Source organism: Anomalospiza imberbis, unplaced genomic scaffold (assembly GCF_031753505.1).
Source record: "Anomalospiza imberbis isolate Cuckoo-Finch-1a 21T00152 unplaced genomic scaffold, ASM3175350v1 scaffold_113, whole genome shotgun sequence".
Taxonomy (NCBI): domain Eukaryota; kingdom Metazoa; phylum Chordata; class Aves; order Passeriformes; family Viduidae; genus Anomalospiza; species Anomalospiza imberbis.
The window spans coordinates 130,816-202,021 of record NW_027099521.1 but is presented as its reverse complement, the minus strand read 5'-3'; the positions used below and the strand labels follow the sequence as shown (position 1 = coordinate 202,021).

General features: G+C 50.5%; 1 protein-coding gene across 1 annotated transcript; it reads left to right on the top strand.

Annotated features, from left to right (window-relative positions):
• Window positions 1–10,930: 10,930 nt before the first annotated feature.
• Window positions 10,931–58,334, top strand: LOC137465822 (zinc finger protein 551-like; the record flags this gene model as incomplete). The annotated part of the gene is given in 2 exon segments (XM_068177848.1): window positions 10,931–11,147; window positions 57,661–58,334. Coding segments are annotated over 2 exon segments (891 nt in total), but the record flags the coding sequence as incomplete, so codon positions are not given.
• Between the last annotated feature and the right edge of the window lie 12,872 nt (window positions 58,335–71,206).

The following is a 71,206-nucleotide window of genomic DNA, read 5'->3' as shown; positions in this document are numbered from 1 at the left end:
GGGGGTTCAAACACTGGGGGGGTCAAACACCCTCAAACCCAAACTCTGGGATGTCAAGCCCTACCCCCCCCCCCCCCCCCAGCCCCGAACCCCAAATTTTAGGATCAAACCCTCCAAATCCCAGATCCTGGGGTGTCAAACACTCCCCAATTCCCAAACGATGGGGTTAAATACCCCTGATTTTGCTGATGCAAAAAAATGTCTCAGAAATTCAGCCAGCTTGTTCACCTTTTTTGTCAACTTCTTTTCAGGGTTGGACGACCTGGTTGCGACAGCGGAACCCTTCTAAAAGACGGATGCTAAGAGACATAACCGGTGCTGTGGGAACAGGATTGGGAATTCTAAATAGCATTGATTCAGAAGTATTAATGAACACATTGGCTGCCACCACTAGATTTGACCAAATTCCAACAACCACTGCAGTCGTCCTTACTGGCCATGGGAAGACATCAGCGCTTGCTATCAAACATATTACCAAGTTGGGAGGAAGCAAGCGTAAATGATCACAAATTGGTAATTGATGCACTCGGTGCCACACAAAAGAACGTTTCTTTAGCTCTCAGCTGTATCCAGGCTCAATTAGGGATGCAGTCGGTTGCTGCCTCGATTATAAGAGAAGGTGAAGAAGGCACTTTTCCTACTGAGATTCGGAAAATAGTTTGGGACAGTGCCGCTGATTTTGAAAAGGAATTCCAATCTCGGTGGAACCTAGTGAACTTTACCTATGACACCATCACAAACATAGCCACAGCTTTGGTGTTAACCGTACGTGATGCCTCAAGTGCATTTGGTATTCCCCATCATTGCACTAGGACTGGGACACATATGGAGCCACTGGGAATGTGCTGGGGGCAACTGGGACCACACTGGGGGCAACTGGGGACAAGGGTGAGTGACTGGGGCCCTGCTGGCAGAGACTGGGATCATACTGGACTCATACTGGGATCTTACTGGGAGTGACTGGGACTATTCTGGGGGCAAGTGGGAGAACTGGGAACAGACGGGATGAAAGTGGGAACAACAGGAACAGTGCTGGGGGCAAATTGTATCATAACGGGGAGTGACTGGCAGCAACTGGGCTCCTGCTGGGAGCAGCCCCTGGCGGCCCCGGGAGCCCCGCACCCCTTTCCCGGCCATGCCGCCCCTCCAGCCCCAGCACCCCCCATTGCCGGGGTGCCGGCACTGCCAGGGGTCCCCCCCTCTCGGGTTCCCCGCTGGGGCTTCTGGGGCTCTCCTCTCTTGGGGCTCCCGCTCAGGGCAGCCGCGGCTCTCCCGGGGCTCCCCAAAACCGGTGTCTCCCCGACGGGGCTCTGCCGCCACCCACACTGGGATCCCCCGAAAACACCTCTCGGGGACCCCCCGATGTCCCCCCGAGGGCCAGCTGCGGCTCGGCTTTGGAGCCCTGCCAGCTCCAAACATCCCTCCCAAAGAACCCGAACCCAGGCACCCCCCAGGATATTTGGGCCGAGCTCCCCCTCCCTGGGCACCTGCGGGATGGGGGCGATGCTCCCGGGGTGCTGCGAGCTCAGGCAGCGCCAGGGCCACGCGATTCCTTCTCTCCTCTCCTCCGGCTGCTCCCTGCTGCCGCTGCGCCTCTTCCTCCCTCCCTCCTCCTCCTCCCCCGCTCCGGGATCCTGAACCATGAGGGGAAAGGAGCGAGGAAAGGGCAGAACCGTGAGGGGAAAGGAGCGGGTCCAAGGGGACGCGCTGTCCTAAAAAAGCCCGGTTTGACCCAAAATCACCCAAAAGGGCATCAAATGCAGCCTACATCCACATGGTTCGGCCTGACACCAACCAAATGGGATTAAAAGTATCCAGAGGGCTCTAAAATCCAACCAAAGGGGCTTAAAACTGCCCCAAGTGTTTTATAGCCCTCAAGAAATGGCTTAAGATCACCCGTAAATCTTTCAAATGTGACTAAAATCCACCCTGAAAGTATCTGGTCCAGCCTAAAATCATCCAAAGGTATCTAAAATCACCAAAATGTCCCTGACACCAACACAAGAAGACCTAAAATCACCCTAAAAAGGCTTGGTTCAACCTAAAATTGCCCAAAGCAGCAAAAAACCCTACTTAAATGCACCCAAAATACACAAAAAAGGGACCTAAAATCACCCACACAGGATTAGGATTCACCCATATGGGCCCAGTTTTTCCTAAACTCACCCAAATGGGCCCCAGCCCCACCCACATGGGCCTAAAATCATCCAAAGGGGTCTGAAATCCCCCCTAAACCCCACCAGATTCGGCCTCAAATCAGCCACAGGGGCTGAAAATCCACCCAAAAAGGCTCGGGATCCCCGCAAGGGATCTGAAGCCCACCCTAAACCTGCCCAGTGTGGCCCAAAATCACCCAAAGGGGCCGAGCCCGAGGCCGAGCCCGGGATCGGCTCCGGGGTCGCTCCGGGACCTCCGCCTCCGCTCCGGGCAGTTTTGGCCGCGGCCCCCGGACGGGCCTGGGCGGGACCGGGAGGGACCAGGGAGGGCTCGGGAGGGGTTTGGGCATCTGGGGCTTTTTTGGGATTTTGGGAATTGTGTTGGGAGTTTACAGGGAATTGTTGGGGTTTTTGGGGAGAATTATTGGGTGTGGGGGTGTTTGGGAATTTTGGGAGTTTGGATTTTGAGGGGTTTTCTTGGTGCTTTGAGTGGGAAGTCTTTTTCCTGGGGGTATTTGGGGGTTAATTGATTTTTTTTGTGTTTTCTTTTGAATTTTGGAAGGTTTTACTGGGATTTTGTGGGGATTTTGTGGGATCCTCTGGAATTATTTCTGGGTTTTATTGGGATTTTTAGGGGATTTGGAGGCATTTTATTGGAATTGTGGGGGCATTTAGTGGGATTCTTTGGGGATTTGGGTTTTTTAGGAATTTTAGTGGGGATTTGAGGGGGTTTTTTGGTTTTTTTTTGGGTGTTGCCAAGATTTCTTTGGGTCTCATGAGGATTTTGTGGGGCTTCTTGTCGTTTTGGAGACATTTTTGGGGGGGATTTGTGGGATTTATTCCGGATTTTGTGAGTTTTTATTGGGATTTGAGTGTGTTCTATAGGGAATTTGTGAAATTTAATTGCGATTTCATGGGGTTTATTGGGACTTTCAGGGGTTTAAACCAGATGTTGGTGCCTCTCAGCCCTTGTCCGCACCTTGGGACAACTCCAAAGCCCCCCAAAATTCCACTAAAACCCCCCAAAGTCCCCCAAAAATCCCAATAAAAAACTCCTAAACACCAAAGAATCCCACAAAATCACAGTGGAACCCACCAAAATTAAAAAAAAAAAAAACCTCCCAAAAATTTCAATAAACCCCCCAAAAAATAACCACCCCAAAACCCTAAAAAATCCCACAAATCTGGAATCCTCAAATCCCACAAAACCCCCATAACCCCACAAACCCAGTAATTCTCTCCAAAATCCAATAATTCCCCCTAATCTCCCAACAAAATCCCCCAAAGCCCATACATGCCGCCAAAATCCCCCCAAAATCCCCCCAGAGCGCCCCAGACTCACCGGGGGCCGTCCTGGATCAGGGGGCACCGGCCGGTGGAACAGGAGCCACTTCAGGGGGCCCGCGGAGCTTTTTGGGAAGGGGAACCCCTGTGGTACCCCTTCCCCAGAAAGCCCCCTCCCCCGGTTCAGGAATAGCCAAACTCAAGAAAATGTAAACCAGGCTTGACTTTCCAGAAATTATTTTTGGCCGGGTTTAGCTGCATCCTCCAGGCTCAGGATCACCGGTGTATTTGCAGGTTTTGCTCTGCATCATCAGCCTGCCCAGTCTCTGCTCGGTGTTTCACAAATGGAGAAGACAATGGATATTGTGCCAAGCTTCCTTGCAAACAGCAACACCTGCATCAGCATGACAGAAAAGAAGAAAAAAAAAAAAAAAAGGAAATATTCACCGGTTAGAACAGAGCCAGTGTCCCACCATCTTCCCCTCCACTGTTATTACAGAGGCAAACCTGGGCCTAAAGCTTCCACCTCTCAGTTCCTGATGCTGTTTGACTTCAGCCTTGACTCCCCCTGATCTACCTGACTGCCGTCCAAGTGGGGCTGGGGATGCTCAGCCTGGAAACAGGAGACACTGGGGAGGCCTCCGTGCAGCTCTGCAGGACTGGAAGGGTCCCACAGGAAAGACGGGGACAGTGTTCAGCCGGGCCCGTGGCAACAGGACAAGGGGGGATGGCTTTCAACTGCAGGAGGCTGATTGAAGTTGGATCTGAGGGAGCTGCTCTTTTACACGGAGGCTGCTGAGGCACTGGCCCAGGCTGTGGATGCCCCATCCTTGGCAACAGGGCTGTGAGCAGCATGGGCTGGGGAAGATTGCTCAGCTCGGAACAAGATGCTCTTTAGATCCACTGTGATGTCACAGATGTGATGTTCCAGATGGAACCTCCAGCGTCCAGCAAAGAGCACAACACAACCACTGGCCCTTGTGTCAGCCCACCCTGTGCCAGCCCTCGTGCCAGCTCACCCTTCACCATGTTCCCTGTCACTCTTCTCGTCACCTGCGCCCTGATACTCCCATCAGTCCTGAAAGCTCTCTGTTGCCTGGATTTTGTCATCCGTCCCTGCAGGATGCTCACATTTGTCCTGAGGAAGGTACAGTGCCATTCCATGGAGGTGGACACCCCCCAGCTGCCCGGCTGGGCTGGAGTTCTGTGGGGATGGGGTGGGACAGGGACCCCACTCTGAGGTGTTGCTACCTCTGCAGGCTGTCACCGAGAGAGAGGACGAGATGGAGGTGGACATGCAGGCTGATAGAGAGGAGGACATGGAAGTGGATGGAGAAGAGAGTGGAGACAATGCGATGGAGGTGGACATGGAGATTGATACAGAGGAGGAGATGGAAGTGGATGGAGAAGAGAGTGGAGAGGAAGAGATGGAGGTGGACATGGAGATTGATACAGAGGAGGAGATGGAAGTGGATGGAGAAGAGACTGGAGAGGAAGAGATGGAGGTGGACATGCGGATGGATACAGAGGAGGAGATGGAAGTGGATGGAGAGGAGACTGGAGAAGAAGAGATGGAGGTAGATGTGGAAGAGGAGATGGACGTGGAAATGGAAGAGTACCTTGAGGACATGGACATTGATGAAAAAGATGAGGAAGAGGCCATGATCTTGGGATGAAGAGCAATACCAGCAGCAGGACAGGCATGTGGTCCCCACAGGCAGAGCGGGTCCCCTGCTGCCAGGCTGGGACTGGGCTGGGTGGTCCCTGCTCAGGGATGTGGGACCCGGTGCATTGGGTTCTGGTGGCCATCCCCAGCCTGTGCTGCACTTGCTGGGCCAGCCTGGGGGCACATGGAAGAGCCCTCTCTGCCTGATTGGAGTGACTGTGCCTCTTGCTTTTCCTCAAGGACCGATGGAGATCCCGGACAGAGACGCCACCCTTTTGTACATACGTTGTAGAGTTTGTTGTTGTCTTTAGGCCATAGGTTTCAGGGCTTCTTTTTGTCTTCTGTAAATACGTTTCATAGACTTTTGTTGGATATGCTGTTGTGGTTTGACATGGAAGTGAATTCTTTCAGGAAGTTGGGTCAAACCAATCAGTAGTCAAGTTTGGATATTGGCAGCTAAAGTGGCCACTAAAGGTGTGGATACGCCTCTGAGAAGACAGGGGGTTAAAAGCAGGAACTCCCAAGAGCTCGCTCTCTTTGGTTCCGGTCAGGGTGCAGTGCAGATCTCCCCTGCCCAGCCATGGGGCTGGGTGGGGGAGGGGAAGCCATGCGGTCTTGTCGAGGTGAGCCGAGGGGGCTGAAGGACTGGAACCGAGCCAGCTCCTGTGGACAGAAGGGTGGAGAGAAGCAGAGATGCCTTTGTCGTTCCCCCCGCCAAGAGGGAAGAGACAGAGAGTCCAGACGGCACCTGTAACTTTGCCGGCGCGGAGGAGAAGGGGTGGAGGAAGGTGCCCAGCCTTGGCCTTGGGAATCCGCTGCTGGGCAGAGATATCAGCCATCCAGGGAGTCTGAGCTTTTAACCCTTTCCTGAGAAATGAAGGCTTTGTAAAATTTTACTCCTCCTTGATTTGAAGTAGAAGAGAGACAGTCTGGGATCCGAGATGATGGAAGAAGAAATTGTTGAGTTGGAAGGAGATGATGGAGTGGCTTGTGGCTGGACTTTTCTTGTTAGCCATAGACTGAACCAAATTCTCCTGACAGAAGCTGCACTTAGGGGGGTGGTCTGGTGAGCCAAGAGACTTGTATTAGTGATTACCAGCAGAGGAGTAGAGAGAACAGAGGAGAGTTGGAGAAAGTGTGGAGAAGCCCTCTATCGTCAAGGAAGAAGAAGAGGAGAAGAAGACCTCTGTTCTTGGACCCTCAGCCCCAGGGGGAAAATGGGGGGGACTGTAGTCCCAAGATGAGAAACTGAACTGTTGTCTCTTTTGGTCCATGGCAAAGCATCCTTAAAGGAGCCCTATGAGCAGTCTGTCCATGCACGGTGGTGAGAGCACGTTGACATGGAAAGGAGAGTGTCACCATGGCAGATTTTCTCCAGGTGGTTGCCATGTGTGACATGGAAACACAAGGGTGGCAATTGTGTTTCCTGGGGGGTCTGTGGCACAGGGGAGACTCCTGTCTCCCTTGAAAGATTGAGTATTTGAATATCTGAAGGGTGGCAACTTGATCAGGACCCGGGTGGTGTCTCACTGTGGTTCCATTTGGAAATTAGGTGGGAATTAGTTGGGAGGAGGAAGAGTGTTTTGGAAGGTCTTCGTCCAGGATTGAGTGTCTGTGTTTTTATAGTAGTAGTAGTTTAATAAAGTTCTTTTCTTTGTTATTAAGCTTGAGCCTGCTCTGCTCTGTTCCTGATCACATCTCACAGCAATTATTTTAAAAAGTGCATTTTCATGGGAGTGCTGGCATCGCGCCAGCGTCAAACCATAACATATGTTCTTAGGTATATACGTTCTATAGATTGCTGTTGTTACAAATATTCTTACAATGTAAATGTGTTCTGTGTTTTCATTGCTGTTTTTCTGAAAATAAACAAGCTTTATTTTTCACACCCCTTTCCAAAGTTCTCTTTCCATTTGCATCAGGCACAGGATCCCGAGAGGATCTGGGGGTACCCGGGTGATGCCGATGATGGTGATGGGGATCCCGTGCTGGGTATAAATTTCATGATGAATTCCTGGGGGGGGGTTTTGCCTATCTCCAGGGTTTTTGCGGTCCCGGTGGATTTTTGGGGGTTCCCAGGGGGGTTTTCAGGATTCCCAAAGGGGGGGATTGGGCGATCCCAGGGGGAACCCAAGGCTGGTTTGGGGTACCTGCCGGTGACAGAGATGGGGACTCTCTGCCATGTAAGAACCTTCTCAGGGGTGTCTGGGGGTGCTGGGAGGTCTTGTGGGAATTTTGATGTCCTGGGATAGTTTGGGGGGGTGTCTGTGTGGGGTTTTTGTGGTCTTGGGGAGTTTTTGGAGGGCCCAGGGATGATTTTGGGGTCCCGAGGAGGTCTGGGTGTCCCGGGGGATTTGGGGGTTCCCGAGAGGGTTTGGGGGTTCCTGGGCAATGCCGGTGACAGAGCTGGGACCCCGTGCCGGGTATGAACCTTCTCACTGCGCACTGGCAGCGTCAGCGTGTCCAGGGAGATCCTGGGGGGCCCGGGGGTCACCCCAAAACCCAGGGGACCCCAAATGTTCAGGGACCCCCCCCAAACTCCCCTCCCCGCTGGATCTGCTGCAGGCAGGGGGGCGCTAGCACTCGGCCCCCACCCCCACCATCACAGGCGGCTGTGGAAGAAATCTGGGGGTGCACGGACAGGTCGGGGGGACCCCCAAAGTCCTGGGAAAGGGGGAACACAGGGGAACTCCCAGGAATCCCCACTGGGGGCTTAGGGGAGATCCAGGAGGCGTTTGGGCGAGCTTAATTGTGTCACTATCGTAGGGAAAGGGGACTCCAAGGGTCCCCGGTGTCCCCATTCCCTGCAAAAGGTGAGAAAACCCGGGCTGGCTGGGAATAGGGGTCCCAGGTGTCCTCGGTGTTGAGGAAAGGAGGGGCTGGGCACTGGGAAAGGCAGGAATAGGGGTCCAGGGGGTCTCTGGGTGAAAGAAAAGGGGGCTCTGGGGTTGGGAGAGGTGGCATGGCCGGGAAAGGGGTGCGGGGGTTGCCGGTGCCGGATAATGGGGTGCGGGGTGGAATCCCGGCCGGGAATGGGGGTGCGGGGGGATGGTGGCGCCCTGGAATGGGGGTTCAGGGGCCCCTCGGTGCTCCGGAATGGGCGACCAAGGAGTCCCGGTGCCGGGGGTCCCCCTCACCTCTCGCTGCCCCCCCGGGGCCCCAGGACCGCCCCCAGCCCCAGCGCTGGAGCCATCGCGCTGCTCCTCCTCACTCCCAGTACGATCCCAGTATGATCCCAGTAGAACTCGGTCACCCAGGAGCCGCTCCCAGTATGATTCCAGGACAGCCCAGGCACTGCCACTCCTGGCATCCCCCCCAGCCCTCTCTGCGTTCCGACCTGTCCCAGCTCCATCCCCGCCCCTCCCGCGGCTGCGGGGGCTTCGGGAGCGGGGGAGGAGGAGGAGGGAGGGAGGAAGAGGCGCAGCGGCAGCAGGGAGCAGCCGGAGGAGAGGAGAGAAGGAATCGCGTGGCCCTGGCGCTGCCTGAGCTCGCAGCACCCCGGGAGCATCGCCCCCATCCCGCAGGTGCCCAGGGAGGGGGAGCTCGGCCCAAATATCCCGGGGCTCCCTGGGTTTGGGTTTTTTTGGGGGGATGTTTGGAGCTGGTAGAGCTCCAAAGCCGAGCCGCAGCTGGTCCTCGGGGGGACATCGGGGGGTCCCCGGGAGGTGTTTTTCGGGGGTCCCGGTGGGCGGTGAGGGCAGCAGAGCCCCGGCGGGTGGACACCGGTTTTGGGGAGTCCCAGGAGAGCCGCAGCTGCCCTGAGCGGGAGCCCAGAGAGAGGAGAGCCCCAGAAGCCCCAGCGGGGACCCCGAGATGGGGGGACCCCTGGCAGTGCCGGCACCCCGGCAATGGGGGGTGCTGGGGCTGGAGGGGTGGCATGGCCGGGAAAGGGGTGCGGGGCTCCCGGGGCCGCCAGGGGCTGCTCCCAGCAGGAGCCCAGTCGCTCCCAGTCATTCCCTGTTATGATACAATTTGCCCCAGCACAGTCCCTGTTGCTCCCACTTTCATCCAGTGTGTTCCTAGTTGCTCCCAGTCACAGCCAGTATGGGGGATGATGTGCCTGGTGTGTTCCCAGTCAGTCTCAGACACTCCCAGTATTAGTCCAGTCCTTCCCAGTATGGTCCAGAGATGAGACCAGTGTGCTCCCAGTCACTCCCAGTATGAACCAGTTGTGCCCCACATGGTTCCAGTTGCTCCCTTTCACCCTCACTTTTGTTCCAGTCACTCCCAGTCTCTCCCAGTGTACCCCAGTTCCTTCCAGCATACTCCCAGTCACTCCCAGTTCCTTCCAGCATGATCCCATTTGTTCACAACCACTCCCACTCAGCCTCAGTGTAGTTGCACTCACTGCCAATATGATCCCTGTCACCCCCAGCATGATCCCAGCTGATCCCAGTTATAAGCCCAGTTGTTTCCAGTCACCCCCAGCATGCACCCAGTGACTCCCAGTTCCTCCTAGTTGCTCACAGCATGATCCCAGTTGCTCACAGTTGCTCCCAGTCAAACTCAGAATGATCCCAGTCACTCCCAGTGTATCCTATTTGCGCCAGCATGGTCTCAATTGCCCGCTGCAGGCTCCTACTCTGTCCCAGTGTGATCCCAGTATGATCCCAATATGATCCCAGTCTCCTTCAGTGTGAGCGCAGTCTGCCCCAGCATGGGCCCAGCTGCTCCCAGTATGATCCCAGTACGATCCCAGTATAAAAAAGTCACTCCCAGTGCTGCCATTCCTGGGATCCCCCAGCCCTCTCTGCATTCCCCCCTCCCGGATCTCCCGAGAGGAGCCCCAAGGGCTGGCAGTCCCCTGGCAGGGTCCCCAGCAAGGCCCAGTTTGGATGTGCAGCCCCCAGTTTTCCCAGTTTGCCTCTCCTTTTGCCTCTCCTTTTGCCCAGGCCGGGTTCCCCTCGCCCCCAGCGGGTGGGAGCAGCCGTGAGCCCCGTGCTGCCCATCCCGACCTGTCCCGGCTCCATCCCTGCTCCTGCCGCAGGCTGTCAGGGCTGGGGGAACAGGGCACCAAGGGTGTCACTGCTCCTGGGGGAGGAGGAGGAGGGAGGGAAGAAGAGGGATGGAGGAGGAGAGCCAGAAGGGATGGAAGTAGGAGAAGGAGGTGGGCTTAGGGAGGAGGAGGAGGGATGGAAGAGGAGGAGTGGGACGAAGAGGAAGAGAAGGGACAAAGGAGGATCAGGAAAAGAAAAAGGAACCACGAGGTCGAGCCCTTCCTGAATTCACAGCCCCGCTGGGACCATCAGCCCCCATCCCATGGGTGACCAGGGATGGGGAGCTCGGCCCAGATATCCTGGGGGGTCCCTGGGTTGGGTTTTTTGGGGGGATGTTTGGAGAATGAAGAACTGCAAAGCTGAGTGGAAAAGGCCCCTTGGGGGGACACTGCGGGGTCCCGGTGGCAGCTGACAGCAGAGGCAGCCTGGAGGAGCAGAGCCCTGTGTCCCCCAGGAGCCCAAAGTGGGGAGCCCAGAGAGGGGGGAGCGCCGTCATTGGCGGGACCCTCAACAGCCTGGAGAGGGGCAGGGGGGACTCCTTGGAGCCCCTGCAGCCCAAAGCAGAGAAGGAGGAGAGAAGGGACCCTGGGAGCCCAAAAAGCCCTGGCATCCTGTGCCAGGAAGGCGGACAGAGCTTCAGCCAGAGCTCGGAGCTGGTGGGCCATGAGCAGGTTCACCATGGGGAGAAGCCCTACAAGTGCTTGGAGCATGGGAAGAGCTTCAGGCAGAGCTCCCAGCTGATCCAGCACCAGATGATCCACACCAGGGAATGGCCCTAGGAGTGTGGGGAGTGTGGGAAGGGCTTCAGCTTCAGCTCCCACCTCGTCACCCACCAAGGCATGCACACTGGGGAGAGGCCCTACGAGTGTCCCGAGTGTCAGAAGAGGTTTCAGACCAGCTCCAGTCTCCTCAGGCACCAGCGGATTCACATGGAGGAGAGGCCTTTCCGCTGCCCTAAGTGTGGGAAGGGCTTCAAACAAAAGTCCCACCTCGTCACCCACCAGCGCATCCACACTGGGGAGAGGCCCTACGAGTGTCCCCAGTGTGGGAAGAGCTTCTCCAGAAGCTCTACCTTGACCCAACACCAACGGAGGCACCGGTAAGGGAAATCCTGCAAATGCCTCAGCTGTGGGAAGAGCTTTGTGCCCTGCTCCAACTCCATCCCCCATGGGAGGACCCACTTTGGTCAGAGCCCTGGTGACCCACATTCCCAGTGATCCCTGCTGAGAAGACACCTGGAAGGTGGTCTCCACGTCCTCCTGGATCCCCATAGGCACCTGGATGAACACAGGGGCAGGAACATCCATCAGGACTCTGATCTAAACTGGAAATTCATTGGGAGGAAGTGATCTCTTGACTTCACACCTCAAAAAATCTCACCCGCTCTGTCCAGTTATTTCTTCTGGTGGCATCCAGCAGTGCTGCATGATCTTGGAGGTCTTTTTTATTTCAATAATTTCTTTCTTCACCCTGTCTAAACAACCAAAACTGGGGTGAAAATAAAGAAATTGAGCAAAGAGATCTAAAGCTGCACCATTTACCAGGATTTGGGGGTGAATTTGGGGTTGGTTCAATAGAATATTTGGGAGGATTTGGGTGTTCTGAAGCTATCAAAGGCAGGGGAAATGTCCACAATCTCATAGGTGTGCCGGCAAAAGGTGTCCACCTGAGCCCGCCTGTTCTCCAAGAATTCTAGTTGTCTGTCCCAGTGCCTGGCCTGGGTCTCCCTATCCGGGATGTTCCCCCAAAGTGCCCAAATCACTGCTGAAGTGCCCGAGCTGATCCTGGCTGTAAATGTTCCTGTCCACCAACCTCTCCTGGTCAGTGCCATGGGAGGTGGGCGTTTAGGGGCTCCTGGGGGGACTGGGAAGGGCTTCTGTCAATCCTGTGGGCATTTGTGGTGCTGGGAGGGGGCTTGGCAGGGTCTATGAGGGAGATTTGGGTCCCTGACAGGGCTGTGTGTCTTGCAGAGAATTTGGGTGGGTCCTGGGGGAGATGGAAACGGGTTTTGGTGGTTCTTGGGGTCATTTATCTTGCAGGGAGTAGTTGGTGGTGGGGGGTCCTGGCTGGGAGCTGTGGGGTGGTTTGAGGAGTCTGGGAGTGGCTGTTGGGCTGGGAGGGTGTTTTTGGGTGGTTGTGACTCCCCCAGACTCCCAAAGCTGCCACCAGACCCCACCCCCCAAGATACTGCCAGAGGTCAGTGGCTCCATGGTGGGGTTCATCGTCCTGGCTCTGGAGAAGATATGCGGGGGTCCCCGGGGCCGTGTGTGTCCCCCCAGAGCGTGTGTGACACCCCCCATCCCATTGTCACCCCCTTGTCCCTCCCCACAGGGCTCCAGCCCCAGCTCCTGCTCCCCCAGAGGGAATTTGGGGAGGGGCAGGGGGGTGTGCAGCCCCGCCGGGGGATGGCCCCGGCCCAGCCCCTTTGTTCAGCACCAAGCTGGGCTCGGGGCCGCAGGAGGAAGAGGCCGGTGGGAAGCAGATCCTGCAGCTGGGACAGTGCTGGGGCTCAGGGCAAGGGTCTGCCCTGCACACCTGGCTCAGGTGTGACCCTGCCCTGGCAAGGGAGCGGGACATTCCCATCCCCACGGATCAGGGCTGTGAGCAGCACTTGGGGCACGGACATGGAAATACTGGGAGCGACTGGGAGCACACTGAGGGCGTGAATTATTCCCCTGCCTCCACCTTCTCCGGCCGCCCTGCCAGCTGAGAAATGCTCGCTGGGCCTCGGCCTTGGCCAACAGCCCCTGGGCTCAGCTCACTTGAGACCACATCTCTCGGGACAGCGCCTCCCTAGGGTCGGAAAAGAACCCCTGCTGCATCGCCCACAAGAACAGCCTTTCAAAATCACTCCAGGAGACGGAATCACGTTTCCTCTCCAGGACATCCCTCCAGAGATCCAACATCAGAGATTCCATCCCGAAACCCATAGAGGTTTCCATCACTAACACAGCAGGCAAAACGCCAAAGAGGAGGGGGGGTGAGCACACTCTGACCCGATCTAAGCTGTAGTACGCTCCAGCGGCTCCCAGATGTCACCGGAGGACACCGGGAAAAAAAATGACGCACCACATCTTTGGTCACCATGAAGAGACTAATTTATTTCCTCTGGCTCCAATCATTTATAGTTCTCAAAAGGTGCCAGTGGATTGGAGGGAGAACATGCCAACTCTCCAACGACACTGGACAAACTACCAGTACAGCAAATTTCTCCGCCTCTATGAAAGAATGTAAAACAATAGGTTGTTTACAGAAAGTTGCGTGAGAAAGTTCTCTACAAGGATGAAAACTCAGAAGGCTTTAGAAAATCTTAAAAAATCAGGGTGACAGGTTATAGCTTTCCATCTTCCTAATACGGTACTTTGTAATAGAAAATGGGTTTCTCCCTTTCCTCCTGACTTCAGATAAGATGTCTGTATTTCCCTAATGAGGCGACCACAGTGAAGTCAGTCCAGAGGGAGAAGCAAGGAGGTCAGAAGTCCTTAATTCATTCTGGAGGGGTTAGAGACCTGTTGAGTTGTGACACAGCTTTACGTATGAAGGGCTGCAAGCCAGCATTGGCCTTGGACAATCTCACACCCTCTGGGCCTTTCATACCACAGCCGAGTGAATACAACGCTCGCATTGTGCAGAGCTCCAGCGAGGGGAATGAAACTGCCCCATTAAAGACTTCTTTCTCTGGAAAATGCTATTGTAGCTTGGCCAGAGCATTTTGTAGGTTCATATTCATTTTCCTTTGATTCCAAGGCTCCTGAGAAATAGCCCTCAACAAGCCCAAATCATGAAAGTTTAAATGCAACATTTTTTGTTTTGAATCAGGCAACATTTTTTGGAACGGATTTCTGATTCTTATATTCTACATTTTAAAATGATCCCGTGATACAAAAACCTTGATTCAGTGTGCTGGACACCTGAGATGGCATTACTTCTGGCTGCTGCTTCACAGAGTAAGGGCCTCCTGTGGGAAACGTGTCCTGCCTGATGTCCAGGTATGGGAATTGCACAGCATCTCAAACTGTTTTTATGGGAATTGCACAGCATCTCAAACTGTTTAGGTAACTGCTGTTATCTTAAAAGCTGTGTGTACTGGATCCTGTTCATTCAGATGCAAAGCTGCATTCAGGTTTGCATTTCCAAGGAGGAAAAAAATTAAGACTGACACAAGGTGCTTTTTTTCCTCAATTATTTTTTTCTACCTGGCCAGCAAACCAAAAAAATCAATGACTCTCTCAGCTCTAATTGACATTTCTGTGTTAAATGAAAATGGACCTTGATTCCAATTCAAATGGCAGCACTGGGTGATAAAGTAAGTATTTTGGAATTTTCAATGCATATAAAAGTTGATGCAGTAAAATGATTTTTGAGCCACTTGGAATTTTTTTTGGCTTAAATCAAACAACAGTTAATGTAAGACCCCTTAATCCCTAATTCTCAGTGCTGGTAACACAATAACACTTTTACTCAGTACTGTACTTTCTCTCCTTGGGGAACATGAAAGAAAAGTACTTTCAGAAGGAGCAGGATATTTTAGGATGTGTCCTAAAATGTAATTTCTTCCTTTCAGAGGGTGTGTAAGAACTTAATTTAACCTCCCATCGTGTCCCTCAGTGGAGGAGTGTTCTCTTGTGAGTGCACACTGGCTGTTGGAGCTGCCTCTGGACTCCCCTGTGCTGCCATGCGGGGCACATGCTCAGGGCAGCCGTGCTGAGGTGCCCCTGATGTGGGGTGAGGGGGGAGCAGGGGCTTGAGGAAACAGGTGGAGATTTAGATGGAAGAAGGGGGGAAGTTCAGAAAATTTCATTGCCTGCCTTTCTCTATCCTTCCCATATCTCCTATCTCCATTGCACCTGGCACTCTCTCGGGATGAAGTAGTTGAGGAGAAATGTGGAGTCTGTGCCTTTTCCACTCACATAAATCAGTATTGATCTAAGCCAAGAACTGCTTGGAGGCAAGCAGAAGAAGAATCCATCTCTATTCCTTTTTGACACTGAGGTATTGAAAGGCCGGACAGAAAGAGTAATTTCTGAGAAATCCTGCATTTGGCAAGGTGAATTTTGGTGTGAAACAAACCTTTATGAGCAAGTAGGGGAAAGAAATCCTTTGAGAAATTTTATGAGGAGCAGAGAATATTGTACAAAAGAATCAGCATCTCATTATAAAATGTCACTCAGGAAATCTGCTCTTAATCCTTCATATAGAGATCATTTTGTTAAATTAAGGACATATGTGGAGATTGTTGCTGGAGAGAGTTCAAAGAAGAGAAGAGATGTCTGTAATTTTGGGTTTCTGCTTAAATATATGGTATTGTGTAGTTGATGTCTGAACTGGGATGACACAAGACAAATTAAATTTTAACTCATTAGTAAATTTTCCTGCTAACAAGCTACTCGGATGATCCAGAAATACATGATGCAGTAGCAGCTGCTAGGAGATGAAAATATTTCATTGTAGCAATACATGGTATAATGAAGGATGGGGAATGAATGCAGTAGTGCAATAAGGACAGAAGAAGATGGATGACACATAAATATTCACCCTCTGTGTTGAGTTTACACAGGACAGATGACGTCAATAAACTGAAAACACTACTGAGACACATAAGTCATGAAATACTAATATTAGAGCCACTTGGGGAAAGAAAGTTGTCAGGGGGAAGAAAGTTGTCAGAAGAATTTTCTGTTAGAAAATACAGTTAGTCAAAATCAGAAAGTTTCTTGGAGATATGTCATTTTCAGTGACATTTTCTACACTAAAATATCAACCAAAATTGTCTGCATTCTGACAGTGTCAAAGGCTGTGATGAGAAACCTTGCCAACTGACTTGCTTTGGCACCAAGATAATGACAACATGGTGGACACATATTCTATACCAAATGTAGAACAAGAAGTGTAAAAGTTCCTTGTTCCTCTGTCCTCTTTGACCCTCACTTCTGGTAATGGGCCCTGTGTATTCCTGGGCCCTGTCTGTTCAAAGTGGTATTTTTCTGTCCTGGAGAGATTTGGGTTCCATGTCTCTCCTCTTTGCTGAGTCTCCTCAGTTGCATGGAGGGCATTACCGTAGGATTTTTGCTGAGGTTCTTGGGGTACTGAAGGTGCTGCAGGGAGGCAAGTGTGCCTCAAAGGCACAAATGTTTTCCTTTCAGAACCAATTATGGGGATTTTATCACTGATAATCATTGAAGTGTCCAAAGTGACATCTCTCTATATGTTTGAAATTAATGTTTAATGTTCTGACATTATAGAGAGGAAATGCTTTAGTATTATTGACTATCAGGTGAAAAATATTTACTGAAACTCATGGGAAATTTAATGATCTTGTCTTTCCCTCATGGGACTGAAACCAAGCCTGTCTGAATTCCTCAGAACAGAAATGCTGGCTTCTGACACATTTAGATGGAGAATGTAGCTAGGAAAGTGGTTTTAAAATTAATCTTGGCAATATTTTGCCATAAGATGATCTTCATTGGCTGCTGTAAAGGTACGGTGAAGGGAACTTGAATATCAGATACTGCTTTTTGTTCCTGAAACGGTCTTAGCTTTTACTGAGGATAGCTCTGTGGAAATTCAGAAGTGTGGCAGCTTCACCATTTGTTAACTAGAACAGAAACTCAAGGGGAGAATGACTTGCAAGAGAAACTGTTTTGAAGGCCCAAATAGCTGTTTTTTCACCACTCTGATCCCTTCCCCTGCTGAGCAGATTGATAGCCGAGATCCCAAGGTGCACTATTTCCACTCAAGCAGAGCCTCCTGAAGGTGTTAATGGCTGACAACGTTTTCGTGTGGAGCAAGGAGATGTCTCCTCCCTGTTAATTGCAATCGATGTACGATGTTTCTCTATCAAGCACTGAAATGCTTTAAAGAGAAATGTTTGATTCCTGGTTTAAAGAACTGTTTCAGCCATGACCTGGGAGGCAGAAGGTGTCTCAAGGAATGCTCTGGAGTGCTTTATGTAGGAGTCAGATAACGGAATTGCAGTGGCCCCGCTCAGGGAGGAGGTAGGGTGGAGGTTTGCTGCTGTTTTAAATGTGTGAACAGGCGATAAGGAGCAGCAGAAACACGGGGTTTACAGATCCATTGAGGATGCGATCACTCCATTCAGCCAAGTAAAGGTTTTTGTGATTTAGACAATTAACCTTTGAAAGGAAGAAAAAAAGGTTGAAGAAGATACAGATGGGCACAAACACAGGAGATGAGCATTGATTTTAGGGTATGGGGAGAAGCAGAAGAAGGCAATTTGAAGGAAGATGCGGGAAGCTCTCAGGGTGTCAAGAGGCCCTTGAAAGGGACCCATCTGTCTGCAATTTCCTGCCCTCTCAGGTGGAAGGAGTGATTAATGACCAGGAAGGGATATGAGGGATGTGTAGAGAGCTGAGGGTCTTTTGCAGAAGTTTGTGAAGCTTTAAGTAGTTTGCTGAGTTTCTTGCAGCAGAGAAGCTGAGCCTTGGTTGTTGGTAAGCTTTGAGAAGCTGATGTTGAGCTATCTCAATTGAAAGAAAATCTACTGTGGTCTGAAATGTTTTCTACCACTGAAGAACCAGTACTGGGGTAGAAATGTGCTCTAACCAGGTAGGAAGCTTTTCTCTTTGTGGGGCAATGTGAAGTGGAGAATGAGAGAAGACCTAGTAAAACTGGGAGGGGATAAGGCTGGAAAACTGTGTGCTGAGATGTTGATTGGAAAATATAGGAATGGGGCAGCAAATGGAAGTTGCTGTTGGAGAAGAATATTATGATTGTGTTAGAAAGCTAAGTTTTTGGGACATGGCCTAGAGAAATGAAAGAGCAGGCAGGGGGAAATGTGGGAGAAGGTAAGGTTTGTGCATTGGGGCAGTACAATCCAAATAATAGGTTTTAATAGTGGTTTAAGATCCAGGACTGGCTAAAAAGTCACTCTAGAAGGAAAAGAATATTTCACTCTTTTAGATGCAGATAGCTGGATTGATTTCATGCAAAGAGAGAAACATGATCTTTTTGAGAAAGAATGTTGGTTTTGTTCTATTGGAGATTTTGGACTTACCTGATGTAGAAGGACTGGCTGGTAACAAGAGATGCAGACAGAGGATAAGAGCCAGGATAGAAGTAAAACAGGCTGATTATGTCTTGGTAAAAGAGCTTGGTGGAGATGATAAGGAAACACATTGGCAGATATTAACACTATTAATTAACATTCAGCCTTCATCTGCATGAAGAGCTATCTCACAGTAATTTGGTAGTGGCAATGGAGATGAAGAATAGATGCAAGATTGGATGCAGCTGGCAAAGAGCACCCTAGATCCTCAGGATGAAGGATAGTCTGCTGGCTGTGATGCAAGGCATCAAGGGGGAGAGGAGCTGTAATAGGAGGGATCTGGCACTTGAATGAAGAGAATCAATCAGTGTTTGGTAACTGGCCATGGTAGACATCTGGCAGCATGACTGTACAGCTGTGACCCTTGCATCTGGAGACAGTTACATGGGTTTGTGTCCAAAGCAGGAGTTTCAACAGGAATCTGAACTCAAGTGCAAAGTCATTCCTCACTGACTGATGTGTGTGCAGTAAGACAAGGGTGCACCAGAGCAAAGCTCCCCCCTGGCTGACTGTTCTGGCAGTTTTAGGATCATGTTGGCCAAGGGAGCAAGCCTGAGAGTGCCATCACACTGGGGATATATCTGGCATGGTGGAGGTGGATTCAACTCCAGACCTGTCACCTGTCCCCACTCCTTGGTGATGAGCAGTGACACAGCCATGGCTTTGCCTGTGGATTTGTGGTTTTCCAACCTTCCTTTGCTTGTCCTTAGAAGAAAGACATGAGATGGCTCTTGTTCTAAAATTAAATAGCTTTGTTCCATTGCCAGTGAAGAAAAAAGCAAGAGTTGATTTTTTTTCATCTCCCTTAGAGGATGCCAAACATGGACTGAATTCCTCAGGGCATCTGTAGCACTGCCACTCTGTCTTATTGTTACTCTGACCATCTTCATCACCACATTTGATGTGCAAATGTGGAAAGCAAGGCTTGGGTTTATAATGGCTAATTGCTGATTCTTTTTAACTGCTCTGCTCTATTGGAAATGGGAAAACATGTTGGTGAGTTGTTTTTTTTTTCCTTCCTGAGCTGCTCACAAAGTGGAGTGAGACAGATACCTCCTGGTCATACACCTCACAGAATGGTGGAGCAAATGTAAAAAGAGCTGTACATAGTGACTAGGGCAAAGGAAATCAGCTCAAGCTGCTTCTTGGGACTGTCCTTATTAGTTTGAGGGTTGTCTGGACTCTGATGCTAATGGTGCACAATGTTTTTGGCAGCAGAGAGGATGCTTGGAAGAAAGGGCACAATCATACACACACTTGATTGGACTTGTATCTCTAGGGGAGTTCAGGGGAGATATTGAAGGGAGATGCCCAACTTCTAAAAAATGGAAGAGTTTAGGCCAGCTGGATTAAGATACATTAGTGTTCCCAACCAATGACAGGACCAGTCTTGCTGGCATCTGCTCCCCAGTTATTTCTGATTCAGTGAGATGAAAAAAAAATCAGGTGATAGGGAAACCTGTAGGTTATCTTTTGTCATAACTAGTATAAACTATTACTGATCAAAGAAAGATGATGTAACAAACCCATTTTGCACCATAGTATACCCATTAACAACCCATTTTGTATCATTCATGTGAATGTAAGTGCTAAAAATGAAACTAGCCACAGCCCCAGGGACATAGATCTGAAAAAATTAATCTTTAACAACAAAATGGAGAAGGAGTAGAAGTAAGCATGGGAATCAATTTTTGAGAAGGATTTGCTAGCATCAATATGTTATAGACACAGCTCTGGCAGAAGCACAGCTGTCCAGCTTTCAAGGTCTGCCTGCTGCAGCACCAGGCAGAGGGACCTGCAGGGAATGTGCCCTTTGTAGCAAGGGACTCAAATTACACTAATTATTCCTGTTTCTTGAAAGGGCTAATTAGCTCAAGAGTTGTGCAGAAGGGCTACCTGCCTTCCAGGGGCCTCCTCAGGCCCCTTGGTTTCACCTGAGGCCATTTGGACATAATGGCTAATTGAAGCAGAGTGGGTTCAGATACCTGTGTATCATGGAGCTTTGCCCTTAGCAATTGTCAGCTTTCAGAAAAAGAACAAACAACGAGTAATTGGCTTCAGTTTTTTTACAGACTGATTGTTCTAAGGGGCTTAAGCAGAGCGGTTTCTTTAAATTCAGGATGGACAGGTGCATCTGCCAGTTACTTCTCACCTAGGAGAAGTATCCAGCAAGCACTTGTCTTTGCTCATATTGCATATTTTTGAGTAATTAATTTTGTATTGAATTTTTGGTGGTTGTGTTCTGCATACTGGTATATGTTTTCTTGGGAAAAGCAAAACCCATATTGCCTGTTTAGGTAGTCAAATCAGAAAGTTTAACTGTGTGGCTGAGGAAGAATTGCTGTGGTGGACTCTTCCTCGTGGATAACTCTTCTTGAGTCTGCTGCCATTGCTGTCTGCATCCTTACCATGTCATGACATTGCAGTTTGATAATGCATGTGATTGTGAAAGTGGAAAAGTGTGACCTTGAGAAGGATGCAGTAGGATAGGGAAAGAAATATGGAGTTGAGGGGACAATAAAGAATTGTGAGTAAATATGAATCTTCAAAACGACACATTTTCTGCCTTGAGATTTTGTATGCATGTGTACTGTATATCTACATCTAGCTGGTCTTTTTTTTGTTTTGGGGTTTTTTTTGTCTTGTTTTATGGTTTTTTGGGTGAGTTTTTTGGGTTTTTTTGGGGTTTTTTGGGGTTTTTTTGTTTATTTTTTTTTTCTGGCTTATGGGCTTCAGATAGTGATTCTCAAGAGAAATAACACTGGTTGGAAACAAAATTGGTAGTCTATGAGCTCCAGGACTGATGAGTAGTGAATAGTTATTTCCATATTTTTGCTACATTATTTTTATTCTCTTAAAACCTTACTTTGTGCTTTAAATGACAGGGGAAAAAAATCAGTTATTTGGGCTGATGTTTTCCTGTAGCTTCTGATTTGGTGTAATAACCAGAGGCAAAAATGTTATGTTGGGCAAAACACTAAAAAAAAAAAGATGAACCTATTTCTTATGTATAGTTGAATTAGGACAAATACAAATATTTTGATGAATGGAAACAGTGAAGAGCTCAGTCCTTTGAAGAAGATGTGCTAATTTGAAACTTTTAAATTTCTGGTATTAAAAAAATGTGGAATTGTAGAAAAGTAGAGCTGGAAGACATCATGAGAGCTTCTATTGCTGATTTCTTCCCTGTGGCAAGAGCAACTCAACCTGAACTATTTTGGAGAGAAATGTATCCAGCCTATGCTTCAGAAGGTCTGGGCTACTGAGAATAGAAAATTTCAGGAACCTGTTCTCACACATCATTGCTATTGCTGTCAGGAACTTTTCTCTTAATACTCAGTTTGCATTTTCTTTGTAGGTACTGCAGGTTTTGATTCCTCTCCTGCCCATGACAAACCTGAAAAGAAATTTGTTCCCTTTTTGAAACAGCCCTGCTCAAACCCATCCTAGACGGGATTAGGATAATAGATTGGGATGATTTAAAGCATTTGAAACAATTCTAAATTCCTTTTTTTTTTGCGGGCTGAATACTCAGCTTTAAGAAGATGCAGTGTGGGAAAGGACAGAGAAGCACCAAGAACTGAGCAGGCTTATACAGCTCAACAAAGCCAAAAGCAGAGAAGAGCCTTCTTAACTCCGGATTTGATTCCTGGTTTGGTACACAGACCATCTTCCTTACCTAAGAAGTACTGAGCTTCTCACAAGGGACACTTGTCATTTAAAGCAGCATATTTTAGAGACATTGGTCAGTTTTGAATCCAGCTGCTCGTGGTTCCGTGTGAGCCGGTTTCCGTGAGATTGGATCAAGACTCTTTGCAGTGTCTCTGGTAGATGGGATATGCACAGGGGCACATGGTTTATGTATGGTGAAGAGAAGCACTGAAAAGAGATGCTGCTAAAACCCTAAAAGCTGTCTCTGAAATTCCATTGTTTTTTACTGCATAATTAAGCACTTCTGCTGACACATCCTCCCTTATGATTCCCTTTAAGTTGGAGCATCTGGCCGGGTGTTGCACAAGAGCCCAGTTTTCTTCTCCCTATACAACGGAGTTTTGATTAATTAATCATGGCTTCTGTTTGAATAATACATTAAAGATGCACTTGAATATTCTAGGAAAAAAAGTAAAATACAAAAAAGAATGCACACAAAGGGAAATACTGCTCTGGCTTGTGAAATGACACGTTCTCTTCAAATGGCAGGACTGTTCTAAATGTGATACTGGTCAGGCTGTATTTCTTTTCCTGCTTGTTTATTTTCATATCCATTTCACATGGTGATAGTCACTTGCCTCAGCAGGCTTTTAAGTCACCAAAATGTTGAATTTTAACATGATATGGAAGAATGCTACATTTAGGACAAATATGCTTTTTGAGACAATGCTTTGCTATATTAAAAACCAAGGAATTAGGAAGCTTTCATATTGTTGGCTGCTGTCCATTTTTATTCATGACTTCACAAGAGCGGCTTCGTGCTGATATGACCAGAGCAAGTTGAGTAGTTGTGCTTCTACAAATTTCACTATGGTTTCAAAAGTGCAGGGTTTGTGTTTGCTCAGCACTGAACCTGCCCCTTCACAGGAGTTATTGCTGTTTCTGGGTTTCTGTAAGGACCTCAATTCTACTCTATGCATGTCCTCCACAGTCTGGAAGCAGTGAGACAAGATCTGAAACCACAGAGGAACACTGTCTTGTATCCAAAAACCAGGCTGTCCTGGTGCTGTGCTTTTCCCCAGTATCTCACTGCTGTCAGGATCTCCAAAGGAGGACAAAGCCCTGCAGTTGCTCTCATCCTGCATGCAGTCTTTAACATTGTGAATACTTGTTTCTTGAAAACTGGATGTCAGCTCTTGGTCTGAGATTTTTTTAAAAATACTGAGGGTTGGACTAAGCTTGCATTCATGTAATTTGAGCTTTTTGCAGTTGCTCAGTGTTTCCTGTGCATGCTGCTGAAGCAGCATGCTGATGTTGGATCATGCATGTTCAGTGTGTCTGGTAAATAGAGCTCTTTGCAATCCTGTTCTATTGACACTTTTTAAAGAGGTCTTAGTAGCAGTGACAGAAGAGATAAGGTGGTGCTGTGTGTTGAAGTGAGAGCGAGGGCCTGGCTAGCTCTTACTGCTGAAGAGCTGGGGTGTGAGAGGAGACCACTGCTGAAATACTGGCTGTGCAAAGCTAAGGCAGCTTCTGTCCCTGGCCTAAAGAGACAAAGTGCTGCCTTTTCCCTAAATGAAGGACCATGGGGAAATCAAGATTTCATGCAATTGTTTCTGTGTCTCTCAAGTGGTGATAGCAGTAAAGCACAGGGTGCACCTGCAGCCTCATTTGGGTCTGCCTCCCTAGGTGACTGAGCAGGAGAGCTTTCCAGTCTTTATATGCTGTCAGATGTGACACTTGGCCAAAAGCCCCTACTCTGAAAATGCAACAAAGTGAAGCCCATATGACTGCTGAGATCTCACTAGATGGAGCAGGGAAGCACTGCTGGATGTTATCCATGGAGGCTCTTTCAAGAGCTTTTCTCCCCTTCTGCCCCCTTTAATCCATTTTCAAGCCTAGCAATGCCTCATGTTTACCCAGCAGGCCCACATGAAAAGGTCACTTCTATTTCTTTGACCTTTTTTAGCTCAGTAAACATCGGCAGCTGGAAATCCTTTCTGTAGACATGTCAGCTGCAGCGAAATGGTGTTGCAGGTAGTGACATGCATACAGAGCATCTCTGACCTCTGATGTTGTTTTCCCATCAACACAGAAGTTTTCCCAACATTTTAGTCCTTGTGACACCAATTGCTCTCAGGGAGCTTGTGGAAGGGTTTCCTTTCCCTTTTCCCTTGGCATTGTTTGGGTGCTCTCCTTATTTTGAAATGAGATAGTAAATATTTGCAATCTTGAATTTGTAGATGTGCTGGTTATCATTAATGTGTGGTCATGGGTTTTATATCCCTCAGGTGTTAGTACCAGTTTGTTGGGATAGGAGGAAAATCTTTTCCTGACAGTTTCTTTCCTAAATTTTTCTCTGAACTGGGAGACCATGTCTAAGACCTGGATGAACTAGTTTTGGTGAGGATGAAGGGGAAGGAGAACAGCAACCTACGGGCTGAATCTTGAATTGTGACCTTATACCCAACATCCACCAGAACCAACTGCTGAATTTAATGCCCCTGCTGTGGAAACACAGACACAGTGTGAGCACCATGAGTAGAGCTTTGTCCTGCTTTGGTTTAAGAAGTTAGGTTCTAGTAGCTCTAGTCCAGCTTTGGATGTTCTTTCTAAAACAGAAGTTAAACTACAACGTGTCTCTCCAATGCCAACCTTAAGCCATGGCCAGGTATTACCATCAGTCTCTGCTGCAAATCCTGGGGAGTCTCATCAGCCAGAAGGCTCGTGGGAAGTGATGAAAAGCAAGTTGTCATGTTGTGTTCAAATTATAAGTGTTTTTGGGTGGAGCGTTAGCTACACAATTCCCATGAGGCAGGTGATGTTTTTCTGCACATCCTGTGCAAAGCTGAACCTCATTTAATACCTTTGATTTCTGATGAACATGACTGTCTTTACTGACTGAATTATATCCAGCATTCCATCTGCAGAGTGTTTTTCATCTTCTGGAATATAGTAAAGAATTTGTTTTCATAAATTTGGATAAAATTTTGACAAATTGTACAGCTGGATTAGTGCCGCTCAAAAACTAGGACTGTTTTTGGGAAGTTTCTGCTCTGTGTCAAATTAATGATCTGTTACAAAACTTTCAAAAAGCACAGTAACTGTAAAAATAATTTCTGGGTAATGATAGGAACGCCACTGGGTACTCTCTAAATCCTTTTGTCCCTTGTTAATACCTCATTTTGATTGTTGCATTTTTAATGCTTGGATTAGGACAGTGACATGTTCTGATCATTTCTGTTGAATGCATGAACATCTGGATTTGTTGTGTTTTAGTGTTGTTTGCTGTTGGCTAGGGATGAAAGCAGAGATCAGATGGTTTGAAGTTGACTTTTTTTTGTTTTTCAAAGTTGCCTTTGTTCATAGGCAGCAATCCAGGAGCTGAGCAATGGTTCTAATTGTGACTGACAAGCCATGATGGAAGGAGGAAAATGGGAGTGATGATCTATTGGCTGTGCTAGCTCAGCAGTGAGAGAAAAAATCTGAAAATTGCTCCTTAAAATTGTCCATGCTTTGCCTAAGGGAGAGATGAGGTTGCAAAAAGAAGGTACTTTAATATGCATTGAGCAGTCTTGAGTATGCCATGTGCAGATTCGAGACCTGCTGCTTGCCCAGAAAATAAAAAGTATTTGGCACCTGCAGCCTGGTGACCCATGAAGGAGGGCATGGTCCCTCTGGCCTATGCCAGCTTAAGGGGGTAAAAAGTGAACCCCCTGTGCCCATGGATTATTGGAACCTGAGCAGAAGCCAACACCCCATTAACAGGCCACAGTTAATAGGTTTACCCCCTTGTCCCTTCCCTCTGTTTTGAATATTTTGGGATTTCATACAGTAACTTGATGGCTATTACCTTGTGCCATTAAACAGTAATGTCAAGGAAAGGATGTTCCATGGGGTGTATTTAATGATTGGAATATTGTTTCATGCAGTGTGCTGCATGCAGCTGGCTGAGCGTTCCTTTAAATAGTTCCCACATCTCTCATGTTTGTGGGAGGGACTGTGCTGCCAGCTCTGAAGAATGCAGAGATTAATCTCTGCTACACTTGCTCTGGACAAATACCTTTTTAAAGTAAAACACCTCTTCTGTGTTTAAAAGTAGGGAAGAAAAAACGTCTGTACTGTAAAAACTACTGCCTGAGCTCCTGCTAAGAGGTGATGCAACTTGCAAAGGGTGAGCCAGGAAATGTCTTAAATGTTTCTGTAAAGACTTTTCCCTCTAGGAGTGCCTCACCAATTTCCTGGTCATGTCAACATGACCAGGTTTCATTCCTGAAGTTTAGCTTAATTTCCAAGAGATGAATTCCGCCTTAGTGAATAACAACCTACCTGTACATAAAATAATTGCCATTAAAAATGAGGCTGAAGGACGGAAGATGCAAGTGTACCATCTCCCTGAACCTTGAAGCTGGGGTTGGGTGCCAGAGTCCTGGGTGGTGCAGTGTGGTGTCTGCACACTCGAGTGCCACTCACTCCTCACCAAGCATTTGTCTTCCGTACTCTCTCTGGTAAAAGTCACATTGGTCTCAGGCTTGGGTTTTTTTCCTTCTTGTGCTTGGGGAGATTTGAACTTAACATTGACTAATGTGTGTTTGCTTCAGCTTACTCAGGAAATTCTTAGCACCTGGAGGATATTCAGTCTAGTGTTGACAAAAGCCCTCTTTCCACTCTGCATGTGGCATTGCACCATCCCCTGCTGAAATGACACAGGGTAATGCTGCTGCTAAAAGAGACAGGAGTGCACCATGTTCCCAATACAGCAAGCAGAGAACCTGGGGGAAGAACAGAATAAACATGCTGGTGCTGTTACATAGGGATGATTTTTGTCTGCTTAGGCCCTGTAGAAACAAAGGGAGGAATTTGCAGAGGTAAATAGCAATGATCTCGGTGGGAATATGGCCAGGGCATCAGGATTACCATTAATGAAAAAATGCAGTAGGAGTGGTCTTTAATGCTTCTTGGGATTAGGGCATTGGCTTGGCTTCACATCTGATCTGAAAGGTAACAATTCCTGAAGCACAGCACAAGATGGCTTGGTTCAGCACTGGATGAAAAAATGATGCCGTTATTTTGTAAATAAAAATTTAAAAATTCTGCTGGCTGTCCTTACACTGCAGGGTACTGGAAGGAAACACCAAGTGAAGTACTGCCATGCCTTTTTGGACGTGTTCCATCCAAGCTGGCAGCTGGACATGCACGGTGCCTTTGCTCTGTCCTGCTCTTGCAGTTGCACTGTGTTCTTAGGGACATGTTTCTAAATACCACAACGTGTCTGAAGCTGGTCAGCCTTGTCCTTGCAGGTGTGCCCAGTGGCTGTAGTGACTCTCCTGTCATTATTGTAAACACAAATTTGCTCCTCCCATCCGTGGGTTAGAGATGTACCAGTTCCATGATACTGGAATCATGCTCTTCAAAGTTTGCCACCCTCTCTGGGGAAAACCAAACTTGCTGAGCAGTTCATTTTCACACAGGGAGGTTCCCAGTTATTATCCCTAAGGTAACGTTTAGAAGAGCCTCAGCATCTCGGAGTGTTGGGCTGCAAAACCTCAAACCTCGTCCATTGAAAGCTTCCTTGGACCTGATCAATTCATTTGTAGCCACTCTGGCCATGAATATAAATGTTGCTCACCTGATTAGCCTGTTTTATAGCACTTCAAAAGCCTTGATAAGACAGGTCAATGGAATAAAGACCTAATGAGTGCTGAGACTCCTTCCTTGCAAATAAATAAATAAAGTATAGCACAAACTCTAGGTAATGCTTTCAATCAATCAGCAGAAATCCTTCTTTGGCTGCAAAGATGAAGCCTGAGATGATAAAATGGAGTTGCTCTGGATGTGCTACATTGAATATGTTATTTTTTTCTCCCTCACAGTAATAAGGACAAACACAAGTCTCTTCTCTTCCAGCTTAAATGCAGTTTGTTGGCAGTTTCACATCCTCTTCTAGTCTGTAGTACTTGCAGCATTGCTATTTTAGTATTTTACAGGAGTGTGGCCTGCTGGTACTGAGTTTACTGGTTTATATTGCTTTTACAAGGTACAGTCAGTGGTGGGTAGGTTGGGACTGGAGAATGGAAAGCTTTTCTTTTTGGGTGGTTCTGTTGCCATTCCTTAACTCTCACGCCCCCACAGCCACTCACACAGAGATCTTGTTGGTACTAGCAGTTTGGTTTTGGAATGCAGATTTAGAGCCATAATAAAACATGACAGCAGAGGATGCTGTCTTGATAATTGCTGTAGGAAAATACTTGAGAGAATGCTGGAACTCCTAAAGAAGGGGGCACTTTAATGTTCATCCCTCTGATCTCTTCTTATTGTGGCTAAGAAAGACCAACATGGTGCAGGTACTCTAGAAGCAAAGAAAGTGTTCTCAGCATGGTTCATGATGGCTGATGGTCCACACTGCCCTTGGTCCCTCGTTTTGACCTTTCCTGGGCACTGCACTGTGCATTGACACATTTGGTTCTTTCTCGGCAGCTCAGGTTTACGGATGATCTACTGAAATCCTGTGCGTGTTACGATGAAACCACACAAAAAGTGGCTGTGCCCATTCCTGCTGGGGGTCTGAAAGATCTGCTGAGTTGATCTAGGACTCTAACAGTGAGAATAAAGGCACTTGCTTTTAAGCAGAGTGATTTATATCCCATGCTTGATTTGATTCTGTTTCTCTAAACCCTTATTTCAGTAGCACAGTTAACAGACTGGCTGGGTCCAGTTGTAACAATAACAAAACTGGGGAAGATTTTAAACAGATCTCAGGTCAGAGTGCAGCCTCAGCCTGTTCCCCTGTAGCCACCTGTGTACTCAGAGTGGCAAAGGCAGCAGTGAAAACACTGCACTTCCACTGAATGTGATTGAATCAGATCTTTGTGAAATCCCTGGATTTTTTGCTGCCTAATAATGACTGTGAACCGCTTGTTCTTCATAAGCACAGAGTTTGGCCCTTTTCTCTCATCTTCAGATCTTACTGAAAATTCACTTTCAACATCCTTCTTCTTTGGCTAGGTTTAGCATAATTTAACAATCTTTTTCCCTCCTTTTTCAGGTATAGGAGCCTTTTAAAGGTAGCAGGTATTGTCTCGAGTTTTCCTCAGCATCATAATATATGGATATGAATGTCAGGTTCTTCAAATCTTAGAACCTATGTGTAACTTCAGTAGTAAAATTGCAAATCTTTTTTATGACACCTTTTAGGTAATTCCATGAGTAATCCAACCTTCAGCAATATGACTAATTAAAGAATGAAGCAGCAGACTTCCAAGCTGGAAGAAAGTATTCATATTTTCCTGGCTTTTTCTAACAAGAGTAGTTTTTTTGTCTGGCAACTCCCATGGTTTCTCAAGTTAATTAAGGTTTCAACAAATTGTTCTAAATCTCTCCACACCAGAAAAAAAAGTTTTATCTTTAAAACTACAAAAAAAAAAAAAATATTATCACTGCAGTGCTGGCAGGGAAATGAATTGTTTCAGATGGGCAAATTAATTTTTTTTCCATGAACATGGAAAGGAGGAATGTCGGTGGGGTTTGTATTGATTTAACAAGTCTTTTTTCACACACAAGTATAGATTTATATAAATGTTTTTGAATGCATGTACACATGTGCACAAGTGTCTAGACAAGTTAGCAATTGCAGGTCAAGAGTGAAGCATATCTGTCTATAGGAAAATTATTAATGTATAGGTTGGCTTGGGTTATTCACTGCACTGAAAATAGTAGTAGGAAAAAGGTTCTTTTTTTTGAAAAAAAAAGTGTTGTTTGTTTGTATGTGTGTTTTGCCCTTTTCCTGGGAAACCATCCTGGTTAATAGCCTGCCTTTAGATGGGATGAAACCTAAGCACAGAAATGTTCTTTGGCTAACAGAGAATGTAAAGGGAAAACAAAACCCTGTCACATTGGTTGTAATCTAATGCTGAAGTTGATTCTGTTTCCAGTGCAACAGCTGCTCTCTCTTCTGGCAGAAGCTGTACCTTTAGGCAGCCTTTCCTCTGGCTGGGACAATCTGCTTGTCTGGGTGCAAAGACTGTCACTGTTTGTCCTGACTGTTCTGATGCTATCCTTAACAGGCTTTGAAATGACCATGCCAATCTTTAAGACAGCAGCAGAGACCGAAAACCTAGTTTCTAAAGAGTTTCTTTTCATGCATTGGTGTCTTTTTTGTTTAGTTTTGTCCCAAAATGGTTTATCTGAACACTCTGGCATGGGTTCAGGGATGTTTACAGATATTTCTTTCTAGTAAATAAGCAGGTCACCAGAAGATGTTGTGGTCTGCCCTTGCCAGCTGATACCCAGCAGCTCAGCGTGGGCAACTGATCTGACAACAGCAAAGCAGGGTTGCTCCTACAGTAGTTAGGAACTAAAATGCTAGTAAACACCTGGGAATAATTTGCATCAAAAGTCTGAAGAACTGAACATCTTGGGGGCAGAATAAGTAAGGAAAAGGCCAACTTGATTAAAGCCTCCCTGATGTGACTCAGTCTGATGTCTGACAGTAGGCAGACCTGCACTGGGACACCTACTGAAAGGGTTAATGAACTGTAGGATTTCTTGCTGGAGGGTGAGTTGATAGCTTAAGGACTTGTGTACCTGTGATGCCCACACTAATAAATCAGGTTTGAGCTGCCGTTGCAGTTTTCTCTGCTGTCCTTGGAAGAGGCTGTCATACAGATGCTTAGGAGGGAGCATAATGTTTTATGACTACAACACCTGCACTCCTCTCGTGGAAGGAGTCCCCAGGAGATCCTAACCCTACAAAGCTAATGTTACTGAGTCACTGATAATATCAATCTGCCAAGCTAAATTACATGGATTGCTGTGGCAAGCGCCTGGCTGATTAATTTTAATTTAATGTAAACAGAAATGGTGTCAAGGATATATTATGTAACCAAGGGATGTCTTTACACAGGAAGGCATTAGTGGTGGACTGATGAGCTGAGATAGTGTGACCACCACATATCCCTTGCTCACATCTGACACAATTGCTGAGGTAAGGAAATGGAAAGTAGTGATAAAAGGATGTGAGGTGGGGCTCCTGAGGCTGATGGAAAAAGCTTGGTGGCAGAGTCAGCACAGCAGGCTCTGACTTCTTCTAGTGATTCTGGAGAGCACTGTGGGCTTTTTTTATTCCACCCAGCCCTATAAAAAATTTTAGTGCCCTCCACTTTAACCCATGAAGGAGTTGAGACAGGCTGAAGGGAAGTGGAGACTGTGAAGGGAACAGGGTGGCAAGCATGGTATGAAACCAGGTGATCCTTAAAGTCCCTTCCAACCCAACTGTTCTTTGTGTTTATGGGAGTTAATTCTCCTGAATTAACCCATCAGCTAACTTATTTCCTTTAAGCCCAGGGTGCAGAGAGAAACAATTAGGTGCAGGTTTATACTGCTGATGAAATCAGCTAACAAAGTGCTTCTATTGCTGTGGTAAGGAAACTGGGCTTATTTATGATGTACCCTGTCCCTCCCTCTGCCCCCCTGAAAAGCAAAAAATCCGAATATATATGTAAATTAGGTGAATCTCTTAAGCTTCTGTCAGGTTGCCAGTTCAAGCCTCCTTACTGCAGGCCAGTCCACAAACTTTGGTTTTTGCCTTTTAGGCTGTGCATACACAGTTAATCACCTTACAGCCAATTAAAGATTCCAGGTTGCAGTAGGTCATTAGATATAGATTTTTTTAAGCTGGTCGTTCCTCTTTTTTTCTTTCTCCAGAACATTCTGAGGGGGAAACTCTGCTGTGAATATTCATGAGAATACTTAAAGTAGGCAAGTGAGGAGATGGACATATTAGTTATATTTGAGGAAGAAACAGTAGCCTTGCTTTTATCATATGGACTTCTGGTAATTTGCCTACTGGACTGAAAGAATTTAGTTAGGTGGGTTATAGGATGAAAAGGATGGCTGCTGGCTAGGGTTATGGGCGCTCTGTTCTGTGCCATGCACCTTGCTTGACCTGGGCAAATCATTCTCCTTTAGTTTTCCCACTTGTGCTGAATGGGGGTAGTAATTACCCACTTCACTGAGGAGGGCATGTGGCTGAAATTAATTAATGTTTATAATGTACTTGGTTTTCCCGATGAGGTTTGTAGCCGTGTTGCTGAGTACAGTCATTTCTGGGTTTTGGCTTGTGTGTGTGCATGTGGGGTGCAAAGATTGGCTCCAGCAGAAAGGGTAGTAAAATACAGTCTTAAGAATAAAATTTCTTGGCACTTATATAAATGCAATTAATTCCTAAAGATTTTAAAGCATGAATACAGCTGGTGCTGGCTTTCCTACTGCAATGTAACTGCTCTGTGGAAAGCAAGAAGGTAAATAACAAGGCAGAAGGCTTATGGTCTTTTTTAATGGGAGCCAGAAAAATACTGGACCTCAAGGATAGCCCTTGGAGAAAAGAATTCTTTAGGACACTGAACATAGCTCGCCTGAAATCTTGTGGGCTTGTGAAAAATAAAATCACTGTAACTTCTGGGAAGAAACTGAAATCCTGATCGAGCCTTAATTGCTTATTTTACAGTATGGTAGTAAGTGGAAGATGTTATCAATCATATCAATAGATAGAGAATAAATACTTAACACAGAGCAGACAGAGAAATACTCCCAGTGTCCTGGGTTTCCACATCATCCCTTCCTCCTTTCTTCATGATACACAATTCACAAAGTTCAATTGTGACATTTGGGTCTTGGCCAGTCCTTTTCTGTAGGGTATTTAGTGTTACACTGAGCAGCCAAAGCTGACATATTAGCATTGTCAGCCTTTATTTCACAGTATCAATTTTTAATTCTATCTGAAAAAATGTATAATCATGTTATATTTTTTATATAACTGTTATTAATGACAATAATAATAATGTTATATTTCACTTGCACAAATGAACCTGAGCCCAAGATTTAAACCTTCCTCTGTCCCTCCATGTGGGAGCATTCCAAAACCAATTCTTCCTTCTGTTGGTGCTGTTTCCAATGTGCCATTAAGAAAATTCTCCCTCATCTTCCCAAACCCACAAGTTCTTTTCCTTCTTCCATATGCAATTTTGGGATGCATTTGAAGACATCCAGGGGTTCAGCCTCTATTAACCGAGTGCCCCACTGCTCACAGGGTGCTCTGACCTCAGCCCACTCCAGAGGCAGGGAACTCCAGGGAAGGGCTTCCCATCTGGGAATTTCTGATGGGACTGATTCCTCACATTTACATTTAAAAAGTGACATTTTGTTGTGATCTGGCCAGACTGTGCCAGTTTTGTTTCCCCAGTGGGCAGGGTCAGCACCAAAGACACAGACACCAACTGAAGGACTCAGTGTCATTGACTGTAGCTCAAAGCAGCAAAGAATCACAAAAGGAGCAGCTCAGCAATGCACCCAGCCAGCAGCACCAAAGATTGCAGCAGTGATTAAGAAAGATCCAGCAGCAGTTACCCTCAGGCTTTACCATGCCTCAGATCCACACAGCAGCTGGGGAAGCTGTCACAGCCAAGGGCTGCAGAGCCACTCCTGGACACTGGGAATTCCTGCAGGTGCCTCCAGCCACAGGTGAGGCTCCAGCCTCGCTGGGAGAGGGCCCAGCTCTGACAGCGCTGAATGAACAAACTGACAGCGCTGCTGGTGCGGGAACATCTGGTTTCATCCTCCTCCTGGGTTCCTCCCAAAGCCTGGCCAGGGCCCAAGAGGAACCAAGGGAGGCGACTTTGACCAATCAGCCCCAGACAAGGCCAGATGTCAGATTTCATGGCCTTGTCTGGCTTCTAAACACAGAAAGGTCAATCCATGTTTCACTAACGAGTGGATACATCTATCACAGCGCTAATGACCATGCATATTTCATTAGTGAGCAGATACAAAGATAACCTTTGGTTGGAAGGTTCATCCAGAGGCCACCTTTGGCTCAGGGCCTCACTCAGGGCTGTTGTCCAGGCCTTGGCACTTCAGGGACGTGGTTTAGTGCTGGGCTCGACACTGCTGGGTGACCGGCTGGACTGGATGAGCTCAGAGGTCTTTTCCAACAGAAAGGATTCTGTGATTCCATGATTCCATCTGCTGCATTCAGCCAGGTCCATGTTAGCAGCATTCATTTGCTCACAAAGTCTCCTCAGGCCCAGCTCTTGAGGCCTGAGGCTTCAGCTCCTTCAGCTCCTGGTGCTCAGCTGCTCGTGCTGAACGAGACACTCGGAGAGAAGAGCACAGTCCATCCAATTCCTTCTGGGACACGGAGAGGGGAGGCTGTGGAAACAGGAGCAGTGTTTGGTGTGGCCTCCTCTCTGCCCTGCACGCCTTTCAGCGCTTTGAAGCAGCCAAGAGCTTTCTCCAAGAGTGCAATGGAGCAGCTGTTCCTGCTGCCGGGTCTGGCTCTCTCCAGTCTCGGACCTTGCCTGCTTTTTGTCCCTCTTGCTGTGCCCTCTGCTCCCCCAGGGCTCGGTGGCTGCTACCCAGGACTGTGGGACTGGCACAGATCCCGTGGTCGAGACCCTCCTTTCTGTGCCCTTGGAGCTGCCTGGGCGCAGCAGCCTTTTCCATCTGGAAAAATTATTTCTGGGTTTTATTGGGATTTTTAGGGGATTTGGAGGCATTTTATTGGAATTGTGGGGGCATTTAGTGGGATTCTTTGGGGATTTGGGTTTTTTAGGAATTTTAGTGGGGATTTGGGGGGGTTTGTGGGATTTTTTGGGTGTTGCCAAGATTTCTTTGGGTCTCATGAGGATTTTGTGGGGCTTGTTGTGGTTTTGGAGACATTTTTGGGGGGGATTTGTGGGGTTTATTTGGGATTTTGTGAGCTTTTATTGGGATTTGAGGGTGTTCTAATGGGTTTTTGTGAAATTTAATTGCGATTTCATGGGGTTTATTGGGACTTTCAGGGGTTTAAACCAGATGTTGGTGCCTCTCAGCCCTTCCCCACACTCTGGGACAACTCCAAAGCCCCCCCAAAGTCCCCCAAAAATCCCAATAAAAAACTACTAAACACCAAAGAATCCCACAAAATCACAGTGGAACCCACCAAAATTAAAAAAAAAAAAAAAACCAAAAAAAAAAAACTCCCAAAAATTTCAATAAACCCCCCAAAAAATAACCACCCCAAAACCCTAAAAAAATCCCCAAAATCTAAAATCCTCAAATCCCACAAAACCCCCATAACCCCACAAACCCAGTAATTCTCTCCAAAAGCCAGTAACTCCCCCTAAGCTACCAACAAAATCCCCCAAAGCCCATACATGCCACCAAAATCCCCCCAAAATCCCCCCAGAGCCCCCCAGACTCACCGGGGGCCGTCCTGGATCAGGGGGCACCGGCCGGTGGAACAGGAGCCACTTCAGGGGGCCCACGGAGCTTTTTGGGGAGGGGGCACCATGGGAGACCCCCCAAAAACGGGGGAGGGGAACCCCTGTGGTACCCCCTCCCCCGAATGCCCCCTCACCCGGTTCAGGAATAGCCAAACTCAAGAAAATGTAAACCAGGCTTGACTTTCCAGAAATTATTTTTGGCCGGGTTTAGCTGCACCCTCCAGGCTCAGGATCACCGGTGTATTTGCAGGTTTTGCTCTGCATCATCAGCCTGCCCAGTCTCTGCTCGGTGTTTCACAAATGGAGAAGACAATGGATATTGTGCCAAGCTTCCTTGCAAACAGCAACACCTGCAGCAGCATGACAGAAAAGAAGAAAAAAAAAAAAAAAAAAGAAAATAATCAGCGGTTAGAACAGAGCCAGTGTCCCACCATCTTCCCCTCCACTGTTATTATAGAGGCAAACCTGGGCCTAAAGCTTCCACCTCTCAGTTCCTGATGCTGTTTGACTTCAGCCTTGACTCCCCCTGATCTACCTGACTGCCGTCCAAGTGGGGCTGGGGATGCTCAGCCTGGAAACAGGAGACACTGGGGAGGCCTCAGTGCAGCTCTGCAGGACTGGAAGGGTCCCACAGGAAAGACGGGGACAGTGTTCAGCCGGGCCCGTGGCAACAGGACAAGGGGGGATGGCTTTCAACTGCAGGAGGCTGATTGAAGTTGGATCTGAGGGAGCTGCTCTTTTACACGGAGGCTGCTGAGGCACTGGCCCAGGCTGTGGATGCCCCATCCTTGGCAACAGGGCTGTGAGCAGCATGGGCTGGGGAAGATTGCTCAGCTCGGAACAAGATGCTCTTTAGATCCACTGTGATGTCACAGATGTGATGTTCCAGCAGGAACTTCCAGCGTCCAGCAAAGAGCACAACACAACCACTGGCCCTTGTGTCAGCCCACCCTGTGCCAGCCCTCGTGCCAGCTCACCCTTCACCATGCTCCCTGTCACTCTTCTCGTCACCTGCGCCCTGATACTCCCATCAGTCCTGAAAGCTCTCTGTTGCCTGGATTTTGTCATCCGTCCCTGCAGGATGCTCACATTTGTCCTGAGGAAGGTACAGTGCCATTCCATGGAGGTGGACACCCCCCAGCTGCCCGGCTGGGCTGGAGTTCTGTGGGGATGGGGTGGGACAGGGACCCCACTCTGAGGTGTTGCTACCTCTGCAGGCTGTCACCGAGAGAGAGGACGAGATGGAGGGGGACATGCAGGCTGATAGAGAGGAGGACATGGAAGTGGATGGAGAAGAGAGTGGAGACAATGCGATGGAGGTGGACATGGAGATTGATACAGAGGAGAAGATGGAAGTGGATGGAGAAGAGAGTGGAGAGGAAGAGATGGAGGTGGACATGCAGATGGATACAGAGGAGGAGATGGAAGTGGATGGAGAAGAGACTGGAGAGGAAGAGATGGAGGTGGACATGGAGATTGATACAGAGGAGGAGATGGAAGTGGATGGAGAACAGACTGGAGAGGAAGAGATGGAGGTGGACATGCAGATGGATCCAGAGGAGGAGATGGAAGTGGATGGAGAAGAGACTGGTGAAGAAGAGATGGAGGTAGATGTGGAAGAGGAGATGGACGTGGAAATGGAAGAGTACCTTGAGGACATGGACATTGATGAGAAAGATGAGGAAGAGGCCATGATCTTGGGATGAAGAGCAATACCAGCAGCAGGACAGGCATGTGGTCCCCACAGGCAGAGCGGGTCCCCTGCTGCCAGGCTGGGACTGGGCTGGGTGGTCCCTGCTCAGGGATGTGGGACCCGGTGCATTGGGTTCTGGTGGCCATCCCCAGCCTGTGCTGCGCTTGCTGGGCCAGCCTGGGGGCACATGGAAGAGCCCTCTCTGCCTGATTGGAGTGACTGTGCCTCTTGCTTTTCCTCAAGGACCGATGGAGATCCCGGACAGAGATGCCACCCTTTTGTACATACGTTGTAGAGTTTGTTGTTGTCTTTAGGCTATAGGTTTTAGGGCTTCTTTTTGTCTTCTGTAAATACGTTTCATAGACTTTTGTTAGATATGTTCTTGGGTATATATGTTCCATAGATAGTTGTTGTTACAAATATTCTTACAATGTAAATGTGTTCTGTGTTTTCTTTGCTGTTTTTCTGAAAATAAACAAGCTTTATTTTTCACACCCCAGTTCTCTTTCCATTTGCTAAAGGCACAGGTAGCATTTGCAAAGTTGTGGTTTCCGCTTGCTCCAGGTTCCCAGGGCTGGAGGTCAGTGGGGGCGCTGGCACAGCCACAAGCTTTTGTTTGGGGGCAATATTGGGAAGGGGGTGGGAGAGGGGGCACAGGGGGAGGTGGGACCCACTGAGGCTCCCCCAGGTCACCCCAGGACCCCCAGGCCCCGTCCCAGCCCCCCCAGTTCCCTCCACAGCCCTGGCTGAGGTGAGCTCAGCCCAGGAGCCGCCGTCGTTCGGGGCTCCCCCGAGGGCAGCCGCCAACGGGAGAGCTCCCGGCTCGGAGAGGCCCCAGCAGAGGAGGGGATCTTGTCCCTCCTCGAGTGCCCTGAAGGGTCTTCAGGCCCCTCTGAAGAGGAGTTTTTCTCTTTTTAGGGATGTTTGGGGGGACCTCACCCCTCCAAGGGTGTTTTTTCCTCCCCATTTTCAGGTGTTTGTGGGGCCACAGCCCCACAAGCCCCTTTTCAGGGGTGATCATGACAGCTTTAAGTGACATTTTTCTGGGGGACTCACTCCAAGCCGCTGTAGGGGATGTTTTGCCCCCCAGGGTGGATTTTTGGGGTTTAAGGGCCCCCGCTCTGGTCGGGTCCCACTCTAACTCCCCTGAAGAGGCCAACACCACTCCTGCTGATTCCGGCAGCGGAGCCCTAGGAGGGTTGTAAGAGTTGAAATTTTTAAATTTCATTTTTATTCTATTTTATTTAAATTCAAATTTATTGATTTTTAGTTTTATTATAACTCGTTGAGAGGACAGCAAGGACATTCAAGGGCAGGAACATTTTTTCCTGGCTGGTGACTGGAATTTCAGACCCTGGCAGTGTGTGCAGAACCACACAGACTGGGATCAAACATGGGCTGGGATCACCTGGACTGAGATCCTATGGACTGGGACCATATGGAATGGGACCATAGGGATCAGGACGGTACACACTGGAATAAACTGGGTTGAGATTATATGGACTGGGACCACATCGACTGGGATTGCACAGACTGGGATCCCATGGACTGAGAAAAAGCATTGGCTACCATTGGCTACCATCCACATATAAAGGTGGCCACCTCAAGTTGTCTTGATCCTTTTTGGGTGTCCCATCCCCCTCTTTCCCCCGCCTTCCCCATCGTTCCCCCAATCCCCGCTCCCCTCCCCCGTGATTGGTTTTGGGGGTTCCAGGCCCCTCCTGCTCCGTGGGGGGGTCCCGATCCCTCTTTGGTTTAATTTGGGGCCCCCAACCCCTTCTCACCACGACCCCCGCGGCCGGGGGGGCTCTCAGCACCACCAGTGCCACCAGTCCGGCCCCAGCTGCCCCCGCACGCCCCATCCCCATCCCCAGGGTCACCTCCCCCCTCCCCAAATTCCGCTCCCGGGGAGCGCTGGGCGCTGCGGGTCCGCCTGGCGACTGAGGAGTCATCGAGAACAAGCGCTCTGATTGGCTAGAAATGGCCCCGCGCAGTCTCTGATTGGCTAGCGCATTGAGAAGCGTTTTGATCTGCCTGGCAACCGAGGAGCAGCGCTATCGCAGGCGCTGATTGCCTGAAAATCGCCGGCCCGGCAACTGAGTTGTCAGCAGCGCCGCGCGCTCTGATTGGCCAGGAGCTGTTTTGGGGTGGGGACGGGGGGAACTGGGGACCCCCAGGAGCCCCCCGGCTTTGGGGGTTTCCATCCCCCCTCGGCCCTCGGGGCGGCCCTGGGGCCACCCCAACACCCCCAAAGTGGGGAGGGTCCCCAGAGCCGTTTGGATCCCCCAAAAATGGGCTGGAAGCGGCAGGAGCCGCCCCAAAAAGGGATTGAAGGCTCCGGTCCGGGAATGGGGGAGGCTCCGGGGATGGCTCCGATCCGGATCGGGGCGGGCTGGGATTGAGGGAGGGTCCGTTCAGCGACTGGGCAGGGGTCTGGGACTGGGTCAGGGGCTGGCATTGGGGAGGGTTTGGGAATTGGGGAGGGGTCTGGGATTGAGGGGATTGGTCCATCTCGGGATTGGGGCAGGGTCGCTCCCTGGGGGAGGGGTCCATTATTGGGCCAGGGCCTCTCCCCTTCCCGAGCCCAATCCCGTTCCTGATCCTGTTCCCGATCCCAATCCCATTCCCATTTCTGTTCCCGTTCCCGATCTCATTCCCGACCCCGATCCCACTCCCATTCCCGATCCCGATCCTGTTCCCAGTCCCGGTCCCGCCGCTGTTTCCAGGAAATGGCTCTGCTCTCAACCCCGACCCCAAACCCAGCGGGTCAAACACCCCAGATCCTGGGGTCAACTCCCCCCGACCCCAAATCCTGGGGGTTCAAACACTGGGGGGGTCAAACACCCTCAAACCCAAACTCTGGGATGTCAAGCCCTACCCCCCCCCCCCCCCAGCCCCGAACCCCAAATTTTAGGATCAAACCCTCCAAATCCCAGATCCTGGGGTGTCAAACACTCCCCAATTCCCAAACGATGGGGTTAAATACCCCTGATTTTGCTGATGGAAAAAAAACTTCTTTTCAGGGTTGGACGACCTGGTTGCGACAGCGGAACCCTTCTAAAAGACGGATGCTAAGAGACATAACCGGTGCTGTGGGAACAGGATTGGGAATTCTAAATAGCATTGATTCAGAAGTATTAATGAACACATTGGCTGCCACCACTAGATTTGACCAAATTCCAACAACCACTGCAGTCGTCCTTCTTGGCCTTGGGAAGACATCAGCGCTTGCTATCAAACATATTACCAAGTTGGGAGGAAGCAAGCGTAAATGATCACAAATTGGTAATTGATGCACTCGGTGCCACACAAAAGAACGTTTCTTTAGCTCTCAGCTGTATCCAGGCTCAATTAGGGATGCAGTCGGTTGCTGCCTCGATTATAAGAGAAGGTGAAGAAGGCACTTTTCCTACTGAGATTCGGAAAATAGTTTGGGACAGTGCCGCTGATTTTGAAAAGGAATTCCAATCCCGGTGGAACCTAGTGAACTTTACCTATGACCCCATCACAAACATAGCCACAGCTTTGGTGTTAACCGTACGTGATGCCTCAAGTGCGTTTGGTATTCCCCATCATTGCACTAGGACTGGGACACATATGGAGCCACTGGGAATGTGCTGGGGGCAACTGGGACCACGCTGGGGGCAACTGGGGACAAGGGTGAGTGACTGGGGCCCTGCTGGCAGAGACTGGGATCATACTGGACTCATACTGGGATCTTACTGGGAGTGACTGGGACTATTCTGGGGGCAAGTGGGAGAACTGGGAAAACACTGGATGGCACTGGGAACAACGGGAACAGTGCTGGGGGCAAATTGTATCATAATAAGGAGTGACTGGCAGCAACTGGGCTCCTGCTGGGAGCAGCCCCTGGCGGCCCCGGGAGCCCCGCACCCCTTTCCCGGCCATGCCGCCCCTCCAGCCCCAGCACCCCCCATTGCCGGGGTGCCGGCACTGCCAGGGGTCCCCCCCTCTCGGGTTCCCCGCTGGGGCTTCTGGGGCTCTCCTCTCTCGGGGCTCCCGCTCAGGGCAGCCGCGGCTCTCCCGGGGCTCCCCAAAACCGGTGTCCCCCCGACGGGGCTCTGCCGCCACCCACACTGGGATCCCCCAAAAACACCTCTCGGGGACCCCCCGATGTCCCCCCGAGGGCCAGCTGCGGCTCGGCTTTGGAGCCCTGCCAGCTCCAAACATCCCTCCCAAAGAACCTGAACCCAGGCACCCCCCAAGATATTTGGGCCGAGCTCCCCCTCCCTGGGCACCTGCGGGATGGGGGCGATGCTCCCGGGGTGCTGCGAGCTCAGGCAGCGCCAGGGCCACGCGATTCCTTCTCTCCTCTCCTCCGGCTGCTCCCTGCTGCCGCTGCGCCTCTTCCTCCCTCCCTCCTCCTCCTCCCCCGCTCCGGGATCCTGAACCATGAGGGGAAAGGAGTGAGGAAAGGGCAGAACCATGAGGGGAAAGGAGCGAGGAAAGGGCGGAACCGTGAGGGGAAAGGAGCGGGGCCAGGGGGACGCGCTGTTCTAAAAAAGCCCGGTTTGACCCAAAATCACCCAAAAGGGCATCAAATGCAGCCTACATCCACATGGTTCGGCCTGACACCAACCAAATGGGATTAAAAGTATCCAGAGGGCTCTAAAATCCAACCAAAGGGGCTTAAAACTGCCCCAAGTGTTTTATAGCCCTCAAGAAATTGCTTAAGATCACCCGTAAATCTTTCAAATGTGACTAAAATCCACCCTGAAAGTATCTGGTCCAGCCTAAAATCATCCAAAGGTATCTAAAATCACCAAAATGTCCCTGACACCAACACAAGAAGACCTAAAATCACCCTAAAAAGGCTTGGTTCAACCTAAAATTGCCCAAAGCAGCAAAAAACCCTACTTAAATGCACCCAAAATACACAAAAAAGGGACCTAAAATCACCCACACAGGATTAGGATTCACCCATATGGGCCCAGTTTTTCCTAAACTCACTCAAATGGGCCCCAGCCCCACCCACATGGGCCTAAAATCATCCAAAGGGGTCTGAAATCCCCCCTAAACCCCACCAGATTCGGCCTCAAATCAGCCACAGGGGCTGAAAATCCACCCAAAAAGGCTCGGGATCCCCGCAAGGGATCTGAAGCCCACCCTAAACCTGCCCGGTTCGGCCCAAAATCCCCCAAAGGGGCCGAGCCCGAGGCCGAGCCCGGGATCGGCTCCGGGGTCGCTCCGGGACCTCCGCGTTCGCTCCGGGCAGTTTTGGCCGCGGCCCCGGACGGGCCTGGGCGGGACCGGGAGGGACCAGGGAGGGCTCGGGAGGGGTTTGGGCATCTGGGGCTTTTTTGGGCTTTTGGGAATTGTGTTGGGAGTTTATGGGGAATTGTTGGGGTTTTTGGGGAGAATTATTGGGTTTGGAGGCAGTTGGGGGATTTTGGGGAGTTTGGTTTTGAGGGGTTTTATTGGTGCTTTGAGGGGGAAGTTGTTTTCCTGGGGGTATTTGGGGGTTAATTGAAATTTTTTGTGTTTTCTTTAGAATTTTGGAAGGTTTTACTGGGATTTTGTGGGGATTTTGTGGGATCCTCTGGAATTATTTCTGGGTTTTATTGGGATTTTTAGGGGATTTGGAGGCAATTTATTGGAATTGTGGGGGCATTTAGTGGGATTCTTTGGGGATTTGGGTCTGTTAGGAATTTTAGTGGGGATGAGGGGGGGTTTTGTAGGTTTTTTCTAGGTTGTTGTCAAGATTTCTTTGGACTCGTGAGTATTTTGTGGGGCTTGTTGTGGTTTTGGAGACATTTTTGGGAGGATTTGTGGGGTTTAATTGGGATTTTGTGGGCTTTTATTGGGATTCGAGGGTGTTCTAATGGGAATTTGTGAAATTTAATTGCGATTTCATGGGGTTTATTGGGACTTTCAGGGGTTTAAAGGAGAATTTGGTGCCTCTCGGCCCTTCCCCACACCCTGGGACAACTCCAAAGCCCCCCAAAATTCCACTAAAACCCCCCAAAATCCCCCAAAAATCCCAATTAAAAACTCCTAAACACCAAAGAATCCCACAAAATCCCAATGGAACCCACCAAAATTTAAAAAAAAAAAAAAAAACAAAAAAAACAAAAAACCGCCCAAAAATTTCAATAAACCCCCCAAAAAATAACCACCCCAAAACCCTAAAAAATCCCTAAAATCCAAAATCCTCAAAACCCACAAAACCCCCATAACCCCACAAACCCAGTAATTCTCTCCAAAATCCAATAATTCCCCCTAATCTCCCAACAAAATCCCCCAAAGCCCATACATGCCGCCAAAATCTCCCCAAAATCCCCCCAGAGCGCCCCAGACTCACCGGGGGCAGTCCTGGATCAGGGGGCACCGGCCGGTGGAACAGGAGCCACCTCAGGGGGCCCGCGGTGCTTTTTGGGGAGGGGGCACCATGGGAAACCCCCCAAAAATGAGGGGGGGGAACCCCTGTGGCACCCCCTCCCCAGAAAGCCCTCTCCCCCGGTTCAGGAATAGCCAAATTCAAGAAAATGTAAACCAGGCTTGACTTTCCAGAAATTATTTTTGGCCGGGTTTAGCTGCACCCTCCAGGCTCAGGATCACCGGTGTATTTGCAGGTTTTGCTCTGCATCATCAGCCTGCCCAGACTCTGCTCGGTGTTTCACAAATGGAGAAGACAATGGATATTGTGCCAAGCTTCCTTGCAAACAGCAACACCTGCAGCAGCATGACAGAAAAGAAGGGAAAAAAAAAAAAAAGAAAATAATCAGCGGTTAGAACAGAGCCAGTGTCCCACCATCTTCCCCTCCACTGTTATTATAGAGGCAAACCTGGGCCTAAAGCTTCCACCTCTCAGTTCCTGATGCTGTTTGACTTCAGCCTTGACTCCCCCTGATCTACCTGACTGCCGTCCAAGTGGGGCTGGGGATGCTCAGCCTGGAAACAGGAGACACTGGGGAGGCCTCCCTGCAGCTCTGCAGGACTGGAAGGGTCCCACAGGAAAGACGGGGACAGTGTTCAGCCGGGCCCGTGGCAACAGGACAAGGGGGGATGGCTTTCAACTGCAGGAGGCTGATTGAAGTTGGATCTGAGGGAGCTGCTCTTTTACACGGAGGCTGCTGAGGCACTGGCCCAGGCTGTGGATGCCCCATCCTTGGCAACAGGGCTGTGAGCAGCATGGGCTGGGGAAGATTGCTCAGCTCGGAACAAGATGCTCTTTAGATCCACTGTGATGTCACAGATGTGATGTTCCAGCAGGAACTTCCAGCGTCCAGCAAAGAGCACAACACAACCACTGGCCCTTGTGTCAGCCCACCCTGTGCCAGCCCTCGTGCCAGCTCACCCTTCACCATGTTCCCTGTCACTCTTCTCGTCACCTGCGCCCTGATACTCCCATCAGTCCTGAAAGCTCTCTGTTGCCTGGATTTTGTCATCCGTCCCTGCAGGATGCTCACATTTGTCCTGAGGAAGGTACAGTGCCATTCCATGGAGGTGGACACCCCCCAGCTGCCCGGCTGGGCTGGAGTTCTGTGGGGATGGGGTGGGACAAGGACCCCACTCTGAGGTGTTGCTACCTCTGCAGGCTGTCACCGAGAGAGAGGACGAGATGGAGGTGGACATGCAGGCTGATAGAGAGGAGGACATGGAAGTGGATGGAGAAGAGAGTGGAGACAATGCGATGGAGGTGGACATGGAGATTGATACAGAGGAGGAGATGGAAGTGGATGGAGAAGAGAGTGGAGAGGAAGAGATGGAGGTGGACATGCAGATGGATACAGAGGAGGAGATGGAAGTGGATGGAGAAGAGACTGGAGAGGAAGAGATGGAGGTGGACATGCAGATGGATACAGAGGAGGAGATGGAAGTGGATGGAGAAGAGACTGGAGAGGAAGAGATGGAGGTGGACATGCAGATGGATACAGAGGAGGAGATGGAAGTGGATGGAGAAGAGACTGGTGAAGAAGAGATGGAGGTAGATGTGGAAGAGGAGATGGACGTGGAAATGGAAGAGTACCTTGAGGACATGGACATTGATGAGAAAGATGAGGAAGAGGCCATGATCTTGGGATGAAGAGCAATACCAGCAGCAGGATAGGCATGTGGTCCCCACAGGCAGAGCGGGTCCCCTGCTGCCAGGCTGGGACTGGGCTGGGTGGTCCCTGCTCAGGGATGTGGGACCCGGTGCATTGGGTTCTGGTGGCCATCCCCAGCCTGTGCTGCGCTTGCTGGGCCAGCCTGGGGGCACATGGAAGAGCCCTCTCTGCCTGATTGGAGTGACCGTGCCTCTTGCTTTTCCTCAAGGACCGATGGAGATCCCGGACAGAGATGCCACCCTTTTGTACATACGTTGTAGAGTTTGTTGTTGTCTTTAGGCTATAGGTTTTAGGGCTTCTTTTTGTCTTCTGTAAATACGTTTCATAGACTTTTGTTAGATATGTTCTTAGGTATATACGTTCCATAGATAGTTGTTGTTACAAATATTCTTACAATGTAAATGTGTTCTGTGTTTTCTTTGCTGTTTTTCTGAAAATAAACAAGCTTTATTTTTCACACCCCAGTTCTCTTTCCATTTGCTTCAGGCACAGGTAGCATTTGCAAAGTTGTGGTTTCCGCTTGCTCCAGGTTCCCAGGGCTGGAGGTCGGTGGGGGCACAGCCACAAGCTTTTGTTTGGGGGCAATATTGGGAAGGGGGTGGGAGAGGGGGCACAGGGGGAGGTGGGACCCACTGAGGCTCCCCCAGGTCACCCCAGGACCCCCAGGCCCCGTCCCAGCCCCCCCAGTTCCCTCCACAGCCCCGGCTGAGGGGGGCTCAGCCCAGGAGCCGCCGTCGTTCGGGGCTCCCCCGAGGGCAGCCGCCAACGGGAGAGCTCCCGGCTCGGAGAGGCCCCAGCAGAGGAGGGGATCTTGTCCCTCCTCGAGTGCCCTGAAGGGTCTTCAGGCCCCTCTGAAGAGGAGTTTTTCTCTTTTTAGGGATGTTTGGGGGGACCTCACCCCTCCAAGGGTGTTTTTTCCTCCCCATTTTCAGGTGTTTGTGGGGCCACAGCCCCACAAGCCCCTTTTCAGGGGTGATCATGACAGCTTTAAGTGACATTTTTCTGGGGGACTCACTCCAAGCCGCTGTAGGGGATGTTTTGCCCCCCAGGGTGGATTTTTGGGGTTTAAGGGCCCCCGCTCTGGTCGGGTCCCACTCTAACTCCCCTGAAGAGGCCAACACCACTCCTGCTGATTCCGGCAGCGGAGCCCTAGGAGGGTTGTAAGAGTTGAAATTTTTAAATTTCATTTTTATTCTATTTTATTTAAATTCAAATTTATTGATTTTTAGTTTTATTCTAACTCGTTGAGAGGACAGCAAGGACATTCAAGGGCAGGAACATTTTTTCCTGGCTGGTGACTGGAATTTCAGACCCTGGCAGTGTGTGCAGCACCACACAGACTGGGATCAAACATGGGCTGAGATCACCTGGACTGAGATCCTATGGACTGGGACCATATGGAATGGGACCATAGGGATCAGGACGGTACACACTGGGATAAACTGGGTTGAGATTCTATGGACTGGGACCACATCGACTGGGATTGCACAGACTGGGATCCCATGGACTGGGAAAAAGCATTGGCTACCATTGGCTACCATCCACATAGAAAGGTGGCCACCTCAAGTTGTCTTGATCCTTTTTGGGTGTCCCATCCCCCTCTTTCCCCCGCCTTCCCCATCGTTCCCCCAGTCCCCGCTCCCCTCCCCCGTGTTTGGTTTTGGGGGTTCCAGGCCCCTCCTGCTCCGTGGGGGGGTCCCGATCCCTCTTTGGTTTAATTTGGGGCCCCCAACCCCTTCTCACCGCGACCCCCGCGGCCGGGGGGGCTCTCAGCACCACCAGTGCCACCAGTCCGGCCCCAGCTGCCCCCGCACGCCCCATCCCCATCCCCAGGGTCACCTCCCCCCTCCCCAAATTCCGCTCCCGGGGAGCGCTGGGCGCTGCGGGTCCGCCTGGCGACTGAGGAGTCATCGAGAACAAGCGCTCTGATTGGCTAGAAATGGCCCCGCGCAGTCTCTGATTGGCTAGCGCATTGAGAAGCGTTTTGATCTGCCTGGCAACCGAGGAGCAGCGCTATCGCAGGCGCTGATTGCCTCAAAATCGCCGGCCCGGCAACTGAGTTGTCAGCAGCGCCGCGCGCTCTGATTGGCCAGGAGCTGTTTTGGGGTGGGGACGGGGGGAACTGGGGACCCCCAGAAGCCCCCCGGCTTTGGGGGTTTCCATCCCCCCTCGGCCCTCGGGGCGGCCCTGGGGCCACCCCAACACCCCCAAAGTGGGGAGGGTCCCCGGAGCCGTTTGGATCCCCCAAAAATGGGCTGGAAGCGGCAGGAGCCGCCCCAAAAAGGGATTGAAGGCTCCGGTCCGGGAATGGGGGAGGCTCCGGGGATGGCTCCGATCCGGATCGGGGCGGGCTGGGATTGAGGGAGGGTCCGTTCAGCGACTGGGGAGGGGTCTGGGACTGGGTCAGGGGCTGGCATTGGGGAGGGTTTGGGAATTGGGGAGGGGTCTGGGATTGAGGGGATTGGTCCATCTCGGGATTGGGGCAGGGTCGCTCCCTGGGGGAGGGGTCCATTATTGGGCCAGGGCCTCTCCCCTTCCCGAGCCCAATCCCGTTCCTGATCCTGTTCCCGATCCCAATCCCATTCCCATTTCTGTTCCCGTTCCCGATCTCATTCCCGACCCCGATCCCACTCCCATTCCCGATCCCGATCCTGTTCCCAGTCCCGGTCCCGCCGCTGTTTCCAGGAAATGGCTCTGCTCTCAACCCCGACCCCAAACCCAGCGGGTCAAACACCCCAGATCCTGGGGTCAACTCCCCCCGACCCCAAATCCTGGGAGTTCAAACACTGGGGGGGTCAAACACCCTCAAACCCAAACTCTGGGATGTCAAGCCCTACCCCCCCCCCCCCCCCAGCCCCGAACCCCAAATTTTAGGATCAAACCCTCCAAATCCCAGATCCTGGGGTGTCAAACACTCCCCAATTCCCAAACGATGGGGTTAAATACCCCTGATTTTGCTGATGCAAAAAAATGTCTCCGAAATTCAGCCAGCTTGTTCACCTTTTTTGTCAACTTCTTTTCAGGGTTGGACGACCTGGTTGCGACAGCGGAACCCTTCTAAAAGACGGTGCAGTAGGAACAGGATTGGGAATTCTAAATAGCATTGATTCAGAAGTATTAATGAACACATTGGCTGCCACCACTAGATTTGACCAAATTCCAACAACCACTGCAGTCGTCCTTCTTGGCCTTGGGAAGACATCAGCGCTTGCTATCAAACATATTACCAAGTTGGGAGGAAGCAAGCGTAAATGATCACAAATTGGTAATTGATGCACTCGGTGCCACACAAAAGAACGTTTCTTTAGCTCTCAGCTGTATCCAGGCTCAATTAGGGATGCAGTCGGTTGCTGCCTCGATTATAAGAGAAGGTGAAGAAGGCACTTTTCCTACTGAGATTCGGAAAATAGTTTGGGACAGTGCCGCTGATTTTGAAAAGGAATTCCAATCCCGGTGGAACCTAGTGAACTTTACCTATGACCCCATCACAAACATAGCCACAGCTTTGGTGTTAACCGTACGTGATGCCTCAAGTGCATTTGGTATTCCCCATCATTGCACTAGGACTGGGACACATATGGAGCCACTGGGAATGTGCTGGGGGCAACTGGGACCACGCTGGGGGCAACTGGGGACAAGGGTGAGTGACTGGGGCCCTGCTGGCAGAGACTGGGATCATACTGGACTCATACCGGGATCTTACTGGGAGTGACTGGGACTATTCTGGGGGCAAGTGGGAGAACTGGGAACACACGGGATGAAAGTGGGAACAACGGGAGCAGTGCTGGGGGCAAATTGTATCATAACGGGGAGTGACTGGGAGCAACTGGGCTCCTGCTGGGAGCAGCCCCTGGCGGCCCCGGGAGCCCCGCACCCCTTTCCCGGCCATGCCGCCCCTCCAGCCCCAGCACCCCCCATTGCCGGGGTGCCGGCACTGCCAGGGGTCCCCCCCTCTCGGGTTCCCCGCTGGGGCTTCTGGGGCTCTCCTCTCTCGGGGCTCCCGCTCAGGGCAGCCGCAGCTCTCCCGGGGCTCCCCAAAACCGGTGTCCCCCCGACGGGGCTCTGCCGCCACCCACACTGGGATCCCCCAAAAACACCTCTCGGGGACCCCCCGATGTCCCCCCGAGGGCCAGCTGCGGCTCGGCTTTGGAGCCCTGCCAGCTCCAAACATCCCTCCCAAAGAACCCGAACCCAGGGAGCCCCCAGGATATTTGGGCCGAGCTCCCCCTCCCTGGGCACCTGCGGGATGGGGGCGATGCTCCCGGGGTGCTGCGAGCTCAGGCAGCGCCAGGGCCACGCGATTCCTTCTCTCCTCTCCTCCGGCTGCTCCCTGCTGCCGCTGCGCCTCTTCCTCCCTCCCTCCTCCTCCTCCCCCGCTCCGGGATCCTGAACCATGAGGGGAAAGGAGCGAGGAAAGGGCAGAACCGTGAGGGGAAAGGAGCGGGGCCAGGGGGACGCGCTGTCCTAAAAAAGCCCGGTTTGACCCAAAATCACCCAAAAGGGCATCAAATGCAGCCTACATCCACGTGGTTCGGCCTGACACCAACCAAATGGGATTAAAAGTATCCAGAGGGCTCTAAAATCCAACCAAAGGGGCTTAAAACTGCCCCAAGTGTTTTATAGCCCTCAAGAAATGGCTTAAGATCACCCGTAAATCTTTCAAATGTGACTAAAATCCACCCTGAAAGTATCTGGTCCAGCCTAAAATCATCCAAAGGTATCTAAAATCACCAAAATGTCCCTGACACCAACACAAGAAGACCTAAAATCACCCTAAAAAGGCTTGGTTCAACCTAAAATTGCCCAAAGCAGCAAAAAACCCTACTTAAATGGGCCCAAAATACCCAAAATAGGGACCTAAAATCACCCACACAGGATTAGGATTCACCCATATGGGCCCCGTTTTTCCTAAACTCACCCAAATGGGCCCCAGCCCCACCCCCATGGGCCTAAAATCATCCAAAGGGGTCTGAAATCCCCCCTAAACCCCACCAGATTCGGCCTCAAATCAGCCACAGGGGCTGAAAATCCACCCGAAAAGGCTCGGGATCCCCGCAAGGGATCTGAAGCCCACCCTAAACCTGCCCGGTTCGGCCCAAAATCCCCCAAAGGGGCCGAGCCCGAGGCCGAGCCCGGGATCGGCTCCGGGGTCGCTCCGGGACCTCCGCGTCCGCTCCGGGCAGTTTTGGCCGCGGCCCCGGACGGGCCCGGGCGGGACCGGGAGGGACCAGGGAGGGCTCGGGAGGGGTTTGGGCATCTGGGGCTTTTTTGGGCTTTTGGGAATTGTGTTGGGAGTTTACAGGGAATTGTTGGGGTTTTTGGGGAGAATTATTGGGTGTGGGGGTGTTTGGGAATTTTGGGAGTTTGGATTTTGAGGGGTTTTATTGGTGCTTTGAGTGGGAAGTTGTTTTCCTGGGGGTATTTGGGGGTTAATTGATTTTTTTTGTGTTTTCTTTTGAATTTTGGAAGGTTTTACTGGGATTTTGTGGGGATTTTGTGGGATCCTCTGGAATTATTTCTGGGTTTTATTGGGATTTTTAGGGGATTTGGAGGCAATTTATTGGAATTGTGGGGGCATTTAGTGGGATTCTTTGGGGATTTGGGTTTGTTAGGAATTTTAGTGGGGATTAGGGGGGGTTTTGTAGGTTTTTTCTAGGTTGTTGTCAAGATTTCTTTGGACTCGTGAGTATTTTGTGGGGCTTGTTGTGGTTTTGGAGACATTTTTGGGAGGATTTGTGGGGTTTAATTGGGATTTTGTGGGCTTTTTTTGGGATTCGAGGGTGTTCTAATGGGAATTTGTGAAATTTAATTGCGATTTCATGGGGTTTATTGGGACTTTCAGGGGTTTAAAGGAGACTTTGGTGCCTCTCAGCCCTTCCCCACACCCTGGGACAACTCCAAAGCCCCCCAAAATTCCACTAAAACCCCCCAAAATCCCCCAAAAATCCCAATTAAAAACTCCTAAACACCAAAGAATCCCACAAAATCCCAATGGAACCCACCAAAATTAAAAAAAAAAAAAAAAACCGCCCAAAAATTTCAATAAACCCCCCAAAAAATAACCACCCCAAAACCCTAAAAAATCCCTAAAATCCAAAATCCTCAAAACCCACAAAACCCCCATAACCCCACAAACCCAGTAATTCTCTCCAAAATCCAATAATTCCCCCTAATCTCCCAACAAAATCCCCCAAAGCCCATACATGCCGCCAAAATCTCCCCAAAATCCCCCCAGAGCGCCCCAGACTCACCGGGGGCAGTCCTGGATCAGGGGGCACCGGCCGGTAGAACAGGAGCCACCTCAGGGGGCCCGCGGTGCTTTTTGGGGAGGGGGCACCATGGGAAACCTCCCAAAAATGGGGGGGGGGAACCCTGTGGCACCCCCTCCCCAGAAAGCCCCCTCACCCGGATCAGGAATAGCCAAATTCAAGAAAATGTAAACCAGGCTTGACTTTCCAGAAATTATTTTTGGCCGGGTTTAGCTGCACCCTCCAGGCTCAGGATCACCGGTGTATTTGCAGGTTTTGCTCTGCATCATCAGCCTGCCCAGACTCTGCTCGGTGTTTCACAAATGGAGAAGACAATGGATATTGTGCCAAGCTTCCTTGCAAACAGCAACACCTGCATCAGCATGACAGAAAAGAAGGGAAAAAAAAAAAAAAAGAAAATAATCAGCGGTTAGAACAGAGCCAGTGTCCCACCATCTTCCCCTCCACTGTTATTACAGAGGCAAACCTGGGCCTAAAGCTTCCACCTCTCAGTTCCTGATGCTGTTGGACTTCAGCCTTGACTCCCCCTGATCTACCTGACTGCCGTCCAAGTGGGGCTGGGGATGCTCAGCCTGGAAACAGGAGACACTGGGGAGGCCTCAGTGCAGCTCTGCAGGACTGGAAGGGTCCCACAGGAAAGACGGGGACAGTGTTCAGCCGGGCCCGTGGCAACAGGACAAGGGGGGATGGCTTTCAACTGCAGGAGGCTGATTGAAGTTGGATCTGAGGGAGCTGCTCTTTTACACGGAGGCTGCTGAGGCACTGGCCCAGGCTGTGGATGCCCCATCCTTGGCAACAGGGCTGTGAGCAGCATGGGCTGGGGAAGATTGCTCAGCTCGGAACAAGATGCTCTTTAGATCCACTGTGATGTCACAGATGTGATGTTCCAGCAGGAACTTCCAGCGTCCAGCAAAGAGCACAACACAACCACTGGCCCTTGTGTCAGCCCACCCTGTGCCAGCCCTCGTGCCAGCTCACCCTTCACCATGCTCCCTGTCACTCTTCTCGTCACCTGCGCCCTGATACTCCCATCAGTCCTGAAAGCTCTCTGTTGCCTGGATTTTGTCATCCGTCCCTGCAGGATGCTCACATTTGTCCTGAGGAAGGTACAGTGCCATTCCATGGAGGTGGACACCCCCCAGCTGCCCGGCTGGGCTGGAGTTCTGTGGGGATGGGGTGGGACAGGGACCCCACTCTGAGGTGTTGCTACCTCTGCAGGCTGTCACCGAGAGAGAGGACGAGATGGAGGTGGACATGCAGGCTGATAGAGAGGAGGACATGGAAGTGGATGGAGAAGAGAGTGGAGACAATGCGATGGAGGTGGACATGGAGATTGATACAGAGGAGGAGATGGAAGTGGATGGAGAAGAGAGTGGAGAGGAAGAGATGGAGGTGGACATGCAGATGGATACAGAGGAGGAGATGGAAGTGGATGGAGAAGAGACTGGAGAGGAAGAGATGGAGGTGGACATGCAGATGGATACAGAGGAGGAGATGGAAGTGGATGGAGAAGAGACTGGAGAGGAAGAGATGGAGGTGGACATGCAGATGGATACAGAGGAGGAGATGGAAGTGGATGGAGAAGAGACTGGTGAAGAAGAGATGGAGGTAGATGTGGAAGAGGAGATGGACGTGGAAATGGAAGAGTACCTTGAGGACATGGACATTGATGAGAAAGATGAGGAAGAGGCCATGATCTTGGGATGAAGAGCAATACCAGCAGCAGGACAGGCATGTGGTCCCCACAGGCAGAGCGGGTCCCCTGCTGCCAGGCTGGGACTGGGCTGGGTGGTCCCTGCTCAGGGATGTGGGACCCGGTGCATTGGGTTCTGGTGGCCATCCCCAGCCTGTGCTGCGCTTGCTGGGCCAGCCTGGGGGCACATGGAAGAGCCCTCTCTGCCTGATTGGAGTGACTGTGCCTCTTGCTTTTCCTCAAGGACCGATGGAGATCCCGGACAGAGATGCCACCCTTTTGTACATACGTTGTAGAGTTTGTTGTTGTCTTTAGGCTATAGGTTTTAGGGCTTCTTTTTGTCTTCTGTAAATACGTTTCATAGACTTTTGTTAGATATGTTCTTAGGTATATACGTTCCATAGATAGTTGTTGTTACAAATATTCTTACAATGTAAATGTGTTCTGTGTTTTCTTTGCTGTTTTTCTGAAAATAAACAAGCTTTATTTTTCACACCCCAGTTCTCTTTCCATTTGCTTCAGGCACAGGTAGCATTTGCAAAGTTGTGGTTTCCGCTTGCTCCAGGTTCCCAGGGCTGGAGGTCGGTGGGGGCACAGCCACAAGCTTTTGTTTGGGGGCAATATTGGGAAGGGGGTGGGAGAGGGGGCACAGGGGGAGGTGGGACCCACTGAGGCTCCCCCAGGTCACCCCAGGACCCCCAGGCCCCGTCCCAGCCCCCCCAGTTCCCTCCACAGCCCCGGCTGAGGGGGGCTCAGCCCAGGAGCCGCCGTCGTTCGGGGCTCCCCCGAGGGCAGCCGCCAACGGGAGAGCTCTCGGCTCGGAGAGGCCCCAGCAGAGGAGGGGATCTTGTCCCTCCTCGAGTGCCCTGAAGGGTCTTCAGGCCCCTCTGAAGAGGAGTTTTTCTCTTTTTAGGGATGTTTGGGGGGACCTCACCCCTCCAAGGGTGTTTTTTCCTCCCCATTTTCAGGTGTTTGTGGGGCCACAGCCCCACAAGCCCCTTTTCAGGGGTGATCATGACAGCTTTAAGTGACATTTTTCTGGGGGACTCACTCCAAGCCGCTGTAGGGGATGTTTTGCCCCCCAGGGTGGATTTTTGGGGTTTAAGGGCCCCCGCTCTGGTCGGGTCCCACTCTAACTCCCCTGAAGAGGCCAACACCACTCCCGCTGATTCTGGCAGCAGAGCCCGGGGAGGGTTGGGATTCCTGGGAGGATTTAGGGGTACCTGGGAGGGTTTGGGGGTCCCAGGAGGGTTTGGGAGTCCCGAGAGGATCTGGGGGTACCCGGGTGATGCCGATGATGGCGATGGGGACCCCGTGCTGGGTATAAATTTCATGATGAATTCCTGGTGGGGTTTTGTCTATCTCCAGGGTTTTTCGGGTCCTGGTGGATTTTTGGGGGGTTCCCAGGGGGATTTTCAGGATTCCCAAGGGGGGATTGGGCAATCCCAGGGGGAACCCAAGGCTGGTTTGGGGTACCTGCCGGTGACAGAGATGGGGACCCCCTGCCAGGTATGAACCTTCTCAGGGGGGTCTGGGGGGTGCTGGGAGCTCTTGTGGGAATTTGGATGTCCTGGGAGGGTTTGGGGGGTGTCTGTGTGGGGTTTTTGCGGTCTTGAGGAGTTTTTGGAGGGCCCAGAAATGGTTTTGGGGTCCCGGGGAGGTCGGGGTGTCCCGAGGGGTTTGGGGGTTCCCGGGAGAGTTTGGGGATTCCTGGGTGATGCCGGTGATAGAGCTGGGACCCCATGCCAGGTATGAACCTTCTCACTGCGCACGGGCAGTGTCAGCGTGTCCAGAGAGATCCTGGGGGACCCGGGGGTCACCCCAAAACCCAGGGGACCCCAAATGCTCAGGGATCCCCCCAAACTCCCCTCTCCGCTGAATCTGCTGCAGGCAGGGGGGCACCAGCACTCGGCCCCCACCCCCCACCATCACAGGGGGCTGTGGAAGAAATCTGGGGGTGCACGGACAGGTCGGGGGGACCCCCAAAGTCCTGGGAAAGGGGGAACACAGGGGAACTCCCAGGAATCCCCACTGGGGGCTAAGGGGAGATCCAGGAGGAGTTTGGGCAAGCTTAATTGTGTCACTATCGTCAGGAAAGGGGACTCCAAGGGTCCCCGGTGTCCCCATTCCCTGCAAAAGGTGGGAAAACCCAGGCTGGCTGGGAATAGGGGTCCCGGGTGTCCTCGGTGTTGAGGAAAGGAGGGTCTGGGCGCTAGGAAAGGCAGGAATAGGGGTCCAGGGGGTCTCTGGGTTAAGGAAAAGGGGGCTCTGGGGGTTGGGAGAGGCGGCATGGCCGGGAAAGGGGTGCGGGGGTTGCCGGTGCCGGATAATGGGGTGCGGGGTGGAACCCAGGCCGGGAATGGGGGTGCGAGGGGATGGTGGTGCCCGGGAATGGGGGTTCAGGGGCCCCTCGGTGCTCCGGAATGGGCGACCAAAGAGTCCCGGTGCCGGGGTTCCCCTCACCTCTCGCTGCCCCCCCGGGGCCCCAGGAGCGCCCCCAGCCCCAGCGCTGGAGCCATCGCGCTGCTCCTCCTCACTCCCAGTACGATCCCAGTATGATCCCAGTAGAACTCGGTCACCCAGGAGCCGCTCCCAGTATGATCCCAGAACAGCCCAGGCACTGCCACTCCTGGCATCCCCCCCAGCCCTCTCTGCATTCCGACCTGTCCCAGCTCCATCCCCACCCCTCCCGCGGCTGCGGGGGCTTCGGGAGCGGGGGAGGAGGAGGAGGGAGGGAGGAAGAGGCGCAGCGGCAGCAGGGAGCAGCCGGAGGAGAGGAGAGGAGAGAAGGAATCGCGTGGCCCTGGCGCTGCCTGAGCTCGCAGCACCCCGGGAGCATCGCCCCCATCCTGCAGGTGCCCGGGGAGGGGGAGCTCGGCCCAAATATCCCGGGGCTCCCTGGGTTTGGGGTTTTTGGCGGGGGGATGTTTGGAGCTGGCAGGGCTCCAAAGCCGAGCCGCAGCTGGCCCTCGGGGAACATCGGGGGGTCCCCGGGAGGTGTTTTTCGGGGGTCATGGTGGGCGGTGAGGGCAGCAGAGCCCCGGCAGGGGGACACCGGTTTTGGGGAGCCCCGGGAGAGCCGCGGCTGCCCTGAGCGGGAGCCCAGAGAGAGGAGAGCCCCAGAAGCCCCAGCGGGGACCCCGAGAGGGGGGGCCCCTGGCAGTGCCGGCACCCCGGCAATGGGGGGTGCTGGGGCTGGAGGGGCGGCATGGCCGGGAAAGGGGTGCGGGGCTCCCGGGGCCGCCAGGGGCTGCTCCCAGCAGGAGCCCAGTTGCTGCCAGTCACTCCCCATTATGATACAATTTGCACGAGCACAGTCCCTGTTGCTCCCACTTTCATCCAGTGTTTTCCCAGTTGCTCCCAGTCACACCCAGTATGGGGGATGATGTGCCTGGTGTGTTCCCAGTCAGTCGCAGACACTCCCAGTATTAGTCCAGTCCTTCTCAGTATGGTCCAGAGATGAGACCAGTGTGCTCCCAGTCACTGCCAGTATGAACCAGTTGTGCCCCACATGGTTCCAGTTGCTCCCTTTCACCCTCACTTTTGTTCCAGTCACTCCCAGTCTCTCCCAGTGTACCCCAGTTCCTTCCAGCATACTCCCAGTCACTCCCAGTTCCTTCCAGCATGATCCCATTTGTTCACAACCACTCCCACTCAGCCTCAGTGTAGTTGCACTCACTGCCAGTATGATCCCTGTCACCTCCAGCATGATCCCAGCTGATCCCAGTAGAAGCCCAGTTGTTTCCAGTCACCCCCAGCATGCACCCAGTGACTCCCAGTTCCTCCCAGTTGCTCATAGCATGATCCCAGTTGCTCCCAGTTGCTCCCAGTCAAACTCAGAATGATCCCAGTCACTCCCAGTGTATCCTATTTGCGCCAGCATGGTCTCAATTGCCCGCTGCAGGCTCCTACTCTGTCCCAGTGTGATCCCAGTATGATCCCAATATGATCCCAGTCTCCTTCAGTGTGACCACAGTCTGCCCCAGCATGGGCCCAGCTGCTCCCAGTATGATCCCAGTACGATCCCAGTATAAAAAAGTCACTCCCAGTGCTGCCATTCCTGGGATCCCCCAGCCCTCTCTGCGTTCCCCCCTCCCGGATCTCCCGAGAGGAGCCCCAAGGGCTGGCAGTCCCCTGTCAGGGTCCCCAGCAAGGCCCAGTTTGGATGTGCAGCCCCCAGTTTTCCCAGTTTGTCTCTCCTTTTGCCCGGGCCGGGTTCCCCCCGCCCCCAGCGAGTGGGAGCAGCCGAGAGCCCCGCGCTGCCCATCCCGACCTGTCCCGGCTCCATCCCCGCTCCTGCCGCGGGCTGCCAGGGCTGCGGGAACGGGGCACCGAGGGTGTCGCTGCTCCTGGGGGAGGAGGAGGAGGGAGGGAAGAGGAGGCATGGGATGAAGAGGAAGAGGAGGGACAAAGGAGGATCAGGGAAAGAAAAAGGAATCATGAGGTCGAGCCTTCCCTGAATTCGCAGCCCCGCTGGGACCATCACCCCCCATCCCATGGGTGACCAGGGATGGGGAGCTCGGCCCAGATATCCTGGGGGATCCCTGGGTTGGGTTTTTGGGGGGGATGTTTGGAGAATGAAGAACTGCAAAGCTGAGCGGAAAAGGCCCCTTGGGGGAACACTGGGGGGTCCCGGTGGCGACTGCCAGCAGAGGCAGCCTGGAGGAGCAGATCCCTGTGTCCCCCAGGAGCCCAAAATGGGGAGCCCAGAGAGGGAGGAGCGCCGTCATTGGCGGGACCCTCAACAGCCTGGAGAGGGGCAGGGGGGACTCCTTGGAGCCCCTGCAGCCCAAAGCAGAGAGGGAGGGGAGAAGGGACCCCGGGAGCCCACAAAGTCCTGGCATCCTGTGCCAGGAAGGTGGACAGAGCTTCAGCCAGAGCTTGGAGCTGGTGGGCCATGAGCAGGTTCACCATGGGGAGAAGCCCTACAAGTGCTTGGAGTGTGGGAAGAGCTTCAGGCAGAGCTCCCACCTGATCCAGCACCAGATGATCCACACCGGGGAATGGCCCTAGGAGTGTGGGGAGTGTGGGAAGGGCTTCAGCTGCAGCTCTGCTCTCGTCACCCACCAAGGCATGCACACTGGGGAGAGGCCCTACGAGTGTCCCGAGTGTCAGAAGAGGTTTCAGACCAGCTCCAGTCTCCTCAGGCACCAGCGGATTCACATGGAGGAGAGGCCTTTCTGCTGCCCTAACTGTGGGAAGGGCTTCAAACAAAAGTCCCACCTCGTCACCCACCAGCGCATCCACACTGGGGAGAGGCCCTAGGAATGTGAGGAATGTGGGATGAGCTTCAGCTGCAGATCCCACTTGATCTGCCACCAGAGGATCCACACTGGGGAACAGCCCTATGAGTGTGGGGAATGTGGGAAGAGCTTCAGCCAGAGGTCCCCCTTGTTCAGCCACCAGAGGATCCACACTGGGGAAAGACCATACAAATGTGGGGAATGTGGGATGACCTTCAGCCAAAAGTCCCAGCTGATCATCCACCAAATCATCCACACTGGGGAACAGCCCTATGAGTGTGCCCAGTGACAGAAGAGGTTTCTGACCAGCTCCCATTTCCTTGTACATCAGCGGATTCACACGAGGAGAGGCCCTTCCGCTGCCCTAACTGTGGGAAGGGCTTCAAACAAAAGTCCCACCTCGTCACCCACCGGCGCATCCACACTGGGGAGAGGCCCTGCGAGTGTCCCCAGTGTGGGAAGAGATTCTCCAGGAGCTCTACCTTGACCCAACACCAACAGAGGCACCGGTAAGGGAAACCCTGCAAATGCCTCAGCTGTGGGAAGAGCTTCGTGCCCTGCTCCAACTCCATCCCCCATGGGAGGACCCACTTTGGTCAGAGCCCTGGTGACCCACATTCCCAGTGATCCCTGCTGAGAAGACACCTGGAAGGTGGTCTCCATGTCCTCCTGGATCCCCATAGGCACCTGGATGAACACAGAGGCAGGAACATCCATCAGGACTCTGATCTAAACTGGAAATTCATTGGGAGGAAGCGATTTCTTGACTTCACACGCCAAAAAATCTCACCCACTCTGTCTAGTTATTTCTTCTGGTGGCATCAAGCAGTGTTGCATGATCTTGGAGGTCTTTTCCATTTCAATAATTTCTTTCCTCACCCTGTCTAAACAACCAAAACTGGGGTGAAAATAAAGAAATTGAGCAAAGAGATCTAAAGCTGCACCATTTACCAGGATTTGGGGGTGAATTTGGGGTTGGTTCAATAGAATATTAGGGAGGATTTGGGTGTTCTGAAGCTATCAAAGGTAGGGGACATGTCCACAATCTCATAGGTGTGCAGGCAAAAGGTGTCCACCTGAGCCCGCCTGTTCTCCAAGAATTCTAATTGTCTGTCCCAGTGCCTGGCCTGGGTCTCCCTATCCGGGATGTTCCCCCAAAGTGCCCAAATCACTGCTGAAGTGCCCGAGCTGATCTTGGCTGTAAATTTTCCTGTCCACCAACCTCTCCTGATCAGTGCCATGGGAGGTGGGAATTTAGGGGCTCCTGGGGGGATTGGGAAGGGCTTCTGTCAATCCTGTGGGCATTTGTGGTGCTGGGAGGGGGCCTGGCAGGGTCTATGAGGGAGATTTGGGTCCCTGACAGGGCTGTGTGGCTTGCAGAGAATTTGGGTGGGTCCTGGGGGAGATGGAAACGTGTTTTGGTGGTTCTTGGGGTCATTTATCTTGCAGGGAGTAGTTGGTGGTGGGGGGTCCTGGCTGGGAGCTGTGGGGTGGTTTGAGGAGTCTGGGAGTGGCTGTGGGGCTGGGAGGGTGTTTTTGGGTGGTTGTGACTCCCCCAGACTCCCAAAGCTGCCACCAGACCCCACCCCCCAAGATACTGCCAGAGGTCAGTGGCTCCATGTTGGGGTTCATCGTCCTGGCTCTGCAGAAGATATGGGGGGGTCCCCGGGGCCGTGTGTGTCCCCCCAGAGCGTGTGTGACACCCCCCATCCCATTATCACCCCCTTGTTCCTCCCCACAGAGCTCCAGCCCCAGCTCCTGCTCCCCCAGAGGGAATTTGGGGAGGGGGCAGGGGGGTGTGCAGCCCCCGCCGGGGGATGGCCCCGGCCCAGCCCCTTTGTTCAGCACCAAGCTGGGCTCGGGGCCGCAGGAGGAAGAGGCCGGTGGGAAGCAGATCCTGCAGCTGGGACAGTGCTGGGGGTCAGGGCAAGGGCCTGCCCTGCACACCTGGCTCAGGTGTGACCCTGCCCCGGCAAGGGAGCGGGACATTCCCATCCCCATGGATCAGGGCTGGGAGCAGCACTTGGGGCACGGACATGGAAATACTGGGAGCGACTGGGAGCACACTGAGGGCGTGAATTATTCCCCCGCCTCCACCTTCTCCAGCCGCCCTGCCAGCTGAGAAATGCTCGCTGGGCCTCGGCCTTGGCCAACAGCCCCTGGGCTCAGCTCCTTGGAGCTCATCACAAACACTGTCTGCTCCAGGCACTGCTGCTGCCCAACCAGCTCCTGGCTGCTTTAGGAGCAGCCCTGGGAAGTGTTTTTGTTCCCTCGGTGGCACAACAGCCCTGTTCTCACCCTGCCAAAGAAAGCTGTGGATGCCAAGTGCGGCCAGGATGAAACATTGCTGGCACTGAAGCCCCTCTCTTGGGGCCCTACAGACAGCGCTCCAAAAGGAGCCCCTTGGAGCTCTCCTGGGCCAGCGACTCCCTCGGAGTGGGGCCTCTCCGAGCCGGGAACTCTCCCGTTTGCTGCACTCGGGGATCCCCAACAACGAGGGAGCCTGGGCCGATCCCCCCACTCCTCCAGGCTCAACCCTTCCCCTGCTGGGGAGATGCCAAAGCATCGGCAGGGAGCATTTCCCTGCCCTCAGGGGAATTTCTCACAGGTGCCTTGCACTGACTCTTTGTGTCTGTGTGCACACAGGAGTGCCTGTGCTCGGGAAATGTGGCAGAAATGCTGCTCTCTGAGGGGTCTGAGTGCCTTGGATAGCTAAGCCAGTCGGGCCTGTCAGTAAGGTTAAATCACAAGGTCTAAGCTAAGTTAATTTGTGCTAAGAGTTTTTCTTTGCTAAGTTGTTAGGTTTAAAATATAAGCCAAGTTGAATATTGTTAAATGTTATTTCTCAGTTAAAATGCAAAGTCATAGGTTATAAGTTCGGTTAAATACTGTAAAGTGCTGTTCTTTTGCTAAATTGTGAAGTTGAAGGTGGAAGTTAAGGTTAAGGTAGAAGTTAAGTCCTGTTAAGTTTGAGCTCTGTAAGCTCTTGGGCCTGTATTTCTTTTATCCTTGCCCTCATTTCCTTGTGTCTCACACTCACACAGGGACAGTTCTTGGTTCATTTCTGGTTTGATTGCCTGGATTCTGTTTGGTTTTGTTGTTGCTTTGTTTCCTTGGTGTGCCTGAAGTGTCCAGTCAGGAGCAGAGTGACTCTTGCCAAGGAACTTTGTGGTGCTGTTACTCAATATTAAATCGGGTTTTTGCTGCTCCCTTGCCGGGGATTTTTTCAGCGCTCTCAAGCCCTCGTTGGCAACAGGGTGAAGGAGCCCTGGGCCAGGCTCTGGCCCTGCGGCACACGGGGACGCTGCCGGGGGGTCCCTGTCCCCTGTCCCGCCCCCCATGGCCCTGTGTCAGGCTCTGGGCTTGATCTCGTGGAACATCCTCTGGGGGAGGCTGCGGCACCGGGGGCGGGGGGACCCGGGGGGACAGGGGACCCCGCTGTGCACGAGCAGCGTTGGACTTCTCTGGGGGAACTGGGAGGGGGTGCTGGGGCAGAGTCACCTCCCCAGTGACCTCACACAGCCCCTGTGATGTCACACAGCCCCTGTGATGTCACACAGCTCCTGTGATGTCACACAGCCCCTGCGATGTCATACAACCTCCTGTGATGTCACACAGCCCCTGTGAGGTCACAGAGACAACTCTGAGATGTCGCCCTGTGATGTCAGACAGCTGCTCTGTGATTTCACAGAAGACTCTGATATGTCACCCTGCAATGTCACTGTTTGTTCTTTGATGTGTTGGTACAAAGGCAAAGAGAATAAATGCTTCCAAATTACCATGAATCTCTACTATGTATGGCAAGAAGTAAATCATGTTTTGTTTAGCTGCAACTCACCATGGATAAAGCTGTGCATGGAAAGTAGCTCTCACTGCTAGACAATATTATATAGGCCTGGTGGAAAAGGTTATATTAATAGACCAGCAGGGCCTCTCCGAAAGGACACAGATAACCAGGAATAGAAAAAAGAGAAAAACAAAAAAGATGTATTGAACCACATGTTTTGCAGTTAGGGACTTCTCTGACTTCAACTCTTCGGACTGAATTGTTCCCCAGGAGCGTATAAAAGTGACTGTGTGAAGAAAACTTTTCCAAATATTCCTAAAAATTCAGGAGTACTCTGCTGCAAAATTTCAGGCACTTCAGGGCATTTTCACTTCAAGCTTCAAGCGTTTCTATGGAAATGCTTGAGAGACAGCACACTTCATATATCCAACATCTCTGTTTGCAAAAAGTTTTTATTTCAGATAGGGGTATAGGAAGGACATTCTTTAAATACAGAGGGTTAAATGCAAAGAATGACACATTTCAGGCAATTTGAGAAACTTATTTTCTTTTATTAATTTCTCAAACATAGATACTCAAGTATTATTTAAAAGCAGACAAGCAACTACAGTAGGGTATTTCTCTACACTAAGGGTAACTTTGCAGAATAGTTATACACTGACAAGACTAAAGGGCATCTGGAAGGAATGCTAAGAAACTAGTCTAATTAAAGCTACAGCTCATTAAATGAATACATTAAGTCCCTAACAGACTAGGTTGCTGTCTTCGAGATATTTCAAGCAACCTCCATCAACTTCACTGTTCTTCTGTGAGGATGTGCAGGTGGAGCCAGTTTCTGCCTCACAGACTTAGGCAACAGCACCGTCGTAACTGGAAGGTGAAGGGCAAGGCCACTCAGAGATGTGTCTGCACAATGAATCCATGTGCTGCAGCATCTTTCTTCCGCAGGAGCAGGAAAGCAGCTTCAGGATTGCCAGTGACAAATGCAACAATTACGCAGCGTTCACGTGGCTGCCATCGGGTGTGACGCCCCCAGCACAGCTCTGTGCAGGGAACTCCTCTCAGTGGCTGGAGAGCAGCGTCCGGAGGCGAAATCGCAGCCGACCATAAGCTTTCAGTGCCTCTAGGTGGGCAGCAGGATCTCGGGCCAGGTGCTCAAAGAGGTTGAGTGGCTGAAGCCTTCGCATTGCTGGCGGCAAGCTGATCTCTGCAGGAAGCCTCCCGTTGCCTAGCACAAAGTGGTCCAGGTGTTTCAAGTGCAGGCAGCGGCGCAGGTACGCCATGACGTCCCACAGCCGCTGTGCAAATTCCCTCCTGTGCCACCGGGACAGCGGTACGGTGGTCAGCACGTGCATGACCACAGTCTTCCAGGTAGAGCTGGAAAAACCTGTGCCCCTCAGGATGCAGGTGAAGACCTGCAGGCATTTCAGGTGCAAGCTCTGGCACGGCATCTGCCTGGCGATGTGCTGCAAGAATTTTGCCTCTGCCACAGCATATGTCTCAGGCCACGCTGTGCTTGTGATTATGTCTGCCTCGGTGGGCTGACTGCTCACAAAGATGCTGGAGTTGCCTTTCTGGGCCTCTGTGGGATGGCTGACCACAAAGATGTCAGAGTCCCCTTGGCGCACCCCAAAGAGCATCTCCACCGTCAGGCTCTTCTTGCCTTTGCTCAGCTGGAATTGGCAGGACCGGCTGCAGGGCTGAAACATCAAGTGCCATGAGTATGACTGAGGCACGTGCAGCCACGAGCATCTCACCAACTGGTAGAACCAGCGGGAGGTTTTCTCCACATCCAGGTAGGAGCCGGTGCAGAGTGTCTCTAGGAGGCTGCGCTTCTGCTCCCGCCACAGCTCCTCCTGCGAGTGGTGCAGGAAGCACAACAGCTTCTCGCCCAGCCGCTCCCTCTCGCACAAGCACGCAAGCTCCACACGGACGCTGAAGGTCCTTGTTGCCATCTGCCCTGCACTGTTCAGCTCTAGGTGGAAGACGTGCCCTGGCGGGGGATTCAGTGGGACCAGCACGTGGTACACACCATCCCACCCACGGGGACTCCAGCCCTCAAAGGCACTGCCCACCCCAATGGCTTCTTGAGGCACCGGGTAGAAGCTATTGCTCACGCTGTCCACAAAGACACGCGTGAAGCTCTCCATCAGCTCAGCTACCACTGAGCAACCTCTCTCCAGGTCCTCCACAGGCCACTGTATGCCATCCACTAAAAGGATGCCTTGCTCATTCCCAGCATCCTGAGTGTCTTCTCTGTCTTCGGGTCCACCATTGCCGCTCTCTTCCTTGCCACCATCACTGCCAACTTTTTCACTGGCAGCCACGTTACCTTGTTTGTCTTCTTTTCTATCCTTGTTCTTGTTTCCCTCCACGTTCACATCACCCTGTTCTTCAACCTTGTTTCTATCATTGCCATCTTCTTCTGTAACATCCTTATTTTCTTTCTCAGGTCCAGCAAAACCATTAAGGGCACTTTCATTCCCGCATTTACTGCTATCTTCCTGCTCAGTCACATCTCTGCTTCTCTGTTCACTGGCATCACTGCTTTCCTGCACCTTCACATCCATGTATTTTTCCTGTCCATCTATGTTGTCTTCACCTTCATTTATGTCATTGTTGTCGCCCACCTTTATAGTCACACTATTGTTTTTTTCTTCATTTCCATCTCCTTCTTCTTCCTTTCCAGTGTCCTTGTCTTGCTCCACCCGCACATCCTTGTGTTCTCCTTCATTTGCTTCATCTAGGTCTTCTTTATTTCCAACAACATGGCCAGGTTCTTCTTCATTTTCGTCACCACGACTGTCTCCTGGCACATCCCCATCACTCCGTCCCTCATCTTTCTTTAAATCATGTCCATTGTCTCTGTGAACATCGCTGTCTTCCTTCACCTTCACATCGTCATTGCCTTCAATGGCATCATCACTGTCTCCTTCATCTACAGCCACAGGACTGCCTCCTCTGTCATTTTCAGTGCTGCTGTCATCTGCCTCCACAGTCACGTCAGTGTTTTCTCCACCTTCCTCTGGATCAGTGCTGTTTTCTTTCTGTTCTGTTCCTTTCTCATCTCCCAAGGTCTTGCAGGAGCTCTGGTCCTTGCTGCTGCTGCTGGTGTCACAGCTCCTTCTCCTGCAGCTAAACCACAGGCCCAAGAAGAGCAGGACGCCAGCAAGAACCCAGACCGGCCACTGCTGCAGGGCACCAAAGAGCACGGCTCCCCAGCCCTCGTCCTGCTGCTCCAGGGGCCCCCGCTCCAGCTCCTGCAGCAGCTGAGCCATCTCACGGTCCAGCAGCTCCTGACGCTCCTTCATTCGCTGGTGCGTGGCCTCATCCAGCCCATCCCCAGCCGGCTGGGGGTACTGGATCAGGCTTTGCACGAGCACGAAGAGCAGTGACAGTAAAGCCATGGTCTGCAGGAGGACACACAGAAGGGGTTCAGTGGGGCCGGAATGGAGACGGACAATGAGGGGCAGGAGCAGCAGGGATGTGGCGGCAGGAAGGAGAGGGCCCCCGGCAGCTGGCAAGGCCCGCACCGCTGCCCCAGCAAGCAGCGCGCCCTCAGCGAGGCGCTCCCGCCGGGGCTGGGCCCTGGATGCGGGGGCAGCCCCAGGTACCGGCGCTTCTCCCCCAGCCCTCCTCCAGCCCCCAGCCCCGTCTCCTCACTGCTGTGCACTCACCGCTTGCCCAGGCTCTACTGGGGCAGCGGCACCCGCTGGGGCCTTTTCTAGCTGCCCCCATTGTGACACGGCGCCTGCGATGTCCCAGAACCCAGAGCGCGGCACAGGCCAGCCCCGCCCGCTGTCCCCAGCCCGGTCAGGGAACTCATCGTGGCCCTGGGCACCCCGAGCCCCAACAGACACCAAGTGCAGATCCATCCCTCGGGAACCTGGGAACACCAGAGCTTCCCTTGACAGAGCAGGCACAAGCACCCTCACACACAACCCTTGTCAAATTCAAATCTGGGTGACACGACCCAGGGATGTTCTCAGTGTACAAGTGCAGGCTTTTATTTAATACTGGTGGGGGACATTTTTTATTAGTAGTATTTATACTTATTACTTTGGGGTAGGATGTCATGTAAGCTAATGCTCTGTTACAGATTTCTGAAAGAAATCTAGGTTGCTTGGATGATGCACAGGAAGAGTTAATACCATCCTAAAAAGGCCAAATATTTTAATTACAAAATTTTGATGCCTTCAATAACCTCTTAGCTCTCAAACTCTGTGGTTCAACACCGTGCAAAATTCTGGTATAGCCAGGATTTTGTTCAGAAAGCAGAATGTCTGTGTTTTCAAATTTGTGCAAAGATGTACCTCTGTCACTCCCACCATCTTCAAAATCGTCTCCCTTAAACAATGTTAGCCAATCTCTTTGACTAAGAAAGGAACTTCTGTCTCTTTCTGCCATCTCTTTGTGTATTTATCTCCAAAGGACTGTGAGTACAGGAGAGATTATACTCCTCGACCTTTCTTTGGGGAACTCATCTCTAAATGGAACTGCAGAAATGGGGAGGGAGGAAAGGGAAGCAGGATGTGACTTGAGTACCTGCATCGTGACCACAGATGGCCACTGCTAGACAGACACTGACGTCAGGCTGATCACGCTCGCCCATTGGTGTGTAGCAGAATAATGTTGGGATGGCTAAAACTGCTCTGAATTGGATTTGCTTAACAGATGTCATTAGTAAAAGTATTCCAATAAAGAGTTTTAAACTCTCTTCCGAGCTGATGCCACTTATCATGTATCTTCCCCGCATTCTTCTAGGGAAGCTGTTTTTGATGTTGTCCCTTCCTTCTTTTTACAAGGGAGCAAAAATTATTTGCCAAGTATCACTCTTCCAGATTTGTTTCCTCTCATTTTCCAAGATTTAATAAAGTGAACACTCAGCAGAATAGTTCTGTGTTTTTTGAACACAATTCTTCCTTTACCCAATTGAGGCCCTTCTGTGACTATGAAAACACAAAAACTGTTGTGAGCTACAGTTTACACTTAAGAGGTTGATATGGGTCAGTTCTCCCAGGTTATTCTTAGTTCATCTGCTATGTAAACTGTTGATGTCAGTGACTGGAAGCTGCTCTCCGGGACATTATATATATGATAATTATATGACAGAAAATGCAACATATAGTTGGATCTGACCTTCAAGTTCACTAGCTTAAAAAAAGAAAAAAAAAGTCTGTAAGAAATTTGCTGTTTTTTCTATTTATAAATGCCTTCACATTTATATTTAGTTTATGCACATACAAGAGCCTTTCCTTGCATGGACAGCAGTGCCCATCCATCATCAGTCTCGGGTATATTATAAGTCTCAATGATAACTGCCTCCAGAAAGCATTTTTGAGACAAAACAGGCAAATTCTTTTGCGTAACTATACAATCTTCCAGTAGTAGGATCTTCACTCTCACATAAACACTTCATGTTTTTCTGCAAAGGAATCTGAGATAGATTTTTCTGAGAAATAACAAACCACCAAAAATAATTAAATAACAAGCAAGAGGAAAACACCATTTCTTCACTCAACACACTTTCCTTGATTTTCATAAGCATTCAGATTTACAGCTGCGGATACTACCACAGGAGCAGGGCTTTGTCTGGTTTTGCTTCCTCTTCCAGCAGAGCAAGCACAGCTGCAAAATGCAAACTCATTTCTAGGCTCTCTTCTACATCACCAGTTTAGTACATTCCAACCAGTCATAGTTGTGCAACACCCCGTCAGGGAACTGGGATTACTGCAGTGTCACAGACAGTTTAAGTGAGGCTCAAGGAGCTGTACATAATTTTAACTATGTTTCGTATGGATAATTAAATGATGCGTGACATGGAGATAAGCCAGCTGTACTGAAACTGAACAAACTAACTGCTCTGATGGAACAGTCAAGCATCTCATCAGTTATAAAATGAAACAGGTTTAAAGCAAAAACAATAGAGAACAGAATGCATGACATTGTAAAGTAGCATGTTCAAAGGACCATTTCTGAACTTTAAGCAAGTGTACTCATCCAGTCAAATTTTCAAAAGAATTCCTGGCACCAGAATGTTCTCTGTTTGCTTTTTCACCATGGTAAAAGAATGGATCACTCTTAGGGGAAAGAAAATCCTGTGTGCAAAACACTGCATGAAACTAAACAATGCTTTAAACGTGGCTAATTTCCATGTGGAGCTGATGATTTAGCACTGTCATCCTTCAGCAGAGGAGAAAGAACTGCCTGTCTTCAGTTTACTTATGCAAGATGAAGAAAGAATGTGAGGAGTGTGAATTTGATCTTGCTTCAATTTACTTCAGTAGCCAAACACTTGCCATGACTTCAGTGGGAGTGAGACTGCATCTTAGCTCATTCAATGTGGAGAAAAACAAATCAGCTGAGAATAATGCTCTTGTTGATTAGATTGATATGACTACCATAGTTGTTTTTAACAGTGCTAAGTAAATCCTCTTTTAAAAGCCAAAGGTTACCTTCAGTTGTGCTTTTTCCTATGTACTGTGTCACAGTGGAGGATTCCTGGTTCTGTGACCAAGTCACCACTGCTCACAGCAAGCATGGCTTGCTCTGGGGCGTGGCCACATTCCCAAATGGGAATGATATATGTTTGTGGATGTCACTGGGGACAACATCCAAATCTGGGCTGGGGCATCTCCCTCAGTCAATAAACCAGGGTGCACATTTCTGTAAAATAACTGCATTCACTGAGAAAAAAAGACTACACTAACTAAGATGTCCATGAAAATCAGCAAAGTAAATCAAATCAATAGGGTTACATTTGCAGTTAGGAATCTGCATTTCTGCAGGGAAATTTTAGGATAGCCACAAAGTGGAAAATATTTAATTTTTGGGTTTTTTTCCTGAGACGGCAATCAATCTTCTCGTTTGGCTATAGTCTACTTTCCCCTATAAAGTAGAACCTAGAGATACACTCAGAAAATATGTATGGAAGTACCTCTCAATTAATAAAAAAATATTATTACTCAGAAGATAGAGACACGACTGTCTACACTGTATGAATTAAACATACATGAATTAGGACACAGACTCTTCCATTCTTTATTAACAAAACTGATGCTGTCCTGAAAATGACATTAATGAATGAGACTGGTATATGAAAACCTTCTGCATCTGCTCTAGACGTTGGAATGAGCATGTTAAATGATGCAGCAGACAAGGAGGATGCACTTCTTAGGGAAGCTGAATGTCACTTCTGTGCTTAAGGAGTTCTGCAGTTTGGATGAAGGTCACAGGCTATGTCCAGGTGCACGAAAATGAATGATAAATACACACAGTTTCTCCTAGACTGAAAGCAGAGCTAGACAAAGAGTATGAAAATCAGGAATAATTCATCCCCTGGTTTTCTAAAGATGTCAATCTTCTATTAGAAGACAGTTTGTTAGCTCCTCCGCATATTAAAGCTATAACATAAAAATAGAAGCACCTCAAACTTGTAGAAGTATCTAAGATGCATAGATTAAGTAATGTCTATGCAGAGCGAGCACCCTAAAAACATCACAAGAGCAAGCAGTGACAATTTCTGGGATAGTAATGACATGAATCAGTATCTAAAAGTTAAGTATAAGTGAAGAAGAAAATTTTTCAACTAATGGATCAGGGAAAATGTGGTAATAAAGGATATGTGATTAAAGACATAGTGTATTATATTAACAGAGGTGGAGAATATATGACTTTGATTCTGTATTACAACACATTTCAATTGAGTTGTGTGTAGCTTTAGTTTTATACATGCACAATTTTTTAGAACACATTTTTAGAGTAGGGCATGCAATAAAAGAAATGCATTGTACTGCATTGATCCCCACATGACTCGCTGGAATATCTTAACATTTCCAGCACAGATTCCCACTTCTGAAGATGAAAACCCAGGGAAGATGAAAACCTGTAACTGCCATTAAGAGAAGGTCTAAAATTTTAATTGCTGTCTGAACACAAAGGAGCTGTGACATGCTGTGGTTTCTTGAAGCACTCCTGCAGTTACAGACACATCTTTAACTACCCCACCCTCTCCCTCTTCCCCATCCACCATTGACTGATGCAGCTGGGAGATTCAGTAACTGTGGAGCAAAATCTTGCTTACTTTCAGCTCTCCTGCCCCAGCAAATGCTCAGCTCCTCTGGGAAGATGGACCTATGCCATAAACACACTGCACCTGGAAGAGAATGAAAACTTCCCTTCAAACACACACATGTGACCAGCTTTCTGGAACTGCCTGATGTTGCCAATTTTCATCTGTTTCCCACAAAGAAGGGAAAGAACTTTGTATTCTCCTCCTCATGATATTTCAAGTCATAATTCCAAAGAACAGAGATGCCAGGACTTGTCAGTGACATGACTAACAATCTTATGAGAACTGGCAAGACAGCTCATTTCTCATACATCTTACAGAAACCTTGGAATTATTTTGTCTGAAACACTTGGGGGAAGCAAGATGGACTTAATTCTGACAACTTTATTGAATATTCAGTACATCTGACATCCTGATATCAACAACAAAAATATGGTTTAATTATGATAAGCCATACTGGTATCATTTACAATACCTAAGTGTGAAAAACTGCAATGAATTTTTTCTTGATCCATGTGGAAAAATACACACCTTCCACCCCCCCAAGAAAAGTAAGACAAGGCACAATAAATTCTCGTAATTCTCTTTCTTCTGGCTTTTCAGTTCCATCACAGCTCTCCAAATTAAAATTTATGTGCTATTTTGCATCTGTATCTGTTGTTGATTTGCCCCCCCACAGGGATAGAGGTGGATAAGTTTGGACAGGAAACGGTATCCCTCAAGCCAAACTGAAAGGTTTATAAAGTTGCTAATAAAAGTTTGGGTCAGGGCCTAAATATTAATCATCTGCTCATTGTCTTTTTGAACGAGCTCAGGCATTTTCCCAACCACTCCCAGCAGGTCTCTGCCACTATTCTAAACTAAGATTTCAGACATTTCTTTTTTTCCTGTGTTGACCGCAACAATTTTTTTTCTCCCCCTCTCTACCTGCCAAATGCATCCATCAGGATTTTGCCAAAGGCTATCTGCTTTTGAAGTTGAGAGGAATTCACTAATCGTGAGTGTCAAATCCACAATAAATGCCATTGCCATATGGTATACGCTGCTTTTGGGAATTATCTCAAAAGGCCTAGCTGTGAGAAGGCTGGCTGTATGTTAGGAGGGTTTTACTGCTAACTTTCATAACGCATGTCAGGTTTTCAGTTTCTGTATTCATTGGCTTCAGTGAGTGCAACTGTTTCCTGAATTTATAAAAATGTTGTCAAGATGCCTTGATCTTGCTTCCTCCGTCTCTCTCACACAAACACATCCAAACACATCTCTACACAGTGGAATAGCATGCACAGTGGCATGCAAATCTAGC